Genomic DNA, 71,151 nt, shown 5'->3' with positions numbered 1-71,151 from the left:
AAGTTGATTATATTGGCTCAGTGATGTCAGCACAACTAGTCAGCGATACATGGGTCCTTAAACTTGGCTTTGCATATCCTGCGACAAATGAAAATGCCAAAAACACCATTAAGAGATTGCAGGGAAAAACACCTGGTTAATTTGGGCTATCCAAGCTAAATTTTCCTAAATCAAACACAGTTTACAGCCCACAGAGTCAACAATGGGCCAAGCTACATCATATTAAATGGAAACATTGTGCTGTATTCCACACAAGTATAATGGTTTGGTAGAAAATTGGAAAGGACACTTGAACACTGGTGTCACTGTAGGCCCCTTCCTCACATGGCCTAAAATTCCTTTTCCTGCTAGATTCTGCAATTCCAGGAACAGAGGAGCAGCTGCAAATGCTGAAAGGAAAGGTTATCCCTAAACAAGACTATAACTATACTCTTGAACTTGTGTATCAGGATTCATAGGGGCCTAATAGGATGAAATATACTTTCCCTTCATCTGGAACAAATGGGGTTTCCAGTGTATAGTGTCATACTGCCTAGTAATCCAGACAGTCCACTAGTGTTGTACTCTTTATGTAACTCTACACAACATGAAAAGGTATGGAGACAGAATGCATCCCTGGTGTACACTCTTCCTGATTTTGAACCATTCAGTGTCTTCTCGCTCTGTTCTGACCGCTGCCTCCTGGTCCAAGTATAGGTTTCACATAATTGTGATCAAATGTTCTGGGATTCTCATTCTTTTCAGAGTCAGCCACACTTTGTTGTGATCCACACAGTCAAATGCCTTTGCATCATCAATGAAACACAGATAAACATAGTCTTCACAATTGCTTGCTATGCATCGGAGAGCTAGACAATGACTAGAGATGATAGAAAAAGAAGTGATGCCTTTGAACTGTGGTGCTGGAGAAGAGTGTTGAGTATACTATGGACTGCCAGGACAGCAAACAAGTTTGTCCTAGAGAGGGTGAAACCAGGATGCTCCTCGGAGGCAAAGATTCTGAAAGTCCATTTTACATACTTTGGTCATGTTGCAAGGAGGGACCAGTCCTTTGAGAGGGACATCATGCTTAGAAGGGTGGAGTGATAGCGAAAAAGAGGAAGACTATCGATGAGATGGATTTATACAGTGACTGGGGTAAGGAGGGTAGATGTGTTAGAGACAGTAAAGTTGGCACGGGATAAAGCAGGTTTCAGGTCTGTTGGCTTCAATTCAATTAAAAGGCTTCAATTCTTCTTCTGCATCGGCACATGCTGTAGGGGAAATATAACATTATGCTAATACCATAAGAGAGACTCAGAACAATAATTCTCAATGGTATCAACAAATCTCTCGATTCTCCTGAGGCTCAGAGAATAACCTTTATGTTCGATTTTATCAAAGTCTAGAAAGGAGGATGATTAAGACAAACTTTTGGAGAACCTAACTAGATAATATGGATATTTGCAGCAGACAGGAGTGACTACTATCAGAGTAAACTCCTCCTTAGAATTCTGCTTTACTAACAGACTAATTATTAATGATTGTTCATGTTCATGATTGGGAGGGGGAAGTTAATCTTTCAAGTATTAAAGGAGCAGGGTGTGTTTTGTGATGTAGTAAATTATGGGAGGGAGAATTAAGGGAAAGGAAGTAAGTGATCTTAGATAAGATCGACTAGTGCAGCAGCTTGGAAAAGGGGGACATTTGGAGGAAGTTCTTAACTTCTGTGACTTTTGGGGAAGAGATGCCTCGTACAAAACACCCTTATACTAATCCTTCTAAAAAAAGTATTCATATAATACTGGAGACACAAAGAGGTTGTAGTAGTAATTGCCTAGAGAAAAAAATACCCTTGTGTTTCTTATGTATCTCCCATATTTTGTCAATCTGGCCAAGCCTACCAAAAAGGAATTCTGCTTTCCTCCTGATACATTTGCCTACACAACACCATGCCCACTTTGGAAAACACTGTGATAGAGTTTCCACTTTCGGAGTAAGGTGAAATATCTATAAAATAGCTTGACTGTTTATACACTATCCAATGCCTTTTTTTTAAATTTTTGCTACTAATGTAAACATTTAACAGCCAACAATGTAGAGAAGCTAGAGACATATTTCTTCCCTTTTCCTAAGACTATTTTCTAAAGAGTTTAGGACCAAATTCCAAGTTATTAAATAAATTTTTTCCTGAATTTTTCCATCAACTAATATAAGGTTTCTTTCCACTTATAGCATTCTTCTTGAGCTTGGGAGCTCTGGTTGGTTCAGTGTTAAGGAACTGCACTGCTGGTGCAAAGGTTTGTGTTTTGAATCCACCACTTGCTCGGTGGGAGGAAGATCGACAATCTCCTCCCATGTGATTCACTGCCTATGAAAACTAGCTGGAGAAACCAGAAGACCCTTACCCAGGTGGATTGACACCATGACTACAGCAGTGAACTTCAGTGTGTCAGAGATTGTGAGAACAGCATCGGTTAGGACATGGTCCATGTCTGTTGTTCACAAGGTCGCTCTGAGTTGTACTTGACTCAGTGGCACCGAACAACAATAACAACCAAAAATCCACTGGAAGATCAGCTCTGAGTTGGTTCCAACTTGACAGCACATAACAATAACACATCGATAAAAGAGCATGAATTCTATCCCTTTTCTTACAAGAGCATTTTGTGACATGTTGATAGCCTCAACATCAGGCCATTGTAGGAGAATTAAAAAGCCATGTGTCCTTACATTTCTTGAAAATGAGTACCAGTGGTACAGTGGTCAGGTGCTCAGCTGATAATAATAGAGTCAACAGTTCAAATCCACCAGCCTCTCCAGGAGAAAAAAAAATGTGGCAGTCTGTTCCCAAAACTATTCTAGCTTTAGAAACCAGAAGGGGTAATTCCGGTCCATCCTATAGGGTCCCTCTGAGTCAGACTCGACTCAACTGCAATGAGTTGGTTGGTTGATTGGTAGATTTTGAAGATCTAGGATGCATCCTGTCTCCATACCTTTTCAACATGTATGCAGAGCAGATTATCCGAGAGGCTGGGCTCTATGAGGAGATGCGTGGCGTTAGGATTGGTGGAAGATCTATTAACAATCTCCATTATGCAGATGACACAACCCTGCTTGCTGAAACTGAGGAGGACCTCATGCACTTGCTGCGAAGGGTCAAGGACTGCAGCCTTCAGTATGGACTGAGGCTCAATGTCAAGAAGACAAAGATTCTCGCCACTGGACCAATTGGCAGCGTCAGGATGGATGACGAAGAGACTGAGAGTGTTCACAGCTTCAGTTTGCTCGGCTCCACAGTCAACACTCTTGGCACCAGCAGTCAGGAAATCAAAAAGCGTATCGCGATGGGAAAGTCTACTGTTAGGGACCTCTCTAAGGTACTCAGGAGCAACAGTGTCTCTCTGGAGACTAAGGTGCGCCTGATACAGGCCATGGTATTTGCAATTGCTTGTTATGCATCAGAGAGTTGGACAATGACTAGGGAGGACAGAAGGAGAGTGGATGCTTTTGAGCTGTGGTGCTGGAGAAGGGTACTGAATGTACCATGGACTGCCAGGAAAACAAACGGATTTGTCTTGGAGAGGATTAAACCAAGCTACTCCTTGGAGGCAAGGATTCTGGGGCTTCGTCTGACATACTTTGGACATGTTGCCAGGAGGAACAGGTCCTTGGAGAGGGACATCATGCTTGGGAGGGTGGAGGGACAGCGCAGGAGGGGAAGACCCTCTATGAGATGGATTGATTCGGTGACTGGGGTAATCGGGATGGGTGTGTCGGAGGCGGTGCAGTTGGCGCAGGATAGAGCAGGGTTTAGGGCTGTTGTGCTATGAGTCGCAAACGACTCGATGGCGCATAACAACAAAGTGGCAAACAGTTGTGCTGTTAACTCAAAGTTCAAATCCACCAGCAGCAAGGTAGGAGAAAGATAGGCAATATTCTCCCATGTAATTTACAGCCTCTGAAAACTCACTAGAGAGTGGTTCCGAAGCAATAGTACATAAAACATTCTCTTTCGAGAACAATTTTGTAATTATAATACTTTTCCTATGAGTGTGTCACTATCTTGGATGTTTATTTTTATATTCATATGAAATTTACTGCTTGTAGTTGTCAGGGTTGGTTGTCATTTGTTATACTTTCCAATGTACTCAGAAAGTACTCAGAAGTCAACAGATATTTAATAAATAGTAAAAACTTCTGACTTTGGAGTCTGTAAATTAGCCTATAGTTTCAGTGTTCCCTGGCCTGAGTGTTCTTTGATATTTGTTGTTTCCAAAAAGCCTTGACAGCATTTTAGTGATGATTTTTCTGTCACTAATCCCCACTTTCCTGTTCTCTCTCACAATTAATGATCAGTAAGCACTTGTGTAAAAGCAGTTTGATAATTCTCAAATAGATGCATGCCATTCATTCTGATGGGACTCCGCCCAATAACAGAGTGCCTTCTAGCTCCCCTAATTGTATTTGTCATCATTTTGGTGCCTCATCCTATCCCAGTCCTGAATTGAGCTTTTTCAACTTGTGCACTGAATTGAGGAAAACAGCAAACTTATCTCCCTACCCTGTCCATATTCCCATAACATTAAGTCCATTCTCCGAGGTCTGCTGTCTTACGGGCTGCTGTGTGTTATAGTGTAGAGATTTCTGTTTCTTCTCAAAGGTCTTAGTCCCCCACCCCAACTCTCCTGTAGCTGGCAGCTGCAGAGATTCGTACCCACACCTCCTGAACTGCTCAGAAAGGAATCTGGTTCCCCTGACCCCAGTGCTGACCTTGACCCTCCCTGGTCCTGAGCACTTAGGGAGACTCAGCCTCTTAGCACCTAATTCGTGGCTGACGCTCAGCCTCTGTTGTTCTGGCCTCTGGCGGAAGAGTACATTCTGCTCCTTTGTGTCGGCATCTCTGTGAGGTGCATTGGAAAGACTCCAGCCAGGCATGGAATGGCTTTGATGATATCTGACGGGTGGGTAAGAATGTCGGGCACCTGGCCAAAATACACATTGCCTGTAATCATTAACTCAGTCTGTAAACAGTTCAACCGCACTGAGAGGCCAGTCAGTTTTTACATTGAAGAAGCCTTTCATCTCTTGCTCAGAAGCCAGGTGTCCAGCATTGGCCCCCCGTGCTGGCCATTGGAGGCCTGGTGCTCTGTGCGCAAACCAGAGTCCAAGACACGCAGGAACACAGCCACGGAACCTGCCTCAGTGACCGACTTTATGCTTTGGAGCAAGAACGAAATCATTTGTTTCCTTTTGTTCTACATCTGGCTGATGCTGAAAGGACAAAAACAGACAAAGGGAGGAAAAAGGAAAGACTGACCGGGAACAAGCAGTGGGGAAGAAATGACCACCTGGAAGGGAAGTTTCCTTTTTCAGCTGAGTTCTACCCAGCCATACTCAGAAAGTCCTGTAGCCTCATAGCGCATTCTTTTCGCCTTTCCTCCAATTGTTTATCTCAAAGGCCAGGCCTCAGTGTCCCCATCATCTCCCGTTCATGTACCTCAGTGAACTCAGGCCCGGAGTGCAAAGGGCTATGCTGGCTTCTGAGAGGAGTCACAGCAGCAAACGTTCATGCCCTCAAGTGAGACCTCAGGCTAATACTGGGTACAGACTAATGATGAGTTACTCTACCTAGTTATAGGATCAGCTAAGGTCTACACTGAGTTCCTATAGGAGTTGAGAACAAGGAGAGGGAACAGCAGTACTAACAAGGGTCATCCAGGAAGCGCCTGTCCAATGGTTTGTAAAAAGAACTTTTTCAGTACTTTTATTAATTGGTTTCTTTTTAAGCTTCTTTTCTCTCCTGTTATCCATTGGCTTGCCCTTTTTTCCATGAAGTTGCTGGGTTTGCTAGGCAGATGTTGAGTGTTCCGGGCATGCAGTGAGTGGAATATTCGTCCTTTAAAGTTTTTCCAAAGGCTCTAACTTGACAGTGGTGGAGTTATGGGACCTGCTGTACCCCTGGGTGTCCTGATCTAAAATGCAGCAGGAAACAAGCACTCATTCTAAGCGTCTTCACTACGAATGACCCTTTTCTGGAGAACATGTTTAAAGACTCTCAAAATGGTAGTAAGTTTTCTGTTGTCAAAGCACTTACTTTAGTTTTTAGCTTTTTAGTTCCTGAGAGTGGACTTTAGATTCAGCCTCTGGGGTTAGATTACCGAGTGACGTGGAAGCTTATTATATGGGCCAGTATCCAGGGTCTCAGTTTTTGCCCCTCAACACCAGAACCCCAAGTGTAAAGACATTAGACTCTTTTCCTCTAAAAAATATATATGTATATATATGTATATATGTGTGTGTGTATATATATATAAAACTTAGCCATTTCGTCAACTGAAGGGAAGTGATAGATGATAGAGCTAAGAAACATTCTTCTAGAAAAAAAATAGTCTGAACAAACTATGGAATTAACTTGTCTGGGGCTCTCGTAACTTCTTACTTAGCCAGCTTGGCTCGCATCCTTCTTTTCTTTGTTTTGTTGTCTTTCTTGCTCAGCTTCTGAGGTCTTCTTTTCACTCCCTGTATGAATTTTTAATTTGGAGCTTGCCTCTTTCCCATCACACAGGCGTTCTTTGCTGGTTCTAATTGCAGCTCTGGAGGAGCGCAGATAAGATAAAAGAGAAGGCAGGGCTGGTAGATGTGCGGCCCCAGTTCCACCCTGTGCGCCACTGCTGACTCGCTCAGCTCCTGAGAATAGGAGAATATGAAGTATTCACTTTTTTAACCTAAGACAACTAGCACTTTCCCATACATCATGAAAAAGACAAGTCAATCTTTTTTTTTGTTTTTAATCTTTAGAAGGACCCAGACAGTAAAGCAAACAAAATCAAGGTTCTTTACCATGTGTCCTACACTGTTGTTTGTTCACAGTAAACAGGAAAATGGTTATTTGAAAGCAAAAATTAAATTGTATTTATACAGTTGATTGTGGAAATACAGAGGATAAGGTACATGTACAAAGAAGTATTGAGACCAGTTCTCTGAACCACCCAATCCAGTGACCTGGTTCATTTTGAGGTTAAGAACAGGTTTAACACAACGGAGACGGAATGCAGGGAGCCTCGCTCTTCTTTTTTAATGTATTCTGTCTTTTTTTTATTTATGTTATTATTTTTGTGTGAGTGTACCGTCAAATCAGATCTGACTGGTACAGGAGGAGATTGTCCCTCCTTCCCCGACAGAGCATCTGGTGGATTCGAACCGTGCGCCTCTGGGATTGTAGTTGCAGCTCCTTACCACTAGGCCACCAGAGCTCCCCTGTATTCTGTCTTTTGGGAAGTAATCAATTTTGAATGTTGACTTCCCAGCCCTGGCTACTTTCCATCTGCATGAATAAGGAAACTGCCTAGAAATGTTTTTGCCCCCTGGAGCAATGATTCCCAAACTTTAGTGTACATAGGAAGCCCCCTGCTACCAGGTTTAGTCCTAAGTGTGACTGTGAATCTATGGATAAATCAAAAGAGGCATGTATGGTCCTTTTCTAGCCTCCCTTTAGTGCAAAGAGGGTTGGTGGTGCAATGGTTAAAGTGTCTAGCTTGTAACCAAAGTTCAGTTGTTCAAACCCACCAGTCTCTCAAAAAAAAAGATGAGGTGTTCTATAAAGATTTACAGTCTTGGAAACTCACTGGGACATTTCTACTTTGTTCTATAGAGTAACTTAAAGTTGGAATTGAAATTGACATTGTCATTGGGTTAGTGCAAGAAAAGGTTTGAAACTTTTTTTTAAATTTTATTATTTTTGTGTGTGTGTACCGTCAATTTGGATTTGACTGGTACAGGAGGAGGTTACCCTTCCTTCTCCAGCAGAGCATCTGGTGGATTCGGGATTTGAAGCTTTTTTAATGGCTTAAAAGCTGTTCATGCAGTTCCTTGTGATGAGGAATTTGTTGTCAAGTAGGGCTTGGTTCAATTTACATAATGTTAAAGGGCAAATTGTGAGTTTCCATAAGTCACTTGTTCCTAACCTGAAATTTACTACATGTGGCATTTGAACATGAGTATTTCCTTTCTGGGACTCTTGGGAGATGTGGTTGATAATTGACTAAGTTTAGAATTCAAGTTTCAAATTTCATTCCTTTCTGCAACTGGAAGAGAGTACTCCATTAACTTCATGTGTCCAGTATCGTAGTTAAATTATCTTTTCCAAGGAGACTTCTAACTCCTGAAATGCAGATAGTAATTTCTATTTCTAGTAAAGCAAAATTATCATTGACTTCAGGAATCCCTCTGCCAAATTTGACCCTGGAGAAGCCATGGAAGTGAGAACAACATTGTTGTCAACCAGAAAATAGAAAGGACTGTGGGAAACAGCGAGGGGACCAGGAGACTGGGCCTGATTAGGAAAGTACAGTGCAGGAAAGCAGGCTGGAACCAGGAGTCTCCGTGTGGCCTGGGAAAGCTTCATAGTGGTGCCGCCTTCTCTGCATTATGAAGCCCTCGTGAAATCAGTGGCTATCCTGTTATAACTGCAAGAAGGAAAACAGCTCATCAAGGCCAATAGCAATTCGTGAGAGGAGGTATTATACAACAGTCCTGAATTCTGACCAGAGTAAGGAGTGGACACAAGTCTGTTCCTCTTCCCTAAGGGCTTTACAGGGTTATGATCCACAGGGCCATCCTTGAATGTATAGAAATAACAGAAGTACCCTGGTAGAAAAAGTTATCTGGTTACTGTTCCTGACTCATTGTGACCCTCCGTTGGATTTCCAAGGCTTATAAATAAAATAGGAGACTGTCCATCTCTCTCCTGATGGTGTGTTCAAGCCATTGGATACGCATGAGCCATTTTCTAGAGAGAGACATACTTGCTCCCCCCCCCCATTGGTGTTGCTTCTCTAGAAGAAAATCTAGCCCAAGATATTTGGTATCACAATACAACAAGATAAAGGTAAGCAATCCAATTGGAAAAATGGGCACCAGATATGAACTGACACTTCACCAAAGAAGACATTCAGATGACAAACAAACTCATGAAGAAATGTTTAAAATCCCTAGCTCTAAGAGAAATGCAAATCAAAACAACTATGAGCTATCATCTCGCCCCAGTAAGAATAGCAAAATTTAACAGAACAGCAAACAACAAATGCTGATGAGGTTGTGGAGAAACTGGAACCCTTATTCACTGTTGGTGGGAGTGTAAAATGATTCAACCACCATGGAAGGCTATATTATGCTTTCTCAAAAAGTTGCAAATAGAAATACTATTTGACCCAGCAATTACACTACTGGGAATATACTCTAAAGGAACCATAACTGCACACCTATGTTTGTTTTGGCTTTGTTCACAATAGCAAAGATTGGAAACAACCCACAACTCCATCAACAAACAAATGGATAGAGAAGCTGTGGTATCTTCACACAATGGAATACAATAGCATTGAAAAACAAAGAACTCATGAAATATTACACAAAATGGATGACCCTAGAAGACATTATGCTGAGTAAAATATCTCAGTCACAAAAAGGCAAATATGGCATAATGCCACTGTTATAAAAGAGGACTGACATAGAGGTTGGAGGGAGACTAAGAAAGAGGGGATAAATAATATATACTTCATTGAAACAGATGAGGGAGAAGACTATTTAAAAGGGATTAATGATTAGATATTATTGTTATGACAGGAGTCCAGGATGAAGGCTGCATATTGGAGTAGACTTGGGGAGAGGGATTGTATAAAAATGAAAGAATTTTTCTTTTACTTTTCAAAGAGAAAAGTAAATTAGCAGGGAGGTGTGGGCAGGGAAAAAAGTGCAACAATGAATGAATGGAAATCCAAAGTCTCTGTCAACTTTCATTAAAATTAATTTTTTTTAAAGTGGAAAAAAAAGAACACTGTCTTGGAGAAAGTGCAACCAGAGTTCTCCTTGCAGGCAAAGATGGTAAGACTTCATCTCGTATACTTCAGACATGTTGTTAAGAAATGCCAGTTCATGGGGAAAAACATCTTGCTGGGGAAAGTCTAGGGTTATTTAAAGAGAGGGAGATCCTCAAAATATTGAATGACACAGGAGGCATCAAAGGAAGATAAAAGGATAGGCAGAGTCACTGTGCCAAAAGTAACTGGTCAACGCCCAATCATTTCAGGAGGTGGTGTATGAAGAAGAACCAATAGCACTGAAAGAAGAACTTTAGGCTTCACTGAAGGCATTGGGGGAAATAAGTCTCCAGGAATTGATGGACTAATAATTGAGATATTTCAGCAAATGAATGTGGCCCTAGTTGTGCTCAATTGTCTATGCCAAGAAATTTGGAAACCTGGCCGATTGACTGGAGGAGGTTCGTATCTGTGCCCATTCCAATAAGAAAGTAATCAAACAGAATGTGGAACTTATTGAGCAATATCATTAATATCATATGCATCTAATATCTTGCTGAAGATAACAACTACAACCCTCCATTGGGACTCCATGGCTGGAAATCTTAATAGAAAGAGATTCCCCATCTTCCTCCCTTGAAGCAGCTGGTGACAGTTCAACTAGCTACCTGACATGTTACACAGTGAATTACCAGGGGCCCTTTCACTATATCTATTCAATGTGCATGCTGAGGAAATAATCTCGGAAGCTATATGAAGAAGAATATGGCATCCGAATTGTAGGGAAGCTTATCAACAGCATGCAGCACGCAAACAATACAACACTGCTTGCTGAAAGTGACGCGGACTTGAAGCACTTACTGAAGAAGATCAAAGATTATAGCTTGCAAGATGACATAGCAGCATTAAGAAAACAAAAATTCTCACCACTGGACCAATAGGCAGCATTATAATACATGGACATTGAAGTTGTCAAAGATTTCATTTTTACTTGGATCCACAATCAGCATCCATTAAAGGAACAGTGAAGAAATCAAACAACACACTACATTGGAGAAAAAATCTGCTACCAAGGCCCTCTTTACTCATAAGCAAAGATACATAAAGAGTTAAAAGACTAAAGCGTGCCTGATGCAAGGCATAGTATTTTCAAGTCCTTCATACGCATGTGAAAGTTAGACAATCAATAAAGAAGACCACAGAGGATTTGCTGCCTATATACTGTGAAACTGGCAAAGAGTATCAAATATGCTATGGACTTCCAAAAGAAAAACAAATACATTTCGAAGGAAGTGCAACCAGATGTTCTTTGGAGGCAAACATGCTAAGACTTCTCACATATCTTGCGCATGGTGTCGGGATGTTCCAGTCCCTGAAAACTGACAACACATGTGGAAAAGTAGAAGACAGAGGTTCAGCAAAAGAGAGAAAGGCTTTCAGTGAGATGCATTTACACAGTGACTACAAAATAGACTTATGTGCAAAAGAGATTGTGAAGATGGAACAAGATTGGACAGAGTTTCATTCTGTTCTTCGTAAGGTCACTGTCAGCTGGAGCAGACATGATATTCATACTTTACATGATCATATGTGTAGATAATCCTAATGAATCGGCACTGGGGAAACCATGTATTAGAACTAGTGAGTGTGGCGAGCTCTGGTGGCCTAGTGGCAAGAAGCTGCAACTGCAATCTCAGAGATTCACGGTTCAAATCCACCAGATGCTCTGCTGGAGAAGGAGGAACAATCTCCTCCTGTACCAGTCCGATCTGATTTGACGGTACACACAAAAATAAGGAAATAAAATAAATTAAAAACAAAACCAAAAAAACCATGATGTATATGAATGATTATATATACACCAATAAAAAATTAAAAAAAAAAGAACTAGTGAGTGAGTGTAACGAGGTTGCAGCATTCAAGGGCTAACTGCAAAATCATTTCTGTATCTATAGGCTAACAACAAGCAATCAGAAATTGAAATTTAATGTAGCAATGCCATTTACAATTGTATAAAAAATATGAAATTCTTTTAATCCATCAAAAGTATGCAAAATCTATATTCGAAAAGGAGATTCAGGTGGCCCTGTGGTTAAGAAGCTGTGCTTCAATCCCAAAGGCAAATGGTTTGAATCCATCAGCTGCTCCATGGGAGAAGGATGGGCAATCTTCTGCCATGTGATTTACTGCCTCTGAAAACCCACTGGAGGGTCAGGTATGGGTCAGTCTCAACTCAATGGTTAACAGCAACAACAAAATATTAAAAACTAATGCTAATAAAATTTAAATTAAAGAAGACTATGATGTTTGGGGAGCTCTGGTGGCCTACTGGCAAGAAGATACACTGCAATCCCAGAGGTATGCAGTTCAAATCCACAAGATGCTCTGCTGGAAAAGGAGGGGCAATCTCCCCCTGAACCAGTGTGATCCAATTTGACGGTACACACACACACACACACACACAATATATATTTTAGAATTTTTTATTTTATTTTGTTCATTTTTGTGCATTTGCCGTCAAATCAGATCTGACAGGTACAGGAGGAAATTGTCGCTCCTTCTCCAGCAGAGCATCTGGTGGATTCAAACCATGTACCTTTGGGATTGCAGTACAGCTTCTTGCCACTAGGCCACCAGAGCTCCCCTCACACACACAAAATATTTTTTTTAAAAAGACTGTGATGTTTATTTGGAAGTGGGAATGGCATCCACTTTCTAAACAACATGCCTCCTGTAACTATGAACTCTGATAAACGTCCATAGCTATAGAAAAGCTTCAGGCCTTTTGTTCATAGGTTTGCTATGAGTTGTGCTCAACTGGAAGGCAACCAACAACATGATGTTTATACAGCTTTTGCCCAGAAGTAAATATTTAAATTAAGTTCAATCTTGGTGACTTAAACTGGTCTCCTTGCAAGCTTGACAAGGACTTTATCTTTTCCAAGATGACTTATCACAGCTTCATGGTCGTTAAGAGAATGTTTTCTGTTAGCTGTTGTTGTTAGGTGCAGTCGAATTGAATATGACCCATAGTGACCCTATGAACAACAGATCTGAACCTTGTTCTATCCTGCACCATCCTCACAACCTCAGACATACTTGAGCCCATTGCTTCAGGCATCATGTCAATCCGTCTCATTGAGAGTCGTCTTCTCTTTTACTGACCTTCCACCTTTCCAAACATGATGTTCCTCTCCAAGGAGTAACCTCTCTTAGCAACGTGCTGAAAGTATATATGAAATGAAGTTTTATCATTTTTGCCTCCAAGGAGCACTCTGGCTGCACCTATTCCAAGACCTATCTGTTTGTTTCCTTGGTGATCAAGTGTAAAAGAAGTACATTCTAAAGAAGGTAAACTTGGCACGGCTGTCTTTTTATATAAAGAGGACCTAAGAAATATTTCCTTATGACCAAAAAATATAATAAAGAAAATCATTTGGAAAGGGTTTTGAAACCAGCTTATCTAAAATTTCCCAGACAATTTAAAGGGTTTTGTTTTAACAAGCTATTTCTGGAGGAAATGGTGGTTGCAAATGCATGAATCATCTAATTAAAAGCTGTTTAAACATCAACCAATCATGTTTTATGATGCCACCTGAAGTGTGACTAAGATTGAAAACATCTGTAACTTGTTCTTGAAGTTGACCAAGACCAGCCTCAGTACTTTCATCCAGTCCCCACAGCTAGCCCATCCCTTTTTGTGATTCTAAAAGTAATCAATTAATGATATTTTTTTAAAAACTATAATATCTGTTTCTTGCCCTATATCCTTTTCCCCTTGGTATCCATGCTCTGAAATCACCATGTTTTCACTGGTGGGTTTCTACTCACGTGTCTCCCTCACACTGAATAATCACTCTGAATCTTCACTTACTTTACTTAGTAGTTTACTCTCCTATGAAAAGGGTTATTAAAAGGAAGATGAATACTTTGTTCATACATCAGAAGACTCAATATTGTTAGCATGTCAATTCTCTCCAAATTCATCAATGGAGTCAACATCATTTAATCAAAATCCCAATAGGGAAAAGTTGCAATTTCAGGTAAAATTTAATAAGCATAGTCTTTTCATCTACTAGCTGTGCATCCCAAGACCTGGAAAATGAATAACAGAAAAAGAATTGACGCCTTTGAGCTATGATGTTGGAGAAGAGCACTGAACATCCCCATGGATGGCCAAGTGATCAGATAGGTCCTGGAGATGATGCAGCCAGAGTGCTCTTTGGAGGCAAGAATGATGAGGCTTCACCTCACATACTTCAGACATGTTACTAGGAGGTGCTATTCCTTGGACAGGGACATGATGCTGGGAAGGGTGGAGGGTCATCGAAGGAGAGGAAGCCCCTCCACCAGGTGGACTGACATGGTGACTGCTGCAACGGGCTCTTGTGTGTCAGGAAGTATGAGGATGGTGCAGGACAGAACAGGTTTTAGATCTTTTGTTGCTAGGGTCTTTATGAGTCATGCTCAACTCAATGGCCTCTAATAACAACAACTCCCCATTGTCACTCTATCACTTATCTCTCGATTTGTCATGCTGTGGTGGCTGTCTGCCACTGCTGTGGTAGAAATTATGCCACTCTATTTTCTAATACTAGCGGGGTCATGCATTATAGGTTTCACTGGTGCTCCTAGATTATGACAGACCAGGGAGCAGGGCTTGGTAATCTACTTCTAAAAAAATAAAATGGCCAGTTCAACAAGGGTCCAAGATGTGCAAATATCTAAATCATAACGAGATACCCTGAGCGAATGAGGTGCTGGCCCTGGGATAACAAGACCATAGTTTCAGAGGACTATCAAGGTTAATTAGCATAACAGAACATAAAAACAAAGTTACTCCTATGTTGATGAGTATTTGTTGTTGTGTACCACAGAGTCGGAACTGACCCATAGCTGACCTTCCAGTGTGTTTTCAGAGGCAGTTAATCACATAGGAAGAAATTGCCCATTCTTCTCCCGCTGGTGACATCAAACTGAGTGCTTGATGAGTAGTAGTAGGGCCTTAAAAGTTTGTGTGAACAGTCAGCTAAGGTGCAACTATTGACCTCTTCCAATCCAGAACAAAGAGAGGGGGAAAAGCAAATGGATCTCAAGGTCCACAACCCTGAGACCCGAAAACTAGAGAGTTCCTTGCTACCTACCATGCTGGCCAATTGCTCTAAAAGAGATCACAGTAGAGGATACTGGGCAGAATGGGAGAGAGATGTGGAAACTCAAAATCACAAAAATGGCCAGGCTGAACCCTGGAACTATGGCCCTTAACTAATCTTCAAGCCAGTACGAAACTCATCCCAGCAGCTCGCTTTTCAGCCACACACTAGACAAGCCTGTAAGGCTAATCAAAGCACCCAGGCATTACTCAAGTCAACTTCAGCTGCAGAAAGAAAAACTGGAGAAGCCCAGCTGACGGCAGACCAGACCAGAAGAAAATTAAGAGAAGCCCACAGGAGTGACTCTGAGTGTATCCCACCTGAACTTAGAGACCATCTCAAGAATGGATTTGATGCATTGAAACTAATACCAGATGGAGTATGAGATAATATCAAGGACACCATACATGGGAGAGGGGGGAAGGACATCACACATGAAGAAAGCAAAAGGCCATTATAAAGACAGTAAATAAAGAAAATATCTCAATGGATGTCAGAAGAGAGTGAAATATTCCCCACCAAGCTAAAACAAAAAAAAAAAATCAATGACGAAGCAAGAGAGCTGAACAGAAGATTTCGAAGGGCAGATGGAAAAGACAAAAACAAGGTATTAAATTGAAATGTACAAAGATCTGGAATTAGGAAACAAAAAAAGGAAGAGCATTCTCAGTACTTTCCCCCCGCCCCCAGCATTTCTCAAACTGAAAGAATTGCAGAAAAAAATTCACAGTAATATTGAAAGGTGCTATGAAAGGGAGCTCTGGTAGCTTAGTGGTAAGGAATTGTTCAAGGTTCGAATCCACCCGCTGCTCCAAGAGACAGATGGGCAATCTCCTCCTGTGCAATTTCCTGCCTCCAAAAACCACTGGCAGGTCAGCTTTGAGTCAGTTGTGACTGCATGATACATAACAACAACATGAATAAAATGTTGAATGATGCCGCAAACATCAAAAGAAGCTAAAAGAAAAAATAGCCATGCATACTGATCTGATAGAGACTGGGAGATCCAAGACTATGGCCAGTAGTCACTCTTTGAGCATGGAACAAAACTCACCACCTCTGTGGCTCACTTTCAGGCAGATAATGAACAGGCCTCTGAACTGATACACAATCAACACACTTGGTACCAGCAGTCAGGAGATAAGGACATGTACTGCTTGTCCTTGCAAGTCTGCTGTCAAGGACCTCTCAATAATAGTGAGGAGCAATGATGTCAGTTTGAAGACGAAGGTGCATCTGATTCAGGCCATGGTCTTTTCAATTATTGCTATGCAACTGAAAGCTAGACAATAAATAAGGATGACGAATGAATTGATGCCTTTGAGTTGGTGGTGGTGGAGAAGAGTACCGAATATCCCATATACTGCCAAAAGAACCAAGAGGTATGTTTTAGAAAGCGTGCAGCCAGAGTGCTCCTTGAAGGCAAGGATGGCAAAGCTTCATCTCATACACTTTGGACATGTTGCTGGGAGAGGCCATTCTTTGGAAAAGGACGTCATTCTTGGAAGGGTGGAGAGTCAATGAAAGAGGAAAATCCCCATTGAGATGGATTGACACAGTGATTGTGACATTAGGCTCAACTGTATCAGAGATGGTGAGAATGGCACAGGATAGGACAGGATTCAGATCTGTTGTTCATAATGTCAATATCGATCATACTTGCCTTGACAGTAACTAACAATAACAATACTAGGGAGGCACTCATCCCTTAGAATAATTAAAAGAAAAAGGGGGAAAGAGTAAGAGAAGAAGGAAGGAATATACAGAGTCACTATACACACACACACACACACAAAAGGCCAATGTTGGAACATTTCAGGAAGTCGTTTATGAGGAAGAAGGTCAAGCTGCACAGCAACGGAAGGTCCAGAACTGATGAGATACTAATTGGGATGATTCAACAGAAATGCAGTACTGGAAGTGCTCCCTTGTCTTTACCAAGAAATTTGAAAGATAGCTACCAGGAAAACTATCCTATCTAGTGTAGCTATAATAGAAATCTCACAGATGGATTACTTTAACAAATAAAACCTACTCGCCCAGTTTAGGAGACTAGAAGTCTGAATTCAGGGTGCTGGCTGTAGGAGAAACCTGGCACCCTTTGATGGCTTTGGGAGAAAGTCTTTTTCCTCCATTTCCCCCTGGGTCTCAGAGTTTCTCAGCCCAGACCCTAGGCCCAAAGGACGTGCTCTGTCTGCTCACAGTTCCTTTTTCTTGGTGGTCGGATCTCCCTCTAATCTTTGCTTGCTTGTTTAATGTCTTTTCTACCTCAGAAGAGACTGGCTCATGACAATACAACCGAATCCTGTAGATTGCTTCCTGCCTCACTTACATCATGTTGTTAGTTACCTTAGAGTCAGTTCTGTCTCCACAATAGTAAGAACAACAGAACAAAATACTGCCAAGGCTGCATCATCCTCACAGCTTATTATGATTGCAGCCTCTATGACAATTGATCTCATCATAGGCCTTCTTCTTCTTCTTCTTCTCTGATCCTTTACTTTACCAACCACAGTGTGTCTCTCCAGGAACTCAGCCCTCCTAATAACATATTCAATGCCCAAAGTATCTGCCATTAAGTTTCACCATCCTCTCCTCTAAGGAACGTTCTAGATTCACCTCTTCCTAAGCAGAGTTCTTTCTTCCTTTGACAGTTGATGGTATATACATACTCTTCACCAACACCACAATCCAAAGGCAGCAATTCTTATTCAGTCTTCTTTATTCATTATTCAATGTTTATGTGCATATGAAAACACCAGGTTTAGGTCAGATGTACCTTAGTCGTAAAGTGACATCCTTACTCTTTAGCACTTTAAAAAGGTCCTTCACAGAAGATTTGCCCAATGAGATAGGTCATTTGACTTTTTTTTGACTGCTGCTTCCTTGATTGTTGAATGTGGATCCAAGTTAAGTGAAATCCTTGACAACTTAAATCTTTACTCCATCTATCATGCTGCCTATTGATCTAGTGGTGGGGATTTTTGTCTTCTTGCTGTTGAGTTGTAATGTATACTGAAGAAGATAGTCTTTGTTCTTTAGTAAATGCTTCAAATCTTGACTTTCAGCAAGCAATGTTGTGTTGTGTGCATATTACAGGTTGTTGATGGGCATTCCTCCAATCCTGATGTCACATTCTTCTTCATACAGTCCAGCTTCACAGATTATTTGCTCAGCATACAGATTGAGTAAATATAGCCCAAGGGTAATACAACCCTGATGCCCATCTTTCCTGAATTTAAACCACAACATATCCCCTTGCTCTGTTTGAAGGGCTATCTCTTAATCTATGAAGTTTCTGAATGAGCACAAGTTACATGTTCTCAGACTTCCATTCTTTACAATGTTAATCACAATTTGTTATGATTCACACCATTGACTTTTTCTGTATAGTCAATAAATCACAGATCAATATCTTTCTGGTATTCTCCACTTGCAGCCAAAATCTGTCTGATTTTAGCAATAATATCCCTGGTCCCACATTTTCTTCTGAACCTGGCTTGAATTTCTGGCAATTCTGCTGCAACCAACACTGAATTACCTTCTCTACCCCCTGACGTGTTTTCTGCTTTGCCCTGTAGATTTTTTATTATTTTCCATCTGGTTTTTTTTTTTTCTGGAATCCTGCTGTTTTGAACATGCTGAGAATCTCCCTTATTTTCAGGTGAAGGTGAACATAGTGTTCATTCTGGTTTTGTTACCTCTATCACGTCTGTAAGGGAGCTCTGCTGGCCTGATGATTAAGAGCTGAGCTACCAACCCAAAACAGGTCGCTTGAATCCTCCACACGCTGTGTGGGAGAAAGATGGGGAATCTCCTCTCATATGATTTTTGAAAACCTGCTGGCGTGTCAGCTATGAGTCAGTTCTAATTCGATATCACACAACAACAACAACAACATACAATCTGTGAGGGAGCCCTGGTGACCTGGTGGGAAGAAGCTGCACCGCCAATCTGAGGACATGTGGTTTGAATCCAACAGCTGCTCCAATGGAGAAAGATGAACAATATCCTTCCATGCAATTTACTGCCTCTGAAAACCTGCTGAAAGGTCAGCTATGAGTGGTTCCTGCTCAGCAATCAAACAACAACAGTATGTCTCTACAGAGCTCCAGGGCACGTCCATAAAGACTTGCACTGCTACCCCAAATGTGGCGGCCCCTCTTTCAAGGCTTGAATTCACCTGCAGCTTTACAGGAAAAAGATGGGCCATCTTCTCCGGTTCAAAACCACCTCCAAAAGCCACTGAAGGGTCACCTCTGAGTCGTTTCCAACTCCACGGTACTGAGCCTGTGATTTGCTTGTGTGTTTCTTAATTACTTGTGGCATAGTACACAGCATAACAGACTGTTATCTATCTGTTAACCATGAGGCTGGCAGTTCTAATCCATCAGGTGCTCTGAGGGGGGGAAAGATGCACAGTCTCCTATAAAGATCTGTAGCCTAAAAAACCTGATGGAAGTTTTTGCTGAGTTGGCGTTGGCTCACTGCCAGCGAGTGATTGACTGAACTTATAAGGGGTTTTAGTGCCATGGTGAGTAATGTGCTGCACTGATCAGAAGTGGAAAAGTGAGAAGTCTTTTCTTGTAAAGATTTATCACCTCGGAAGCCCAATGGAGGGGCTCCAAGTTGGAAGGGACTCAACAGCAGTGGGTTGTTTGGGGATTTAACTTTTTTTGGGAGATGAGCTTTTGGTGCATTGTTATGAGCCATTAAGTCAGAATTAGCTCATAGCTGACCATCCAACAGGTTTTCAGAGGCTGTCAATCACATGGGAGATTGCCTTTTTTCCTTCAGAGCAGCTAGTAGATTCGAACTGTCTGCCTTAGAGTTAGCAGCACAATCCCTAACCAGTAAGCCACCAGAGCTCCCCGGTGAATTTGGAAGAGGAAGAAAAAAAATGTAGCCCGCGTTCAATTCACTCTATCGAAATGGAGCCCTACTCTCTCATTTCCCTTTCCTAGGTCTTTCTTCTTCTTCCACTTGTTATTGTTGTTAGTTGCTGTCAAGTCGTCTATGACTCATGTTGTTGCTGATTGCCTTTGAGTCGAGCACAACTCATAGCGACCCTATGAACAAGAGGCCTGAGGTCCCTCTACAATTACTGACATTTATCAAAGTCCATAGAGTTTGCAGAGGCAAGACTCATAGTGACCCCATGAACAATGAGCCTGGCCCTGTCCTGTGACATCCTCTTCATCTCAGACACTTGAGCCCATTGTTATAGCCACTGTGTCAGTCCACCTCGTTGAGGGTCCTCCTCTCTTTTGCTGACCTTTCCAAGCATGATGTCTTTTCCCAAGGACTGGCTTCTCCTACCAGCCTGCCCAAAATACATGAGACAAAGTTTCACCACCCTTGCTTCCAAGGAGCACCCTGGCTGCATTTTTCTCCCAGACATATTGGTTTGTTCTCTTGGCAGTCTGAGCTGAATCAATACTCTTTACTCAGAGTCATCTCTTTGGCCATGCTTAGTCATTGTCCAACTTTCTGATGCATTGCAAGCAATTGAGAAGCTTATGGCTCCCTCCACTATTTTGTTCTAATTCCAAATACCTGTGTCTGGGCCGCAGGGGCCCGGGAGCTGTTTACCCTTCTTAGGAACAAGAGCTGCTTGGTTGCCTTGGGGTTAAAACAGTGTTTGCCACACATGTGCCCCTTACACGTAACTTTGGGTTTTGAAGTCAGGTTCAAAGCTCAGTGTGAGCCACCCCACCTAAGAATCCTTTGCCCCAGATAGAGTCCAGCATAAAATTTGTGAAAATAGACTTTATTATAATAAAATGTCTTTTAAAACAATTGTCCCCACAATTCCTCATCCCTAGAGACTGGAGAAGAAGTGGAGTTCAGTCAAACAAACAATCTCCCACCACAGCAGAGGAAACATGCAAAGAGACATCCACCCAGCCACAGGGTAGGGGTGGGGCGGTTAGGGCAATGGTGTGGAGCCCCCTACCCCCCTCTAAACAAGGAATGTATGAAAATAACTTCGTATGTCTGTCCTTCCCCCCAGCCCCCAAACCCTGATGGGGACCAGAGGAAAATGATGCAAAAGAGACGTTGAATCCGATGAGCAAAATAAGGCAAACCCAACTCCTGCTTTCTGCCCAGCAGACCCCTGGGCCTTTGGGGACAGACACACAGGGGGCCCAGAGGCTGGGCTGGCAAGGAGAGGTGGAGCACTATGGGGCGGGGTTAGGCCCGCTTTGGCATGGCCATTCTCCTTCTGGGGCCTGTGCAGTGGGAGCGAGGTGGAGGAAGCTGGGCTGAGGCACTGAGTATGTACATATATACATGGCTCTGCCCCTCCCGCCCGGTGGGGAGGTGGGGCTTGGGTGAATCCAGTGCAAACTTTCCTTCAGTGGAGGGAAGACACGCGATCAGGATGGCCAGAGCCTTCAGGGAGAGCCGGCCATTCTCTCCCAGGCTCCCCACTTTGGGAGTGAGGAGGACCAGCAGATGGCCTAGGGAAGCGGGGTGGGGACAGCACTAACTAGCAGCCCTGGCTCTGTGACTGAGGTCTGGAGACTGCGGCCAAGTTACTTCCTCTTTGTGAGGCTCAGTTTCCTCTTCTGTAAGAGGAAGGTACACCCCCCCAAGGGGACTCACCCTTAAGGGCCTGTCTAGCTCTGACCGTCAACAAGTTTCTGATTGCCCTCCGAGTGCCACAGTGTTAACTTAAGGAACAGGAGCCCCTGCCAGAGGCTTTCCCTGCCCAGTCCCAGCAGATTTCTGAGGTCTCTGGGGACCTACATGGGGTTGCTTCTGTCTGCAGGATGGGTCACAAGTTCATTCCTTCTTCCCAGAGCCCAGTTTCCTGAGGAGCTGCTTCCCCTTGGAGAGGAGGCCCTGCATCTTCTCCCTCGTACCCTGTGGCTCCCCCAGGTCAGTCCTGGATGAGCTGCCTGGGCCATGAGCACGGGGCCAGCCAGGGAGCCCTGGGCGCCCTGGTGGTGGGCTGGTCCAGTCCTGGGAGAGAAAGAAAAGGCACATAGTCAGGGCCCGCCCATCCTGACTTTTTTTCTCACAACCTCATGAGACTCCCACCTCCTAGACACATAGCAGACACCCAGAGCCCCTCTCCTCTATGGCCCAGCCCAATACACAGAGCACAGAGAAGTGACGTGGTGGGATGAGTGCAGGGAGCACCGAGCTGGGAGTCCAACCAGATGCATCTCAATCCTGCTTTCTGCTTACTTGTGACCTTTCCCTCCTCTGTGTCTCACAACAGTATGCTGGCTAACTGCACACAAGAGTTCTCAACACCTTCCTACTTGTTCTCCCAGAGAAAGGAGGCAGAGACACCCCTGAGACCCCTGTCACTTCCAGGCAAGCATTTCCAGCAGCACCTCACAGGTGGTGCCAACAAGTAGCCCAGCCCGAGAGCCTTGAGGGCATGCAGCTGGAGATGGGGACCACGCCTGTCCCTTGAATGGACCCTGAGAGGAGACTCACAGTCACTTGCATCACTCAGCCCTCACCATCCGCTGCAGGGCCAACCCTGCCCACCCTCTTCCTTCTTTGTCTCACATCCCCTCCAGAATTCAATCTCTTCCCACCTCCATCCGCAGCCTGAGCTGTCCCACCTGCCTCACACCCTCCCAAACTCTAAGTGCTCCTAAGAGGTCTCAAGACAGGCAGGACCCACCAGGAAGCCACCCCACCAACATTCCCATGTGGACATTTGTGCCTGCAGGAGCCCTAGTGACCTGTGCTTAAGCATTGGGCAGCTAGCCAAAAAGTTGGTGGTTTGCATCCACCTGTCACTCCATGAGAGAAAGATGAAGCCATCAACTGTGTAAAGATTCCAGCCTTGGAAACCCACAGAGCAGCTCTAGCTGTTCTAGAAGGCTGGCACAGCAATGAGGTATAGCAATGAGTTTGACTTCTTCTTCCTGTGCTTGCAGATCCTGTCAGGCCCTAGTCAGCCCACAAGCATTTCTCTTCCTTCTCCTCAAACTCTTTTTTTTTTTTTTTATTTTTTTTTTTTTTATGGAAAAGTAAAAGAAAAGATTCTTTCATTGTTTTACAAACCCTCCCCCAGGTCCCCTCCACCATGCAGCCCTCGTTCTAGTCTCCTGTGATGACAGAAACACCCAGTTACATCTCTCTTTTAAACGGTTCTCTCCCTCCTCTGTTTCAGTGCAGTATACATTATTGAACCCATCTTACTCAGTCTCTCCCCAACCCCAAGGACAGTCCCATTCTACAACAGTGGCATCATGTAATATTTGTCCTTTTGTGACTGGGATATTTCACTCAGCATAATGTTCTCCAGAGTCAACCATTTTGAATAATATTGCATGAGTTCCTTGTTTTTTAATGCAGCATAGTATTCCATTGTGCGAATATACCACAGCTTCTCTAGCCATTCGTTTGTTGATGGGCACTTAGGTTGTTTCCAACTCCTTGCTATTGTGAACAAAGCTGCAATGAACATGGGTGTGCATATATCTGCTTGGATGTCAGCTATGGTCTCTTCAGGGTATATTCCCAGTAGTGGAATTGCTGGGTCAAATGGTATCTCTTTTTGCAACTTTTTGAGAAAGCGCCATACTGCTTTCCACAGGGGTTGCACCATTTTACACTCCCACCAACAGTGAATCAGGGTTCCAGTTTCTCCACAACCTCGCCAGCATTTGTTGCTTGCTGTTCTGTTAAATTTTGCTATTTTGACTGGGGTGAAATGATATCTCATAGTTGTTTTAATTTGCATCTCTCTTAGGGCTAGGGATTTTGAGCATTTCTTCATGTGTTTGTTAGCCATCTGAATGTCGTCTTCGGTGAAGTGCCTGTTCATATCCTGTGCCCATTTTTCTATTGGATTATTTACCTTTATCTTGTTGTGGTGCTCAAGTATTTCATAAATTCTGGATATAAGTCCCTTATCTGATATGTTATTACCGAATACTTTTTCCCAGTCAGTGGCTTCCCTTTTTACCCTACTGGAGAAGTTTTTGGATGTGTTCCTCAAACTCTTATGTGCTGCCCAGAGAATGGCGTCCTTTCACCAGAATCAGCCATGTGCCCAGGCCAGCGACTGGAAATGATGCACAGCCTGGGGTCCCAATTACCCCATGGCCCGGGATGTATCAGGATGGAACTACAATGAGGTCAATTTATCTACTAACTAATCAGAACTTCAAGACCAGGCTGAGATCTTAGGGTCTCTTGTGAGATCCCAGATCCTTCCTACCTCTTCCCAGGAGTCCCTCCCCAGTTGCCAGGAAGAAGGGATTGTTGTAAAAACAGAAGGAGGGGCTCTCAGTCACAGAGAAGAACAGTTTGGAATTAACTACAGATTCCAATTACTTGAGCTCTCCTTTCTATCCTTCAAAGCAAAGAAAATTGAGAGTGGGAAGTAAAACCATGCATCTGATCACCTACCAGGTCAGGATGCAGAGGACAAGGGTGGGAGATTATTACTGATGACATTAGCATCATCTATCACCAATAATAATCCCAGTATTATAATACTATAGTCATATAATATCATAATACTCTTAGTGAATTGTTATGTAATATTCTATAAGTTGTATATGTTATAGAATATGAGGAGTCAGTTAAAGAGACATAACATACTTGGATGGCTTATGTATTCCCATGACAGCTGGTACTGCCCTGGGAAAAGGCATGACAAGGGGAACACAGAGGGATGGAGAGGCATTCTATACTCAAATCTGGCTCCAGGCAAGGTCTCCCTGCCCCGTTCCTGGGAGAAAGCCAAAGAGCCAGACAAGCCCAGGTGACTGAAATGAGGAACACTATCTGATTATGGTGAAGAGGGGAGTAGGCGGTTTCACAGGATGTAGGGGGGGCAGTCCCCCCACTTACATGTTGCTCTCTCTACATATATCTATCTCCATCTAGCACTGGACTCTTCTCCTCCTCATTCTCTGAGAACAGGGAACAAAGAGAGGAGATGGGTTACCGACAGACGAGTCCGCTCTCCACCCAGTCATCCCAGTCACAGGGGCTCTGAAAGCTCTTGTGTTTGGAACTAATGCAGGAGGTTCCCCATTAGGACCTGGCCCCCACACCCTCCCTCAGCCCTCTGAGGCTGGAGGCCTTAATTCTACCCCATCCACTCCAAGAAGAAGCATGCTCTGAGAGTTTGGCCCCAGGAAGTCAGGCCTTGCTGGGTAACTGACTTTAAAAGTCTACAGAATGGAAAGCACATGGAAGACAGAGGGGTGGCAAGAGGGAGGGCCTGAGACTGGTGCTGTGACTGGAGATAGGGGGTGGAGGGGGCCCTTTTCCACAGGTTGTCCCCATCCCTTGCACTGTACTGTACCGGGGTCAGTGGGATCAATGACCTGGAATCGGTTTTGCAGCCATCATCTCTTTGTCAACAAGGCCATGAACACCATCTCCTCACTACAGGACAGGAGCTGCCTCTGTTGGGGACCCTCTGGCTTGGGTTCACCTGTATTATTACCCCAGCTGTACCTTCCCAAGACTGTTCCAGCTCCCACTGCCCCAGAACCACAGGGATCACACTGTTGAGGTGGGAGCCCAGCTCCTCACTGACCTGACACTCGGTCAGAGAGGTCCCAGGCTCTCTGTCCAGGCTGCCTGCCTCAGGCCCAGGACCTTCCAGGAAGTTGGATGGAACAAGACCCCTTCGTCCATTGAGCTCACCCTGAAGAGGACATGGTGAAACTGAGGCCAGGGAAGAAAAGATGCTGGACACCCTCCTCCTGAGCCCCCTCAGACCCAGAGAAAATCAGTCATGGGAGATGACCACATATTGCAAAGGCTTTTCTTAAGAACCCCTTGCCTGCCCGGTCCCTCCCCAGAGCCCTCTGGGAAGGGGCTGATGCATTGGAGGGCAGTGCACCCCATGTTCTCACGTAGTAGAAGCCATCATCATCCATGGCCCCAAACACCGTGATGATGTCCCCTGCTTGAAAGGGTAGCTCTGCCTGTGGGGAGACCAAGGACAGATGTCAACAACAGGTGGTCCTGCCGTCACCCCCCTTCTTGTGGCTCTGAGGGTTCGCACCTCCACATCCATGTTAGGGGAGTTCTCCCGGGGATTGTAGTCAAATGCAGCCACCATGGGGCGGGGAGCTTTCAAGTCCGCAGAGACTGGCTTGGGGGGCCCTGCAGGGGGAGGAGAGAAGGTTCAGGATTCTCTCTAGACTGCACCCCACCCCATTCCATCCTCAGCCCATGCTACCTCTTTACCCAGTCCCCAAAGCCGAGGGATGACCCCTCACCTGGACAGGGCAGAGCAGGGCCTTCTATCTCAGCTGTGGAAAGAGTGTGTATGAGCCATGGGGTGGGATGGAGTGAGCGGCTCAGGATCGGTTCCCCCACAAAGAATATGGAAGAGAGAGCTCTCAAGGATCATGTCAGCTCAGTTTGGGGTTAAACTGAAGTCCAGGCAGGATACATAGCTCAGGCTGCACAGAACTCATAGTCAAGGGCTTTTTGGGGCCAAGGCCCTAACCAATCACCCCTCTCCTTGCCCCAATCCTCACCAGACTAAGCCCACCACTGGGCAGACGGAAATGAGTGGCAGTCTACTCTGATACCCTTTACCTGCCCCAAACTCCAAGAGAAACAAGTGGTGCTTGCTCTCACCCCATTCCACACACATGCTCACAGAGGGGGGAGAATTTGCACCCACCTTTCTTGGACCGACGTGGCTTAGGAGGAGGCCCAGCCGTGCGGGTTGAGGAGTACACAAAGGGACCGTTCCCTGATCCAGGAAGACAAGGAGATATCAGAGAGAAGCTGAGGCAGGGGAAGTGGGATCAGGACAATGACACTGGATCTCCTCAGGCCTGGGTCAGGTTTTTAAAGGGTGGCCATACCCCAGCTCCGTCCCAGCCTCCAGGACCCGAATACCTGGGGAGCATCAGAGCATTCTACAGAGGCCCAGCCCCCCACAAGGTACTCGTAAATCACCCGGCAGGCCCACAGCAAGGCCACACCTTTCTCAGTCTTCACAGACTAAGGCCCGGAAGCTCTGCTGGGCACTGGATAAATGAGGCACCCTGGCCATTCTGGACATACAAAATCCTCAGCACGGACGTGGGTTGGAACTTGGCAGTGGGAGGTGGGTGAGAGACAGGAGCAGGTCATACCTGAGCCCTCAGGGAGGATATCCAGGGGCAAGTAACCCCTTTGGAGCAGCTGCTGCCTCCCCACAGGGCTGTCCACAGCCACCTCTGCCACCATGTTGCAGGGGATGTAACCGATGCGGCCCCCACTTTCGCCTCTGTAGAAGCCATCTGCGTCCTTGTCCCCAAACACCTGGAGATGGAGACCAGCTGTCTCAGGAGGCCTTTGTCCAGCTTCTTCCCCAGAACTCTTTGCCCCAAACACAGCAGCACCCCACCTGGACTACCAAGTATAAGGACTGGGGGGGGGGGGCGCGGATAAAAAGGGAAGGACCTTTCTCACATTATCATCATATCTGTATATCCACTCCCTCTCGGCCCATCCCAGGCTAGACCTCTCTGGGAGCAGCTGTGAAAAGCCTTCAATAAACACTTGGGCAAATAGTGAGAGCTAATGCAAGAAATTCAAGGGCTTTTGCATTTACTGGACCATTTAGTCCTCAAATAACCCTGAATAGGACATGTATAACTGTTCAGATGGGGAGAGGTAAGGGGAAGGGGGGGAGATGAAGGAGGAGGAGAAAAGTACTCAGGCAGTAAATATTAGTGGATGGGTGAACAGTGGGAAGGGATATACAAGGTACCGTGAGGATTTGATAAGGCAATATGATAAAAGACATTCATCAATTGTAATTAATATTACTTTAACAAAAAGCCACATAACAACAACAGTACCCATTCCCTTACATCTCAAAAAGCTCTCACTTCACCTTCCCCCAAAACCTGTCTACAGTCTTTATTTTGTTTTACGTGTCACAGATTTTCTTATGCATCTGGAAGGAAGAGCTAACCCAACAGTTATCAATTTAGATAGTGTAGTTTTAATAAAGTCTTTGTTCAGAGAAAAAAAAGGAAGGAGGGGGAGAAAAAGCACACACATGCCTGTCTGGTAGTGGTTATTGGTTGTCATTAAAAATTGATAGCGAAAAAAGAAAAAAAATTCTTAGCGACTTTATGAACCACAGATCAAAAACTTGCCCAATCCGGTAGACACCAATATCATCCTCATTTTCCCAGTAAAGAAACTGAGGCACAGAGGGATCAGGGAATGTATCTGAGGTTTGCCAGTTAGAAGTGGCAAAGCCAGGAGCCCATGGCTCTATCTCCTGGCCCGAGAAGCAGCGCCCTGGACCACAACACTCTGTTACCTCAAGGACCAAAAGGGTACAGGAGGGGCTGAGGCCACCAAAGAGTCACCTTCAGGATCTGCCCCTCCCGAAAGGGGAGCTCCTCTTCCCCTGCATCTGGGTTGGGTGACATTGACACCGGGTCGTAGTCAAACAGAGCCACAAAGACCCTGAGAGGGAGACTCTGGTAGGCCAGCACCTCTTCTGGGGGGCTCCTTGGAGGGACTGCGAAGAAAGGAAAGCACTGTAATAAGCTCTGGCCAAAGGGTCATCAGAGGCCTCTCTTTGCCCTGCCCCATCCCCGTCAGGTGCTCACCCAGCTCACTGGAACCTGGTCTGAGGGCTCGGGTCCCTCTCCTAGGGGGGCCCCTTCGCCCAGAGCTGTCCTGCCCTCTGGGCTCCGCCATCTCTGTTGCCTGCAAAAAGAATGCAGCAGACAGCAAAAATGACCTGCTGTCCCTCCGGCGGCCACATCTGCAAAGGCAGGACACATGTCCGCTCCCCAGCTCTGCCCCTCCAGCATAAGCAGCACAGCAGAGCAGGGACACAACATTCTTCGCTGGAGCCTCAGCCTCACCTCTTTGGAGGTGATGGACCCTGCACAGGGAGGGGCAGGCAGGAGGGGAGCCCAGCCTCCCCGCTGCCACGCAGTAGATGAGTGGAGGAGAGGGCACTAAGCTCTAGGACCAGTTCTTGGAGCCTTTGGGAGGGGTGTCTCGTGTCAAGGTCAGGGCCGGTGACGTCGGACTTAGCATCAGTCAGTGTCCTGAAGATGTAACTAGCTAAACCAAGGACAGCGCTGCCCCACCAGAGGGCAGGGGGCTGGCTGGCGGCAACTGGCAATTAGAGGCAACAGAATATTGTGCGCCCCAGTTCTGTTCCACAGAAGCAGCAAAGCGGTGGAATGCGGGTGGGAGGAGGCAGGAGAGGGGGGCCCGGAGGCCGGGCTCCACCTCAGCTGATGGAGGTGGCAGCGTGGAATGGGAGCAGCTCGTGGGCAGTAAGCAGGGCCACCAGGCGGCAGCACGCAGGCAGCAGCAGGCAGGGGGCTGCCCCGGGTAGGAGTGGGCACGGACCCGGGAGGGTGGCTCCTTGGCTCTGCCTGCTGCACTGCGGCCTCTCCTCTCGGGCTCCCCTTTCTCCCAGGCTGGGAGGCGTGGGTAGGGGTTGGGGACTGAACTGGCCTTCAGAGGCCCCCTGGATCGTCCTACATGTGCCCCACTCCAGGCCTCCTCCTCGCCAGGGCAGCAGGAGCTGGTGATGCTGATGCCCCCGTTTGCCTCCTGCTCGTCCTCAGAATCGTACTCAATGCTGATTTCCAAGCACTTGGGGGACAGGCAGCTGGCTAAGCCAGACTCCAGGGCCCGGCCACGGGGGCATCTCCGGGAAGGGGCCGGCCGCCCTCTCCCACCAGCCTCTGGTCCAGCCCTAGTCCCCTCGATCACAGGGAGGCCGCCCCTCTCCCTTGCGGGCACTGGTCGTCCAGAGTGCTGGGGCCCGCCATTGCCAAGAAGCCGGCTACAGTGTTCACGGGGGTCTGGGGGCCGCTTGCGGTTTGGGGGCTTCTCCAGGTTTCCGCCTCCTCTCCTTCGGCTGCCTCCACCAACTGGTCCAGGCACGTCCTCCAGGTGGTCTCCGGCCCTGGAGGGCTCAGGTGACAAGGGACAGAGGCCAGGTCCTCGGGGCTGAAGGCCATCACAGCCAGGCCCCAGCAATGCAGACTCAGGCAGGCTAGGGACTCGGGAGGAGCACGCTTCCCCCAGTCTCTCCTCCTCTTCCTCCTCCTCCTCCTCCTCAGGGATGCTAAAGAGCTTCTTGCTGCAAAACTGTTGGAGAGGCAGCTCCAGGATTTGCTCCAAGATCTCCTCATCGCTGTCGGTCTCACAGGAGGAGTCCGGCTGGGGCTGGAGGTGGGGAGCAGCAGGAAGACAGGCCGTAGGGAAGAGGAGAGAGCTGAGATCCTTGTCCTCAAATAAGGACAGGAGTTGGTGCAAGCCCATAGCCTGCCCTCAGCTCCCTCCAGGATAATCTCCCCTCCTTCCCTGCTGCAGAGAAGGCCTCAGTCAGAAAGGGGCATGCTCAAAGTCGCCAGGGCCAAGCTGGAGGAAGAAGAAGGGACACACCCCAGGACGAGGTCCCTGGGGGACACACAAGGAAAAGGCTATGCCTGTAAGAGGAGTGACAAACCCCAAACCACACCCCAATTCAGAAGCTCCAAGCATAAGGCCCCCCTCCACCTTGTCCATACACTGCATCTGGCATCATAGGGCAATATGGAAAAATGCCCCCTCCTTTCCTCTTTTGCCCGATTCTCACACCTGTTGCCCAGGACAACACCTGTTGTCCCAGGCCACACACCTAGAATGCTGCTGGCACTCAGAGACTGACACAAAGGTGGAGGGGTCCTCAGAAGCTGAGGTCTAGGGCCCACCAGTCCCTCTACACCCCGTTACCTTGGCCCTGTTCTCCCTGATGCTGTTGCCAGCAACCTGCTTCTGGAAAGAGCAAGGCCTGGGACCCAGCTCCTCGTCCTCCTCCTCCTCCTCCTGGATGTCAGACAGATCTGAGTTGCGACTGTGGTCCACGAAGGAGTTGGCCAGGCGCACCCTCAGCTCAGCCGGCTCCTCTGTCTGTAAGAGGACCAATGGGAGGAGGTGGTAAGGAATGCTGGGTCTTGGCACGGTCAGTCCCAGCCAGGAGGTAAGAGAGCCATAGTCAGGTAGGGGGTGGGGGTGTACAGGGGAGGCTTCCTGGATATCAAGGCAGGAAAGAAACCAAGAGGAAGATGGAAGCAAAAACGGAGAGAGAAATGGGGGCAGCGGGAGTGTGACAGACACACAGCACAGACCAAAGTGGAGAACATGGAGATTTCAAAACTTTAATGGTCATCAAGTCAGAACCAATCATGGCTGACCCATCAGGTTTCCAAGGCTCTAAATCACACAGCAAAAGACTGTCTATCTTTCTCCTACAGAGCCCCAGTGAATTCAAAGGCACCTCCTTTGGATTAGCAGTGCAACTCTCTACAGACTAGGCCAGACACACAGCACAGCCCAGAGTGGAGAACAGGGAAAAGGTGGCGGAGAAGTGGTCCGCATTTTTGAGATGACACAGAGTCTCCCCAGCCCTGTACCTCAGCACCGGCCTGCAGCCCAGACTCCGTGTCTCCTTGGCTAGCCTCCATACATGGTGCCTGCTGAGTCAAGGTCCCCTGGGTGGAGCAGGGTGCTGGGCAGACCCCTCCTGGGTTCCACTCAGCCTCTTTCTGGGCCAGTTCAGAAGCCTGAGGCTCAGTGCTTATCACATCCATGGCTGGCTTGTTGACTGTCTTCTCCTCCAACATGTCCTGCATGGCTGCCCTGGCCTCTTCCTGCAATGGCAGGTGCTGAGGAGAGGCCTCAAGCCCCAGGCCCTTCCCCCAGTGTCCACTAGCTCTTCCTGCCCCCACAGCCCAGGGTACCTGGGAAGAAGATGCTGGAGGCTCCTCTTGGGAAACTCTTGCTGCCTCACTGGAAGGGCTTGCTGGAGGGGCCCCTGGGGGCTCTCGAGGTGCAGGAAGAACAGAGTGCCGGCGAGGAGAGCTAGGGTCTCCAGGCCCTGGGGAGGCTGGAGCAAGAGGTGGTCTGGGCTCTGAGCCTGGTCGGGGTGAGGAGCAGGAGACTTTGGCTGGCAGGCAAGCCAGAGCCAAGGCTGGGGCGATAGGGGCCGGGATGGAGTCAGCCGACTCGCCGTGGGGAGACATGGTACGCACGGCCACCTCTCGGCACACTTGCAGAAGCTGCAGCTGGGACAACTCCACCAGCACGCTGCCTGCGGTAGGCGAGGCCACCTCCATGATCTGCAGTGGGGAGAGAGGATGGGTAAGGGAGACTGAAGACCCAGCTACCATTAAGCCTTTGCACACTTTATCTCATCTCAGTCTCCTAGGTATCAGTGATGTGTGATATTCAAATCCCCATCTTCTGATGCCAAAAGCTAAGCTTTTGTTAATTTGCTCCACAGTGGCCCATCACTCAGGGTTGATTACCACTGCCAAGCCATGAGAGAGGTAGGAGCCACACCTTGCTTCCAGAATATCGAGAAGATGCTGCAAACCGCCCATACCTTCTGCCCATCTGCATAGATGGCATAGCCTGTGACCCGGACACCATTAGAGGATCCTGCAGCATCAATAGTGACTGGGAGCCAGCTGATGATCAAGATTCCAGAGGAGGGCCCTGGCTCAATCTGCACATCCAGAGGGGCATCAGGTGGGCCTGCATGGACAAGTACAAGGTCCAATAATACCCACCAGTGACGCCAGCCCAATCTACCAAGAGCAGGACTCCCCGTTCACCATTGCTCATGGCCCAGCCTCCTGGTGGTATAGACAGTGCACCCCCTGGCCCCATCCCTGGGTGCTCTGGTCTGCACACCTGCTGGCAGGGTGGTGAACTGCAGGGTGGCAGCCCTCTGCTCCAGCCTCTCCCAGCCTGGTTCCCAGGACCCTCGGGGTGGGAGTTGAGCCTCTACTCGGACCTGGTAGAGCGTGCCGGGTCGCAGGTTGCAGAAGGTGGCCCAGTAAGTGCTGGGGCGGGCAGGTGGGCACTCTTCCCCATTGAGGTAGATGGCATGGGCCAAGTTGCTATTGCCCGGCACCCAGGTGATCTCAGCAGAAGTGGCTGTCAGTCGATGGACTCGAAGCTTACTAGGCCCCACCTGGGTACCCACAGCCAGGCAACATCGAAGCGGGTCGGAGTTGCCTCGGTTGGTCAGGGCCCGGACAGAAACATGGAGAAGCCCAGCCTGTAGGTCCAGGTTCTCGAGCACAGCTTTGGGGGGCGCCCCAGGCCCCAAGGTCTGCCGCAGCTCTCCGTTCACGCAGATATGATAGCCACGCAGCTCCACTCGCTCAGGGGGTGGGTCCCAGGCCAGCACCATGCTGTGGGCCAGCTGCTTGAGGACCACCAGGCGGCGGGGGTAAGGCACAGCCAGGGGCTCGCCCAGGCCATCTGGTGGGGGGCTCAGACTGAGTTCATCACCTGCATCATCCTCCTCCAATCGAGCCTGGCTCTGTGCCCCGCTGCTCTGGCCCCCACTGCTGCTGCCACCCCCACCTGCACTCAGGAAGCTGAGTTCAGGGCCAGAACCGTGTGACAAATCAGCCAGTTCCAGAGGGATGGAAGTCAGGAGGTCATCGTCGGACACACGCTCAACAAAATTGGAAGGAACCAGGCCCCTTCGGCCATCCATAAGCTCCCCTGGTTGAGTGAAAACAAGGACAGGGAGAGGAGAGAGACAGAAAAAAACCCAACCATTAAATTCACTTGAGCCATGTTCAATGATGATCTCAGTCATTTAATACAAGCCAACAATTACCTGTCAGTGCTTTCAAAGGACATGTGCCATCAAGATATTAAGGAGTTATCATTATTTGCGTGGATGTGATGATAAGGTGTGATTGTGTTGTGGTTATAAAAGAAGAAACAACAAACTATTTGGTTTTGAGTCGATTCCAACTCAGAGCAAAACCCCATGCACTATAGGGTAGAAACGGCTCCAAACGGTTTTTGAGGCTGTGACTTTACAGAAGCAGGTTGCCAGGACTTTCATCTGAGGTGTCTTTTCTCTGTGAACTGCTAACCTTTGAGTTAGTAATTAAGTCCTTAATTTAGTCAATTATGCTATCCAGGGATCACCCAACAATGCCTCTTAAATTCTAATGTGTTCTTGATACAGCTGGAGATTTGATAAACTACAGATCCTAATTAAGTAGATCTGGTGAGGTTAAGATTCTGTGTTTGTAACAGGCTCCCAGGTGTGGTGAGGATGTGGGAGGTGCAAGGATGTAGGAGATACAGGTTGGATTCTCATCAACGTTTTAAGATAGGCAACTTGCTTTCAAATCTCCATTTTGTTCTGTTGGGGTTTTTTTAAGCTACATAGGGATAAACCAAAACTAAACTCACTAATAATGCCTAATCCGTTCCAACTCTTGGTGACCAGTCACTGGGTTTCGGAAGCTGTAAATTGCACAGGAGGAGATTGTTCATCTTCCTCCAGAGGAGCCACTCACTGGTGGAGTCGAACCATGAGAAACACGTAACCTTTGGGTTAGTAGTACAACGCACTATAGACTTTCCCTCAAGCTCCCTATGAACAAAGCAAATATGGTCAAATGGTACCCACTGTTGAATCTGGGTTCTAGGTATACAGGTGTTCACTGGACTATTTAACCTCTCTGGTGGTGCAGTCTGCAGGGAGCTGCACCACTAACCCCCAGGTGGCACTTCCGGAAATCTGGATCTACAGGAAGTAAGGCTCCAAGGGGAAATGACAGACAACCTCTTTCCATGCAATTTACAGCCTCAGAAACCCAATGTAGGGCCAGCTATGAGTCAGTTTCAATTCAGCAACACTGAGAAAGAAGAAAGAGAAGTACATTTGAAAATTTTTCTATTAAAAATTTCATAGAAAGATAACTAGTAAAACACTTATAAGAATCCATGGGCAGAAGGGTAGGAGCAAAGGGTGAGGATGGGCAGGGGAGAAATCACAGGGTCACACAATTTGATGGATGGAGGGAGGGGTGAGAAAAGAACTGGAAAAGACCTGGCAGGGATCTGGAAAGACAGGGCAATGGTGCACATAGTTCCATGTTGATTACTTTTATAAAATATAATGAATTGGAATGATTGTATTAAATACATTGTGAATGAAGGATAGTATGAAACACAATGTATACAAATTTGTAAACAAACCAACATAATTTTTTTTTAATTTTAGAAAACGTGAACAGGCCAATATGAGAAATTAAATGCTACTGATTTTGGTTCTTCTATACTCCCTAGTTGGAACCAACTCATAACTGACCCTCCAGTGGCTTTTTTAGGGGAAGTAAATAGCATGAGAGGAGATGCCCATCTTTCTCCAGAAGAGCAGCTGGTGGATTTGAACTGTATACCTTTGAGATGGCAGTGTAGCTTCTTTCCAGTAGGCCACCAGAGCACAGGATCTGACAGAGCTCAGGTCTGCTGTTCATAGGGTCACTATGAGTTTGTACTCAACAGCACCTAGAAACAACTGACTTTGGAGTTTTCATGGTAGGATTTTATATATTTAAGAAATAGGGGTGGAGATGTCCTTCAGCTTCCTTTTGGAAATCAGACATCTACAAAGGGGAAGAGGAACGTGGCCTTGTCAGGATGAGGAAAGGAATCTTCAGAGGCAAAAGACATTGATGCCAGAGAAGAGTCACTCAAGGCTTCTAGATGGGATTAGTCTCCGTGTTGGAACGTGACCTAGCAGCCACCCAGACTGCACCTAATGGTGAAAGTTATTACCTGGTGTCAGTTCTCCTGCATGGCTGACAATAAAGCATTTTAAGACATCTGTTGTAGTTGTTTGTTTGAGGGATGTCAAGGAAGAAGAAAGCTGGCACAGAACAAGTCATGTCACAGCCAATTTGGAGGAAGGAAAAATTCCCAGGGAACACCCAAGCTGGTGGCTACAGTCCCTTCCTTACTAATAGGAGAGAGACAGGACACATGGCAGGGCTTACAGCCAAAAAGTGAGCTGAGGCAGGTCTTTAGCTGCAGGAGTGCCTGGGAGTTTCCTCACAATAATTAATTTTCCCCTTTCCCTGTAACTATTAATGCTGAAAGGAAAATTATGTAAGGGATCTTAAAAATGGGGGGGAGAGATTAGACCCTCTAAATCAGTTAGTAAAATAAACACTAGTGGATTGAATGGTGGTCCCAAAAGAAAAATCCACACCCAAATTCCTAGAAGGGTGCTCTGGTGATGTAATCCACAATGAGCTGCTGCACTGCTAACCCAGAGGGCACAATGCTTCGGTGATTCGAATCCACCAGCTGCTCCACAGGAGCATGGTGGACAATCCTCTCCCATGCAATTTGCAGCCTCCAAAATCTCACTGGAAGTCGGCTACAAGTCAATTCAGCTCCGTGGCAAAGAGATGAGAATTCTCCAAACCCAGGAAGGAGGCCTTATCTGGAAAAGGATCTCAGCAGATGGAATTAACCAAAGAATTCCCAGATGAGCTCATCATGGATTATAAGAGACCCACCCCCTCAAAGGAGAGAGAATGGTGGAGAGGAGAGGGCAGTGCAACCACAGAGACTGGAGTGATGCAGCCACAAGCTAAGGCACACCTGGCGCCCCTGGAACTTACACCAGACAAGAGCTGGAATTTCCCTGTAAGCCCTGCTGACACCTTGATTTGGTACTTCTCCAAAACTGTGAGAGAATAAACTTCTGTCACGGTAATTTGTTACAGCAGCTCTGAGTCATGTGAGATTAAGCACCAAAGAAGATGAGATTAAAGTCGGGTACCTCGCCACTAAGACAAACCACCTCCCTACACAGCTGAGACTGGAGCCCTAACTAAGAAAAGAGGGTATAAATAATGTACACGGCATTGAAACAGATGAGGCAGAGAACTGCTTAAAAGGAATTTATGATTAGGTATTATTTGCATGACAGGAGTCCAGAATAAGAGCTGCATAGTAAAGTGGACTGAGGAGGAGGCAATGTATAACAATGAAATATTTCTTTTTCTTTTCAAAGAGAAAAGCAAACTAAGGAGGAGAGATGGGAAGGGAGGAAAATATGCAACTATAAATGAATGGAAATCCAAGTTCTCTATAAACTTTCATTAAAATCTCAATTTAAAAAAGGAAAGTGCAACAATGAATGAATGAAAACCCAAAATCTCTGTAAATGTTCACTAAAACTAATAAAATTTAATAATAATTTTTAAAAAAGGGAAAAAAATAAAGAACACACTGACATCGAAGCATTGTGTAGAGCTTGGCCAATGTAACACTGATGTTTCTGTAATTATACATCCATGTACATAAATATAACGAATTTGTTTTCTCAATGTTAGCACGCAATCATTTATACATATATTTTCACTTTTATAACAGATTTAAATTTACAGAGAAATTAAGATAATAATAAAAGAAAGTTTCCACGTAAGCCATACTCAATTTGCCCTAATTTGAAATTGTTATATCACCAGGTTTTTTTTTCCTTTTTAGCTTTTTTTTTTTTTTTTTTTTGAAAAGGCATTGATCACCATCTTCCCAGGATAGGGTAATGAGAACCTCCAGGTCTTTTGAGGCTGGTTTATCACTATATTTTTTATAAGTTATGAACCAAAAAAGATACATGATTATTGATTAAAGCCCCCCCCAAAAGAAAAAGGAAAAAGAAAAACATGCTAAAGGTGAGGGGATTAACAGAATGATGCCCACTACCTTCCTACCTTCAAAAAAGCCGTCCTCGTCCATGTTGCCATAGATGTAGATGTACTCCCCCGCAGTCAGCGGAAGCTCTGCCTCTGGATTCTCATTAGGTCCCTCGAAGGGGTTGTAGCTATTGGGGGAGGCGAGAGGAGGAGGAAGTCAGTGACTACATCCCACCTCCGCGTCCTGTCTTCTCTCTCCCACTGCATCAGGCCTTTATGGAAACGGGCTTGTTCATCTTCAGCAAAGCAAAGTGCTCTCTGCAGCATGTTGGCCGAGCTAAGAGATCCAGTGGGATCTCTGGACCCACCCAGCATCTCAATCACATGGTCCCCTCCCCTATAAGTCTTAAGTACTGAGGGAAGGATCCCAAGCATGAGGGGCTCACCTGTAACGTGCTAGGAAGACCTGGATCCGGGCTCCTCCCCGAGTGCTCTCCGGCGCTGCTGGGAGCAGAGAGACGCTGTCCACCTCCAGCTCCTCCACCTCACTGGCTGTATCCACCTGGGGACAAAATACAGAGGGCTGGTCTTTCACAGGATCCTGGGCCAAAGGCAAAGCAGGCAGGTTGTCAGGTCAAGCCAGTGGAGGATCACTGCCTGGGAGAAGTGAGCACGTGCTGAGCACAGCCACCAGGAGCACGGATGCTTCCTAAATCAGTTCCCAGGTTAGAGCTGGGCAGAGCCAACTCGGTGCCCTAGGAAAGGCAGCAGGATAACCTGGAATGTTCCTGAAACCCTGGCCCCTACTGCCCCAAGTCAGCTCAAACAGCGCCAGATCTGTGGAGTGGGTGTCAGATGGGTGTCCTTGGATCATAAAGCGGCTCTGAAGTGAAGAGCTGGGGCAGGGAAGGGCAGAGAAGGGTGCCTCTCGCCCTGGGGTGATGCTTCTGTGGGTCAGCCTGGGAACTCAGAACTTCTGCTTTTCTGACCCTAGATCAAATTTCTGGAGCCAGCCTGAGGAACAATTTTTTCTTCTCTGGGCCAAAGGGAAAAGTTAGGTTAGAAAGGGGCAGCTCCTCCATGATGGCACCCAAGAGCCAGCATCACCACTCTCTCACACAAGGGGGCAGCAGAGGCCTGGCGCCGGATTTTACCGCCGGCTAGGACGACAGGGCTGCTTCCCAGCCTGCCCCCCGCCCGCCTCCTACACCAGGGCCTTGAAGAGCTGGGAGTGATGCTCTAACGAGAACTTCGAACAATAGCTGCCAATGCATAAATATCTACTGTGTGTGCCACACTGAGCAAAGCATTTCATTGCATTTGTTTAGGGCATCCTCGCAACAATTTTACTAGGCACGTTTTAGCTCCAATGTTCAGAGAAGGCAACCAGGGTCCCCTAAGGGCCAATGGCTTAAGACAAAGCTGGGATTTAAATCCTCTAACTTGCGTTCTTTCTCACAACTGCCTACCTCTGCTACAGACTCTCTCACGAACAGTCTCATTATGTGGATGCTGGCGCCAAAGTGTCTCCCTCCACCCAGCCCAGGACTCTAGGGTCTCCCTGGGTCCCAGAGGGTGGGGCTAGGTGGCCCAAAAGAAAGACTTGCAGGCAGGCCCTGGAGAGCAGGGATGAGATAGACAAGGAAGAATTCATGGTGTTTCTCTCCCTAGGTCTGCCTCTACCTCCCAACTTGAGACCCAACTCTTAGGGACCCTAGAAGAGTGTCTGTAAAATTTTCCCTCTCCCAACCTTCCTGTCTCAACACAAGGCTAGAACTCCAAGTCCCCTCCTTAGCACTCACCTCGGGTGTAGGGCAGGACTTGGGGCTGTTGTGAACAGACTCAGAGCGAGAGGAGTTGGAGAGAGATTCTCCCTTCTTAGCTGTCCTTCGAGGGGCCCCAGCAAGGGTGGCAGAGGCAGATTCAGAAGATTTGGGGGTACAGCGCCCCGGAGAGCCCGGTGGGAGGTCAAGGTCTAAAGAGAAGATGGCACGTGGGCTGGGGGTCTGTGGCCTGAGGAGGGACCAGGGAGATAGGGTGGAGCTTCTTGGATATGGGGGTCAAGCCCTCCACAGCCAGGTTTCCTGGCAAGAAGGGGTATATTGGGGGGAGGGGGCTTGCTAAGCTCCAGGTCTGTGTGTAATTTGCATATGTGATTCCACATGATCATCACAGAAGCTTGATGAGGTACATTCATGATCCTTGTATTAGGAAACTATGGCCCATTGATACCAATTGTAAAGTTGGTAGAGCAGGTACCCAGGATCCAAGTGACAGTCAAGTCTGTCTTGCCTGCACCTGACCCCCATGCCCAACCCCTATCTATGACCATAGAAGCCTTTCTGCAAAGAGAAGAGCAGACGCTGAAACGCCTGGGTCCAGACTCAGGGACAATCACACTACTGGGCTCAATTTCCTCCCATCAGGTCCTGATTCTGAAATTCAGATTCTAATTTGCTGTGTGACTTCAGGTGCATGGCTAGCCGTCTCTGATCCTGAACTCCCTGCTCTATACCTTGGGTGCCTACGTCTCTGAGAGCCCCAGAGCTGAGCTCTACCTTACCTTTGGAGCTGGACCCCCGGCAGGGCTGGGAGGAAGAACAGCAGCAAGGGGGTGGCAGTCGGTCCCCAAGAGCATTGCAGGCCAGGGCTGAGGTAAGCAGATCCAAGGGGCCAGGGTGCAGGCGGAAGGCCTGGAGCTCCTGAGCTAAGAGGCTGAAGCGCTCAGTCTGGCTGCGGCACTGCTCCTCGAGCTCGCGAACCCGAGCCTGGACCAAGACCCACACACAGTAAGTCCAGAGCCCAGCAGAGCTGCCCAGACCCAGTCCTTGTCAAAGATGCTTCCAGCTCCCAGATCGGGAGCCCAACCCTTGGTCTGGCTGCTCCCTGGCCCTGAATGGTGACTGAGCAGAGCATGTCACCCTGGCCTAAGGATCATCTCTATTTCCACCACTCTCGAACCCAAGGTCCGCCTCACATTCTTCATACCTCAGCCCCAGGCACACTGCACTTCCTGCTCCTGCCTGCTTTCTAGGCCAGAAGTGGTAGCTCCCACCCCCATCACCACAACCAGTATCACCTCTGGAGGTTTTCAGCCCCATTGCTTGTCACCTCCTATAGTCAGTGACCCAAATCCCTGCTCTCAGGGAGGTGGGGCAAGAGATTCTACAGGGGATCTAGGGACATCTTTGTGATAGAAAAAGACCAATTCCTAAGAAATATCCTCAGGTATCAGGAGAGCCCTACCCCCAGCCAGTATCAAGATTCATGAGTTAGACTGAGTAAACTTCCTCGTGGCCTGAATGGCTTGGTTTTGGAAGAGGGGAAGAGCCCATATCTACCAAGCTTAGGAGCAGAATTAGAGCGAGGGGAATGGTCCACATATCCTATAGCGACCCAGGCCTTCTAATGACTTGTTGGTCTGCCAGTCTCCTCTGATGGACATGACAGTTGGGATGACTTGGGCCTCAAGGGAGGAGTTGAAGTTCAGCCAGCATGGAGTGGTAGGGAGGAGGGAAAACCCAGGAAGCCTGGGGGACAGAGGAATAAGGAGGTTGTACCTGCATGGAATCCAAGGTAGACTGTGACAGGAAAGGAAAGCAGAGAAAAAAGGTGAGAACTCCTAGTCCACAGGTCATTTACCCAGAGAGAAAACAGTAGTAGGGTCTAAGTGGGCCACATCTCCAAGCAGCAGGCTTCCTCGATTGACAGAGAATGTCTTAAATGGAAGAATATTTTAGAGTAAAAGCAGCCTGGTAGGCCAGGCTGCAGAGGGAGACTCGTTGTTGTTGTTGTGTACTGTAGAGCTGTAACCAACCCACAGCTCACCCACTGGAGGGTTTTTAGAGGCAGTTAATGGCACAGTAGGAGAGTGCCCATCCCAAGGAGCAGCTGGTGGCCTTTGGGGTTGCAGTACAGCTTCTTACCACTAGGCCACCAAAGCTGCTGCAATCAAATTCTGGAGCCCCCTTGCCCTAGTCATGGCCCAGCCTGAGATATAGATCAATGGCGGAAGGGATCCCCAAGATATTGTAGAGGTTAAGTGCCTCTCCTGGGGCTCCACACACCCCCACACATACATACACAGTCCATTCCAGCTTTATCTGAAGATCCCTGCCTTTCCCCCTGGGGTGGACCTGGTGGCCATCTCTGGGGTCCCTACCTCCAGTAGCTGCACGGCCCCTTCATGTTCCCTCCTGGCTTCTGCCTGGGCCTGTGAATAGGAGGAGGCAAAATGCTAGAAAGGCAGGATGAGGGACAGGGCGTGACAGAGGGAGGTGCAAGAGAGAAGGGAGAGGAGAGGGGGGGAGAAGGGAAGAAGGGACACTGCACATCCACTCCTCATCTCCCACCAGAAAACATGAGGTCAGGGAGAGGTGGGACCTGATAGTGCTTCTCTCTGGAATGGTCACCCTTCCTTCCTCTCTGGAGATTCCATCTCAGCTTCTTGGGTCGGCTTCACCTCTTTTGCTCCATGTGAATGTTAGGGGGTCTCATTTATACCTACACTCTACTCCATCAGTGCTATCCTTGAGTTGAGACCTCTCTCTCTCTTTCTCTCTCTCTCAGAAAGGGGTGACACAGCAAATGGGTGACAAAGTTGGAACTCAGTTCTAATCCCACAGTGAGTCTTGCTAATATATTTCAAATTTATTCTCTTGTTTCCACCTGCATGGCCTGAACCCTCGACCAGAACACCATCGTGTCCTGTCTAGACCACCTGAACAGCCTCTTTTTTTTTTTCTCCACCCCACTCCTGGTTTTATTGGATCACATATTGACATTGAAAACCACCAGGGCAGATCCCAGCACATCCAGCCAACGACAAGAAAACAGTAACAGAAATCCAGTGGCCATTACTGAGTGGCTCCTCCTACACGAGGTCCTACATCTGGGATGGAACTCAGCTCCATAGGAGTTTTCAGTTGTTGATCATTCCGAGGTCGATCTCCAGGCCTTTTCTCTGAGTGACCTCTGGGTGCACTCAAACTATTGCCCTTTCAGTTAGAGAATTTTCACTGTTGATGCCACTTAGGGACCCCTGCATACCCCACCCTCCAGAAATAACTATCACCTCATGACTTTTTTGTTGGAATCGGATTCTGATGGGCAAGGTAAGGCCTGTTTCTTTTAAACCCTCATGGCTCCAGGCACCAGAGCTCTGGTGCTCTGCCCTGAGAAGCTTAGGAGACGGGACTGTGAGGGAACGTAGCTGCTTTTATAGAAATCATTTAGTTACTGGACCAGTACTTCTGTGTTCTCTAAGGATAGCTGCCTCCTTGATCGCAGGCAGGGAGCTTTGGTGACAAAGTCTCTGAGAGTTGGGCTGCTAACCCGAAGGCCTCCCCACTCTGATGGTGCAAATCTACCAGGTGCCTCACGGGAGGACAGTGGGCAGTCTCCTCCCTTGCAAGGTACAGCCTCCAAAATCCCACTAGAAGGTCAGTTCTAAATTGGTTCCAAGTTGATGGCGATGAGATGAGATTTTTTTTTTATTTTATTAGTTTTAATGAACAATTTACAGGGATTTTGGGTTTTCATTCCTTCATTGCTGCACCATTCTCTCTACCCTCCTCCCCAGTTTGTTCTTCTTCCCCCGCCATCCGAATGTCTGTTTTAATTGTCCAATTGCCACAGTGCTTGTCAAAGTCAGATTTTAATCTCCAAAAGCTCTCTGGGAGCTCAGTGACTGATTCCAGTCCTATTCCTGGTACTCAGTTTCCCATGGCTTCTTTGGGGAGAAGTCCTGAAGGCTTCTGGCCAATCTCTGCAGTTTGCACATCATGAGTTGTAAGTACAGGCTGAGGACAGAGTGTGAAGATCTGGCTGGTTCTGAACAGCCTCTTGAAGACTACTGGCCCACCTCTACGCTGGCTCCCGCACTCCATACTCCACCCACACCAAGCCCAAATGATTTTCTAAAGTTATGGATGAACACAGACTCATCACTGTCAAGTCTGAACCAACTCGTAGCTGACCCTCAGAGGATGTAAATCGCACAGGAGGCGACGGCCCATCTTACTCCCACAGAGCAGCTGGTGGATTTTAACTACCAAAGAGATACTGCCTTTGGGTTAATAGCACAACTTCCTACAGACTATACCACAAGAGCTCCCTAAAATTAAGAGTAGGATCATGCTACTCTCTTCTAATTAGCCAAAGAATGTTGTTGTTGTGTAACATTGAGTCAGAACCAACTCATAAATGACCCTCCAGCGGGTTTTCAGAGGCAGTTAATTGCATGGGAGGAGATTGCCCATCTTTCTCCCATGGAGCAGCTGGTGGCCTCGAACCGCGTGCCTTCAGGATTGCAGCACAGCATCCATAGAATAAAATATCCAAATTATTTCTGTGGCTTTTGATCCAGTGCTTGCCAATTTCTACTATTCTGTCCGCCCTTCGTTGTCTTACTGTTATTATCACACTGCTGTTAGACCCTCCAAGCTCTTTCCTGCCACAGGACGTCTGCACCTCTGTCCCCTGAAATACTTTCTCTAGATCTTGGTGGTTTCTTCTTGCCCATCAGGGATTAGCTCCATTGTCACCTTCTTCTCTGACCACCTCTCTAAGGTGGACCCTCACCCATTGACATCACTCCCTGTCATATCACCCTGTCCACCACCATATCAAGTGTCCTCCATACTTGTGTCTAAAACCATCTCATTCCTGGATTTGATTACCTGTGGACTGGTCAGGAACTTCGCCTTTGTTCAGCTTGTTGGTTGCTCTAATGGACTTGTTGGATAAGTGGGTGGATGACCAAGCTGGGGTCCAGCAGCCTACCACCTCTACCACAACCCTCACTCCTGCCCCACCCCCAGGCCCTGTCCTCACCTGCTGCAGCCTCCGGACTTCTTCCTGCTTCTCCTGCAGGCTGAGCCGAGCCTGCTCATGCTCCACCTCCAGCTGCTGCCTCCGCTGGGCCACCTCCCGCATGTGCTGAAATTCAAGATCTTGGGTCAAGGCCAGCACCTCCGCTCCATCATTTCTATTGATCTAAGAGCAGGGAGCCTCAGAAACTGTTCTAGACACCTTTTATGAAAAAGGAAACTGAGGCTACACAAAGAAAAAAAATGCTAAACTTAGATTCCACAGCCAACAAGTGATAAAGACAGCAGAACTGGGCTTCAGACCTCAGGAATGAGCATGCTCCACTGTTCTGTTTTCTCCCTGTGCCAGGGACCAATTCTGTCTCCACCAACACGGTCTCCATACCTTCAGCACCTGCTCCAGGCTCTCCAGCTTGCTCTGCAGGCCCTGGCTCTTGCGAAGGGCCAAATCCCTCTCCTCTGTCACCCCCAGGAGCTGGCCCCTCAGCTCTGCATTCTCCCACTCCACCTGGAAAGGGTTGTGGCTGTGAGCTTGGTTCCTCTGGTCTCTCATTAGGGAAAACAGTGTCTTTCATACCCCAGCCCAGTTCAGTGGGGAAGGAGAAGGTCTCTCACCAGAGGGCTGACCCCTTGCAGGACTCCAGGCCCTCATAGCACCTGTAGCAGATCTGGTACCTGCTCCTTCTCCGTGGCTCTCCCACAGAGCCGAGAGTTCTCCTCCACCAGGCGGGCATTCTCACTCTGGGCTTCTTTCAGCTGCAGTTCCTGAGGGGGTAGAGGAGCTCTGGAGGGGGGATCTAGCATTCCTACCCGTCTCCCCACATAGTGGACCATGCTTGCCCAGTTATGACCCCCTACCCCCAACCCCCACCTAGAATGGGCATCAGACAGAAAAGGACAGTCCACAGAGCAAAGTGAAAAGTATTTTCTTGAGGACAAGAGGGGTGAATGCAGGTTGAGCAAAAGTCCACCACCTGGCTAGCCTAGGGGAAAGAGGAGATGGCCGCTGGGCCCTTGGGAGCTCACCAGCTCCTCACATCGCCTCTGCTTCTTTCGGGCTTCCTGCTCTAGGCTCTCGCATTTCTTCCGCTTCTTGCTGAGCTCCAACTCCTGTGCAGGTCAGAACCGAATGGGTCAGCCCAGTGGGCTCCTCAGGTGGGAGGGCATGTCTGTCCATCAAAGATCCTCCACCATCCTAGGCCCAGGCACTCACCAGCTGCTGCACCCTCTGTGGTCTGTCAGGCTCCCCTACAACCACCTGTGAGTTGTCCACATCCTCCTGGAGTGTAGCCTGCAAATGCCCAAAGGTAGAGGGCTGGCACTGAGGACAGGGCCCCAGGATCCACTGCCCCAGCTGAACTTGTTCCTGGAGGGTCCCACACACACTCATCTCACAATCAGCTGTGAGATCTGTGCCCAGAAAGGGGGGGCTGCCTGTCCACCCCTTCCCAATATCTCCAGCTGATATACAAGTGCAGAGGCAGGACCCCTGCGTTCTGGGTCACAAGTGCTTTGAGCTCCCGCTAGCCACGTGTGTCCTGGGAAGCAGGTCCCTTATCCAGGCCAAAGCTTTCCTTTTTTAGCTTACATCGGTCAGCCCCACTTTGCACACAATAACCGTCCTGCGTGTCCTTCAGCGACTAGCAGAGAATTCAGAGGCTGTTAGGCCCAGGGGACATGGAGGTGTTCCTAGAGCCAGGGTTCTGGAGCATCCAAATCTAGGCCTGGCCTTGAGCAGCGCACACATCCCAGAACGTCCGCCAGCTCACCTTGTCCCACCTCCCATTTTTGAGTTCAAACTTTAAAGGAGGATGGACTTGGTACGAGGTGCATCTACCTTTCCTGGGCCAGGCAAAAGGGCAATACAGGAGCAAGAAGCACCCCAAACTCTGGGTGGGGCCTTGTTCATTATGGGATCCCACCTCCCAACCTTCTTCCCAGAAGGGGTGGACCTAGATGCTGCCCAGCTGAGAGGATGGCAAGGAGGTAGACTTTGAGGGTCCACAGGGGGGGTCCCAGGCCCTCGGGGCAGGAGCTGTCTAATTCTCTAGTCCAGTGAGGGTCGCCCGTACCTGGAGCAGGGGCGGACGCAACGCCGCCCCCAAGGAGCTAGGGCGGGCCTGGCCAGCCCGCAGGCGCTGAAGGGGGCGTCCCCGCGCTACGGCGGCGAAGGGAGGAGGCGGCGCGGCCTGGGCCCCGGGCGGCTGCTAGGGCAACCGGGGATTTGCTGCCGGGATGTACCACTGGCGGCGCGGCAGGGGCGGCAGGGCGGGCCCGGCGCGGCGCAGACCCGCAGAGGGCGGAACCCGGGATGACCGGGCGGGAGCAGCGCAGGTAGGGGGCTCAGGAGAGACGGAAGGCATCCTACTCCCAGCCCCTCCAAGTGGACATCCCTTACCAGGTCCTCGTGGGTCTGAGCACGGTGCCGGCTAGGAAAGGAGGGGGGGAGATTCCGGAGCCACCTCCACCCCACCCCCTCTGTCTACGTACACACACACACACACTTGCCCCGGGGCCTGCGCTCACCTCTGCCGGGGCCCCAGGTGCGGGCGCCCCTGCTCGGCCCGGGACTGTGGGGCCCGGGGCCCTGGGCGGAAGGAGCGGCTCCTGCTGGTTGCGCAGGGCGATCTGCCTCTGCAGTCGCAGCACCTCCCGCTGGGACTCGCGCAAGAGCCGGTCGAAGTCCCGCACGTGGAGCCACTGGGGGCCTTCCTGGGGTGGGGAACGCAGAGTGGAGTCAGCCAGCCACCATCTGCCCCACGCATCACCCAAGAGGGCGCACCCTCCGCCTGCTGGAGGGGCTCAGCTGCGCGGGAACATGCATATCCTCGCATGTATACATGCCTGGCCATACGTGCGTGCATATGCAGCTCCGCTAGCCTATGTGCAGACATTCTCGGGAAGAGCGATTCGTGTGCCGGGCGCGCACGGCGTGCCCAGCCCTGTTCGAAATGCCTTGTGAACATCCCTTCACACAGGAGTGAGGTGTGTGTGGATTCAAACAGCCAAGCCCCCTGGAGCACAGCCTCAAGCCTAAGGCACAGAAATTCCCAGGGCTGGGACTACCGAATGGCTCCACCTCCTTCAATTCAGGCTCCAACTCCCCGCTCCCACCTGGGCCGTTGCCAGGGGAACCTACTCCCGAGTAGCCTGCACCTCCCCGCCTCATTTGCATCTCATTAACATCTCATTCACATCCTACACGCAGGCACGCAAGCAGTCCAGTGGAGGGCTGGGCTAGAAAGAATGACTAGGTCCCTACCGCACGCACCTTGCCAGCCAAGGAGAGCCGGGCCTGCAGCTCCCTGCACTCTCGTTGCAAGGCGGCAATCTGCTTGTCCTTGGCCAGCAGGGCGCTGGCTGTCTCGCTGAGGTCTCGGGCTCGCTGGCGGGCCAGGGCCTTCCGACACAACTCCAAACTGGCCCCAGGACGGGCCAATGGGGCACTAACCTGACCACAGGAAGAGTAAGGCCAGTGGTCACTGGTGAAGATCAGGCCCTTCGCCCATTCCAGAGGAGGGTTTAGGATGCAAACCTGGAAGTGTGGCTTCCTGCTTCCACCCTCTGTCTGGGGCCTCAGGAGACCAGCAGCCTCATTTGACCCCATCCTGGCAATCCCCAGGAATGAAAGGGTTAACTCCACATCCTAATTTAGGCCCAAAGCTGGCTGCTAATTCCAGGCTGTCACTGGGATGGGTCCTTATCCCTTCCTCCACCACTCCTCACCCTGAGATGAGCTCAGCAGAGGCTGCAGCCAGCACCAGCACGTGGTGATCCAGGATTCTGCTCCCTGCCTGTCTGGGTGATTCCCTCCCCAGCTCTTCTCTCCTTCCTGTAGTTCCAGAAACGCTCTGCTTCTGAAATGGCCAGCATTTGCCCCCCTCACACCTTAGTCCCTGGGCTCCTGCTTTCCTGTGTGCTGAAAGTCTATGACTCCTGAACCACAACCCCTCAGAGTCAGTGCTGGCTCCCCTCCTCCCTGTCACCCAGTCCCAGCCAAGCAGCCTGCATCCTCACCACCCTCAGGTTAGTCTCCTGCAGCTTCCGGGCCCTCTCCTCCAGCCGCTTGGCAATGACTGCCAGCTCTGCGTTCTTCCGTTTCAGCCTCCGCACCTTCTCCTCGGTCTCAGGGAAGCTGCTCTTTCTCTAATAAGGGGTCAGGTAGGATTAGGGTACATGTGGGGAGCATCCTCCAGACCTCATCCTAACTGCCCAGCCCCTGGGTTAGCTCACAGGCACAGACTGTGTCCATGGACACTCAAGACAAGGAAGGATTCACCCCTTCAGGTTGTGGGATTATGTCTGTGTGACCTCCACTTAGGAGGATATTCAGGGGGTAGGAGAGCACTGAGGCTGAGGGCCAAGGAGTCTGAGTCTGCCCTCCCTAGGCTCCACCAGGGATACAAGGCCCACTCTCCAAGCCTCACCAGCATCTGATTTTCCTCCTTCAGGATGGCACAGCGCTGCTGCAGCTCCCCCAGAGCCCTCAGCAGCTCCAGATTGGGCCGGGCCCCAAAACCTGCATTCAGCTGGGCCTGGCATGAAAAGGAGGGCACCCCACTTCAGCAGCCCCTCTTAGTCAGAGCCCCCACCCTATGGCAGCACTCTCTGTCCACAGAGCTGGCAGGTTCTCCCCCACACCCCAGGGCTTCAGAGAGGAGCACCAGGAGGCCCCAGAGAAGCTCTGCCCTGTCCCCACCCTGGAGTCTTCCCTGCTTTCCCCTTCCCCTCACTGCCCAGCTTCTCCTCTTCCTGGAAATGCCAGCTCGAGCTCCTATTGCCACCTCTCCAGGCTCTTCATGACCCCTGTGTCCCCTTTCCTCCCCCAAAGTCCTGGTACCTCCATCTTCTACATCAGACAGCTCACACCCACCCCAAACCTGGCCCTCTCTTGCTCTAATCTTGTCCATTTCCTCTGGACTCAAACTGCATTGTACAGCTCTCCACATCTCCAGTGTCCTTAGCCAGCAATCACAGACAGACAGACACTTACAGAGGCGATACAGACAGATCATCAGAGAGAGACACACAGAGGAAGGAGGCAGGGCCAAGACAAGATATAGACAGAGAGGCAAGGGAGAATCAGAATGACAGACAGATGGTGGAAAATGGAGCCACTGAGACTAGTGCCCAGTGAAAGGGGGGGACACAGTCATAGAAACAGACCTACAGACAAGAGGCCAAGAGCAAAGGAGAGGGGGAGGGGTGTGCATTCTGCCCTGCTATGTGCCTGGGCTAGAGGCCCCCACTTCACAGACCCTGTTTCCCAAAGCTCTTACCTTAGGGAACGCCTCCACCTCCTCCTGCAGCTTCAGTCTGTCGGGTCCAGGGCTCTGTGCTTGCTGTGCAGTGCTGGGCAGCCTGGCCAATGCCCCGTCAGAGTCAGTGCCCTCCATGGGTCCAGAGCTCCGGGCTCCCTCAGGCTCTGAATTCTCCTCAGGCCTCGATTCTTCAACCTTCAGAGCTGCTGGAGGATTTGCAAGGCTGGGGCCTCTGCTTCCAGGCTCGCCCCCCTGACCTGGAGTCCAGCTCCGCCAGGCAGGCAGTGTCCATGGCTCCATGGCTCCAGGGTCCCCAAGCCGTGGTAAGGATGTCAGTTGCTCCATGGTGCTTCCAAGGGACCCCAGGACCTGAGCCAGGGGACATCACCCAGCCAAACCAGAGGGCTGGCGAGGGTCATGCCAGGGCAGACCTTGTCCCCTCTGAGATTTCGGCTTCACCGAAGCTCCATCTGAGGTTGGTTGAGCTCTTCACCACCCACGGCGGGAGGCTATGGAAGAAGTCAAAGCTGCAGGAGCTGGCTCTCGGAGCAGGCAAGCTCTCTTTGCTCCGTGGCTGTGTGTATGGGTGTGTGGAGAAGGAAAGGTATCCCCTTGGGGACGAGGAGGATGTGCAGAGGCCACTGACAGTGGCGCTGGGTGAGTGTATCTCCTGGTTTGTCTGCGTGGGTCAGTCCTCTCTGTATTTGGAGGATAGGTGCCCTCCCCCCACCCCCCGTGTGTGTGTGTGTGTTTGTGGAGGGTGCTGTGTGTCACTATCTGTGCCCAGAGTTGTCAGTTGTTTCTGTGTGGGTGGGTGTCTGTATTGCAGGGCTGTGACAGTGTGAGATGCTGTCACTGGTTGTATCTGTACATGTCAGTGCTGTGCATCGGTGTCATTGTGTGTCCATCAGCGTCTGTGAGTCTGGTCATCCATCACAGCCCCTCAGCCTGATGAGGGTCCGAAGAAGCTCCTAGGGGTGGTCCCCAGTGGTCCACTGTGGTTCTTTATCTCTGCTCCTCTCTCGGGTCTTGCTTGCTGGCTTGGCAAGCAGGCTGTCCTAAGGAGGCCTGGGTCGATGGGCTGCTTGCCTCATATCTCTAATCCGATGAACACAGCTCTGGGGACTGCGAGGGTCCCCTACAGCCCTGGAGCCCCGAGATGCTGGGCTCAGAGAAGGGCTGAGCCTCAGAATAGGGGGCGAGCGGGGGAGAGCCAGCCTTCCCTTCCCCCTCCTCCTCCCCTCCCTCCCACCAATAGGAAGTCGGCTGCTAGTTTCCATGGTGATGGCGATGGACTGGTGGGCTGGACCGGCTGGCAGGGTCGTGGCAGAGGGAAGAGTAGATTCCTCGCGGGATCCTGGCCCAGCGCCCCCTACAATGTGGCCTTTCACCCACATACCCACGCACCCTCACATCTTCCAGGGTGCGGCGAGAAGAGGGATGCAGACTTTCCATAGTCTGCTCCACATTGCGGGGTCTCAGCCTGAAATGAGGAGAGAAAAAGGATGGTATGACAGACAGACATCTCGCTATGGAGAAGGACAAGAATAGAAAAGATGGGATTTGAGATAAGAAGAAAAAAAAGAGCTAGATAGGAATCAAGAGATTGACAACAGGAAGAAAAGAGAGAAATAGACGGAGAGAATTGCTCCAGGGTCTCCCTGGATGACTGGTTCCTAACCAGCAGGGGAGATCGCAGAGCCTGCTGAGCTGACTTTGCCCCCAACTGTCGGAAAGTTCACCTTCTGTCTAGCTTTCAGCCTTCTCGCTGGGGGAAAATGACTTTTTGAAAAATAGACCTGAGAACTTGCCCACCCTGGAATCAGCCTGTGGATGTGGTGTCTAGACAGAGTCCCCATAGACAGAGGCGTTTGAAGAGACTTTAGGGAGGTAAGTCCACTCCTCTGAGAAGTAGGACTCTGTTCATCAGCACACAAGCCAGACACAGCCAAGGTAGGGGGCCCTCGTGTGGCCTCCCTGGGGAATGGCACTGAACCACAGGGCCACGGGCTGCGGGCTCCACCCGGGCAGGGGCTGATGGAACTGGGGGCAATGCGTGGCGAGGAAGTTACACCTTCACTTCCCTAAAGCAGTGTGTAGATCAAAGTGCGTGCTACCACAGGAAGTATGTCAAAGTCTATGTACCTACCATCATATGTGCACGTCTATATGCATCATAGAATGGATAGCTACATCTCTGGCGCTCGCACACTCTTGTGGCCTAGTGGTTAAGGAGTTACACTGCCAAGGCAAAGACAAGAGGTTCAAATTCACTAGCTGCTCTGATTGAAAAGGATGGGCAGTCTCCTCCAAAATCTACTGGAGAGTCAGCTACGAGTTGGTTCTGACTTAACAGCTCATAACAACAACAAATATATGCGCGGGCACTTATAGAGAGCAGCTATGGTGGCCTAGTGGTAAGCAGTTGCATTACCAACCCAGTGGTACAAGATTCAAACCCACTAGCTGCTCTGTGGGAAAAAGATAGGCAGTCAACTCCCATGTGACTTACTGCCTTTGAAAATCCACTGGAGGTTGAGGTATGAGTCAGCTCCAACTCAATGGCACATAAAGATAGATAGATGATAGATGGTAGATAGATAGATAGATAGATAGATAGATAGATAGATAGATAGATAGATAGATAGATAGATAGATAGATAGATAGATAATAGATAATAGATGATAGATAATAGATTAGAGATATTTATATAGATAGATAGAGATGATAGATAGTAGATAGATAATAGATTGGATAGAGGTATTTATATAGTTAGATATAAAGATAGATAGATAGAGATGATAGATGATAGATATAGATAGATAGATAAAGAGAGAGAAAGATAAGTATTGGAGCTCTGGTGGCTTAGTGGTAAGAAGCTGCATTGTAATTCAAAAGGCATGTAATTCAAATCCACCAGCTGCTCTATGGAGAAGGATGGGCAATCTCCTGTGCAATTTACTGCCTCTGAAAACCTGCTGGAAGGTCAGCTATGGGTCAGTTTCAACTCAATGGCACACCACTTATCTATGCTATTAGGTGTCTGAGTCTCATTGAATGTATATGCATGTTTCTGTGTGCGTCATTGTGTTATGTCCTGGTGTCTATGTGTATCATGTGTGAGACTCATTTTGTAAATTTATGAACTGTAGGACACTATGTCTTGATGTATATAAATGCTATTACATGCCTGTGTCATTGTTGTTGTTTGATGCCATCGAGTCGTAGACGACTCATAGCGACCCTATGAACAAACGGCTTGAGCACTGTTCATACATAGAGTTTCCGGAGGCAAGCCATTTTGGAAGTGGATGCCGCTCCTGCTTCCAGGCTTGATTTAGTCGGGAAGCTCCAGCCAACACTGTCCACCATGGGTACCCATTACCACGACTGGCACATCACTGTCACAGTCTTCAGCATCACAGCAACCACGAGTTAGCTCTGTACAGCAACGCACAGACCAGTGCTATAGCACATGACTGTAGGTAGCAGGCAGATTTTTGAGAAACCCTGTGTCATTACATGCCATTAAATATATTTGCACAGCTCTAAGAGTATCATTATATGTCCTGTATCCTTGGGTTGGGGTGTGTGTGTGTGTGTGTGTGTGTGTGTGTGTGTGTGTGTGACTATATCCATGGCTCTAAGTTGGTTCTGGTTCATAATGACCCTCCCTTGGTTTTAAAGGCTGTAAATCTTCATGGAAGGGCACTTCCCATCGCTTCTTTTCCTTGCAGAGTGATTGATGAATTTTAACCGCTGGCCTTTCCATTACTGCACATACGTATTTGCACTGTATTTATTCTTGTGAATGTCACTGTGGATATTTGGATACTCTCCTGTGTGTATAAATATTGTTGTTTTATCTTTGCACATGCATGGATTGTTGAATGTTTGTGCCCTGGGTGAGCGTATCTCTCCAATATTTCACACTAGACATATCATAAATGTCAGTATATATGTGTGCTAAGCACCTATGTGTGAGCCCTCTGAGTCTGGGGTATGTTTGTATCTTAGTATCTGTGACCTTGACTATGCACGATATGCTTTGTCTATGCTCCGGTATATCTGTACCCAATTCTTATACTACCCAGGACCCCTAGATTCTCTTGGATTAAACTTACAGCCTTCATTTTGGAGGGGCAGACAGTGAATACAGAGCAGAAGTAAAAGGAAGGCCCTCATTATGCCGCCTCTTCAGGCCTTCTTTCCTTTGGCGCCCATGAGATAGTCTCTCCACCCTCCAGCCCTGGCTCAGGCCCCTCCTTCCTTCAATTGTGACCAAAGGCCTTTTTTAGTCTCATTAAAAAATAACTTTAAAAGAAGAAAAATATCCCTTTGGGGTCAATTCCAATTCATAGCAACCTTGTGTATTACAAATAGAACTGCTCTTTCAGGCTTTCTTGACTGTATTCTTTATGGAAGCATACTGGCAGCTGTGCGGGTTTGAACCACCGTTAGTAGTTTAACCGAAGCCTTTCTGAAACTCAGCAGGGCCAAACTCATTCCCGCAGGAGATGGGAGGGATTCTTCCTCTCAGCCATTCTGTGCCCCCATTCCAACCATGTGCATGCTGCCTGCCCCTTTTCAGACCCCAGGCCCAGCAACAGAAACTCAGACAAAAGAGAAAGAAAGAGTTCGTTCTTTATTAGTGTGGAGGTCCTGGCACCACCATCATCCCTCCATCTACCCTCTTCTTCAGCCTCTTCCTCATCCCAGCATCTGTCCACTTGCAGCTGGACCCCATTCAAGCCCTCTCCACAGCTGCATTTGGGTCCACATGGTCCAATCCTTCCCAACTCCCAACCCCAAGACTTAGGGTAGCAGAGGAGCTGGTTTAGGGTGTCCCCAGTTGTTGGGAACCAGCAAGAACAGCACCGGGGGGCAATCGAGGCCGTTGGGGGTCTGGGACAGTGGGAAGGACTTCTGGCATGCTCACCTGTACACAAGGTCCTGGACATTGACGAGAATGGTAGCTGGCAGTAGAGGGTGGTGGCGTGGTCTCCGAAGCCCACAGTACACTCATCCATAAAGTAGGAAACACTACACCCTCCAGTGCTGTTAGTAGTGCTTTCTACTTTATGGGTGACTGCACTGTCTGTCTGTCCGTCTGCGTGGACTCTTCAAGCCACCTGCTCCTCTTCCAGAGTCCTGTTTTGAAAGTCCTCCAGGCCTCCCAGTGGCTTCCGAGGACCCTACCACCCTGCCCAGTGGCCCCAGAGGGTCCGCCCTAGGCCTTGTGGGCGGTGACTCAGCATGGCGCCAGATCTGGCCTCCTCCACCTCCCTCCCCCCACTTCCTCTTTGGTTCCCTCTTCCCTTCCCCCTAAGGCTCCACCCATCCCCCCCTCTTTTGGCGACATTCAGGTGCACTGTTACTCTGTGGCCTTAAAACAGTCCCCAGATCTTTGAGACACCCCCCCTCCCCCCAGGCTGATCCTTCCCAGTCACACTGTCCACCCTCCAAGGTCCAGCCAAGGCAGCCAGTCTCCTCCCCAAGACCGAGTCCCCAGTCTCCCTATCAGTGCACAGCCCCAGCTCTCTCACTGCCTAGCTACTCCCTGGGCAGGACTCAAGGGTGTGGTAAAGAGGCTGGTGGCCATGTTGGGCACAGGGAGACGCTTGGCACCTCTGACACCAAACCTCACATTCCAGTCTCTGACCACCCTTCGTCACCCTCCACCCTACTCCCCGGTCCTCTCCCCACAGAACCTCAGACTCCCCTGTATTTAGAGCCTAGGAGTCGTTTTGCTTTCCTTGTCGGAAGGAAAATTGTCATGGCCAAGGCTTTTGAGGAGCTGTCTGGTTAAGTGTTAGGCTGTTAGTCAAAAGGCTGGCAGATCAAGCCCACCAGCCGCTCCTTGGGAGAAAGATGAGGCAGTCTCCTCCCACTGAGATTCACAGCCTTAGGAACCAAGCCAGGGCTTCAGATCCACGGCAACAGGTTGATTTGAGGGTTTGGTCCCACCATAAAGAAGGGTCGATCAGAGCACTATTCCATCTATTCACCTAGAGCTCCACTAGTAAGTCCTGGTCCCCAAGCTCCTGACATCGTCCCCAAAGCATCTCCACCCAGAACCCACGACCGAAGATCTGCTGCTCGGAAGTCCAGAGGTGAGGACCCCCCCATTGGGGCTGAAGTGAAGGTTCAGACCTTACCTGATGCCGAAAGGCTGAGGAGAGCAAGCTCAGTGCTCCAGGCTCCCAAGTGGGGTCCCCCACCAGGCGGGCAGGGCTTATAACCCCGAGGCCACGTGGGTCAGATCTCAGGGCACCCAACGGACTTGAAGCCCGCCTCCACACCACAGCGACGATTAGCGTGCCCCTCCCCTCCCAAGGGAGGAGGACAGACTGACAGGAAACCAGAGACAGGCCTGGGTATCAAGAGAGGAGGCCCAAAGGGACCATCTCACACATCCTAGGCAGGTGGCTTCCGGGCTACCAAACGGCCTTTCCTCCATGGCACCAGCACCAGGGGAAGGTATGAAGTCTAAGGGTGACCTAGGACTCCTTGCCAGAATAGTCAATAAGTACTCAAAACATTAAGTCCTGAGTTCTAGCAAGAGAAGAGGTCCTCTTTCTAAGTCCCACCCCCACAGATCTCAGCCTCAGAACTCCCTTCCCCTTCCGGGCAATAGTGGTGTTCAGACCAGGCCACGGCTCCTTCATATGTTTCCCAAAGAGGCCACCAGAGTCAAGAAATGGGATCCAGGCTAGCAGACCATAATACTTTTGCCATTTGTACCCAGAGATCCCCATCTCTTTGCCTCAGGCACCCTTTCCTGAGCCACCCCCTCAACCTGCAGAAGACCAGGCCTGGACTGAGGAATCTTTAGCACTATAAAGCTTGAACCAGGTTTGTTGGTTTGTTTGTTCACACCAGTCTGCAGGATCAGAAGGACAGCATAGCACATGCACTAGGGAGGACTAGGGTTCTAGGGAAGGTGGGTATGGTGGGGGCAGGAGAGACAAAGGCTTGGAAGAATGAAAAGAAAGAGGTTCCAATCTGAGGGGAGGTTCTGGCAGTCACCGGATGTGGGCATGGGGCCCACCCACCTGCTTGCTGCCCCCGATTTCCCCATGGGGAAGACAGGAAGCTGCCTCACCCAGGGCCTCTGTGGGAAGGTGTCTTAGTTATTTAGTGCTGCTATAACAGAAATATCACAAGTGGATGGTTTTAACAAACAGAAATTTATTTTCTCACAGTTTAGGAAGCTCAAAGTCCAAATTCAAGGTGAGGAAAGGCTATCAAACTCTCTCAACTCTGGAAAGGTCTATGTCTCCTCGGAGCCCCTGTTCCTGGGTAACCTTCATGTGCTTGGAATCTCTCTTCTACCATCTCTGTACCTTTTGTTTGCTTATTTGTGGCACAGTGTACAGCACTGCTAACCAAAAGTTCGGCTGTTTGAATTCACCCAGTGCTCCAAAGGAAGAAGTTTAGAAGTCTTCTCATGTTAGGATTTACAGCCTCAGAAACCCCACAGAGTGTCTCTATGAGTTGAAATAGACTCAGTGGCATAGGGTTTTATCTATTTCCAAGGAGATTAACTCCTAACACATTATACTAATTTAGCATCATTAACATAATCATGCCTCATTTAGACAACTTGTTCCCAAATGCTATTGTAACCAGAGGCATAAAGATTAGGATTTATAGCATATTTTGAAGGGGCACAGTTTAATTTATAACATCTCACCTTTTTCCCCCCATGCTTTTTCACCTCTTGACACCCCAACGGATGCCATTGCCACATTCAAAAACACCTCATCATAGCATCCAAAAAGTCTTAAGTCACCACATCCAAGTTCAAAATCTCATCGTCTCAATCATCTGAATCAAATATGAGTGAGACTGTAACATATTCCATCCTGGGGCAAAGTTCCTCTCCATCTGTGAACCTGTGAAATCTAGGCTATAAATCACCTGCTTTCAAAGTACAGCAACAGAACGGCCACAAGGTATATATTTCCACCACAAATGGGAGAGATTAGAGGGGAACAGGGATAACAGGCACCCTTATAAGACCTAAGGAAAGTGGAACAAGCTACCTTAACTCTCAAGGCTTAAAAATAATCCTCTATTCTCTGGGAGTCTGGTGGTGCAGTTCATATGGTGTTACCCTACTGACTCAAAGGAAGAGCCTCCACCAGCCACTCTGAGAGAGAGAGATGGGCAATTTCCTCCTGTGAGATTTATAGCCTTGGAAAACCCATTGCAATATCTGTTTGAAACCTGGGAGGCTTTGAGATCCAGGACACTGTGACTCTACTCTTTGAAGCCGAGGTGGTCCTGCTTCCCAAACTCCTTTAAACACTTCTGCTGATCTCTGAGCTATTCCAGGAATGATCTTTTTTCTTTTCTTGGAAGACAACAGATGTCTCTCCTTTGGCCCACTTCCTATCTGTAGAATTCCAAGAGGCACACAATATTCTTTCCTTTCTTTCTTTCTCTGTCCTTTCAATCTAAGCCGATGGGATTTTGCTATGATTGCTGGTAGGATTTATCAGTCACACTCTTAAACTTTTTAACAAAAATAGTGTCGCCATTTCCTTGGTGAACATCCTAGGACACAAATTTTTAGTTTGTACAACAGAATTTTCCAGATCTTGAAATTCTGTTTACATCTTGTGTAGTTTGTTTTAAAGTCCATTTCTTATCTCTCATATTTTACGAGAGACTATGGGACACTTTAAGGATCTTTTTTAAAAGTCTCGTTAGTTAGATATTCAAGTTCATCACAAGTTCTACCTTCCAAACATTTGATCATAATTCAGTTTAGTTCTTTGCCACTATATTAAAAGCGTTGATTGCCCCCTTTCTCCCTTGTCCAGTCACATGTTCATCATTTTCTCTTAAATCCTTACCAAAAACATATTAACATCCACATTCCTAGTAACATTCTATTACTGGCGCCATCTGCTTTTTCAAAAATGATAACATTTTCTGTAGTTTTTCCTCACTTCCTGATGAGCCCTCATCAGATAGATAGTCTTTGATATCTGTAATTCTACCAAGGCATCTAGGCTTTTACTATTGTTACTGTTGTTAGGTGCCTCTGAGTCAACAATGACTCACAGTGACCCCAAATGAACAATAGATCTGAACCTTGTCCAATTCTGCACCATCCTCACAACCTCTATGCACAAGTGCATTGTGACAATCGCTGGATCAACCCATCTCCTTCAGGGTCTTTCTCTCTTTCCCTGATCCTCTGTTTTCCAAGGACTGGCTCCTGGCAACATGCTCAAAGAATGTGAGACAAATTTTCACCATCCTTGCCTCTGTAGGGCACCCTTAAAACTCTTCCAGCCTTTAGTCATTTTCAAATTCAAAATCTCTCCCACATATTAGGCATCTGCTACATCAGTACCTCCCTCTTGCATTATAAAATTTTGTTACAGTTATCTACTGCTGCTGTAACAGAAATATCACAGATGTATGGCTTTAACAAATGAATTTCTTTTCTCATAGAGGCTAGAAATCCAAATTCAGGCTATTGGCCCTAGGGGAAGCTTCTCTCTGCTGGCTCTGAAAGAATGTCTTTTCAGCTTGTCATCTCTGTCCTCCTGTCTCTGCTTCTTTAATCTTTATATCTCAAAAGAGATTAACTGAAGACACACCCTAAATTAATCCTGCCTCTTTCACATATTAATAAGGCAGGATTAATTCTCATTCACATAATATGACTGAACTCTGATGGCCTAGTTGTAAGAAGCTGTGTAGCAATCCCAAAAGCACAAGGTTCTAATCCACCAGCTTCTCTGTGGGAGAAGGATGGGTAGTCTCCTCCCATCCAATGAATTTATCGCCTCCGAAAACCCACTGGTGGGTCAGTTATTGCCAATTCCAACTTGGTGGCACACAACATTTACATATAGGCAACCCATTCCCAAATGATATTATAACCAGAGGCATAGAGGTTAAGATGTACAACACATATTTTGGGGGAAAACAATTCAATACATATCAATGAGGGGGAACCAAATGTGAGTTTGTGCAGGGGGCCTAGGATGCATTAGGGCTGGGATGTCCTTTTCCCCTGGGTTCACCACCTACCTCCCTCATTGGGCCAGTTTCTATAATCGAGAGGAATGGGCTTGTGGGAAGTTAAGAGGTTAAAGGAGTGATAATCTCCAGTGACTGACTCCTTCCCAGAAGATCATGAATCCTTTTCCAATCAGGACAGATCCACAGAGACTTATGAGGACAGAGGTCAATTCACACTCTTCTATTCTGAAAAAGGGGTTGTTAACCTGGAGAATTGCTTTCCATCCCAGGCCCCTAAAATGAGACAGAGAAAGTGGAAACAGGACTTCCACCTCTAGAATCTGAAGAGCGAGCGGGTAAGAAGGGAAGCCTTACAGGGCCAGCTGATCAGAAATGGGGCAGTGCTCCTTTAAGAGACCACCCCTGCTCCTGACCCTGGGTGGAGGGGAAGTGGCTGTCCAAAGAGATAAGAGGATAAGAATATCAAAATTGTGCAGTAACCTGGGTTCCTAGACCCCCACCCTTTAGAGTCCCTCCTCCTGAGGCCTTTGCCCCAGCAAAGAAGAGTCCCAGACAGAAGGCAAAGTATCTAGCTTCAAACCGTTGCAAGTCAGACCTGCGTCTCCTCATTGTTTCAACCTTCTCCAACCCAAACCTTCGTTGTCTTGAGTGGGGTGCTTCCTGTCCCTGCTCCCTATCAACAACTAGAGATGCTTTTCCTCAGTTTCTCTTCAAGGTCCAAGGTCAAAGTCCACCATGGATGCATGTGTGTTTTAGGAGGAAGACTAAGGCTCAGTGTCTTCTTTTGCAGAGTTTCTGGGGTTGGGAGGTTTCCGGCTGAGACTTTTGCTAGTTCCACTCTTGAGGCTGAGGTTAAAGAAGGGTAGAATTGAGGGGACCCAGGCACCAGGAGATCAGGATCACTGCATCCTTGACCTCTCCTGAGGTCCAGAGAAGGTCTCCATTTCTGCTAGGCCTCAAGCCAGGAGAGATAGAAAAGAGCCAAAGATGAACACAGGGACAAAATCCAGACAGGAGAAGGGACAGAGGCTGGGATGCAGATACAGAAACAATAAGAACATTCCAGGGAGAAGGAGTGGGAGAGGAACAGGAGGGCTGGACCGAAAGGCCTGCTCTAGGCTGTGTCCCTAAATCTGGGCCTACGTAACTGACCAGCAGGTGCCTGAGGGAAGAAACGATGCATGTGAGTGTGAAGATCACACACACACACACACACACACACACACACACGAACTATAGACAGAAAGGCTGCGCTAAGAGATTCCAAAGATTCCTGTCCCCTGTCTAGAAAGACAGGCTCAGAACCACATGGGCTAAGAGTTCACAGGAATGTTGCCAGCGACGCACACAGTGAGGCCTACAGACATGTCCAGAGGAATGCCTTCTGCACACACTGGGTACAGCCCCTCTTGCCATAAGGGTCACAAGATGCTTCACTTGGGATTTGGGTGGGCAGTGAGGTAGGTTCTGAATACAAGCTCCCTTGGTGAGAGAGATCTGATTCCCACTCTCACCTTGATGCTGTCTGTTGCCAGAGTTTCAGGGATGAAACTCAAAATGCTCAAGATGGCTGAGAGAAGTCTTGGTGCTTCTCTTTGTGAAGGAGAGTTCAAGGTGACACTTCAGACTCCACCTCCTCGTGGTGACTGCTTCTCCAGCCAGACCCTCCTTAGACAACCTCAGCTTACTTTTACTGCTGTATAATGTCCGCCAAGGCCCTTGCTGGTTCTGACATTCTTATTCCATAGATCTGATTCCCACCAGGAGGTGATGGGGAGGGCAATATGGCCAAGGTTAAGGAGTAGGGGTGTGGGTGGCTGGCATTAAAAAGAAGGTGGGGGACCTGCAACATTGAAGGACTGGAAACCCTAAGTCTCTGTAAATTTTCATTAACATTAATAAAAAAAAACAAACAAAAAAGAAGTATTTGCAATGAAGAAATCATTGTAAGTAAAAAATTCAATAACTGTAAAAAAAAAACAAACAGGTAAGTGGGACCTGAGTCTAAGACCCTGGAAGGCTCTAAGCTTTCCATTCTTTACTTCTATTCCATCTCACTGACCTCAGGGGCATCGTACTTTGTGTGTCAGCTGAGGCTGTGGACATGTAAGGAGGAAAGGAGAAGGGAGACACAAGTCAGCATGTATGAGATACTGGCTTGTGGATGTGAGAGAGCCTCGTTATTCTGTTAGAGTCATCCAGCTCATTCCTTGAGGTATGCTTGATCCTTAAGGGGGTGGAATGGGGGGAAAGAAAAAAAAATATATATATATATATTCCCCTACAAAGAATCTATGTCTTGCAAAGTTAGAACAAATACACACTCAATCTGAGTGGAAGCCCCCAGGGCTGGACTTAGAGATACTGAGGTGATCGCCTCAGAGTCCCAGGGAGACCATCAGAGAAGGCTCTTGCAAGACCTGAGTCTAGATGAAGATGGGTTTGGAAGCAGAGGGTGGAAGGTGACTGAGCAAGGAGGAGAAAGAAGGTCAAGAGGTCCTTAATGTCTTGTGGGCTGTGAGGACAGCAGGTCCAGAGGGTGGAAAAATGATAGATCTGTTGTCTAAATAAGAGGGCAGAGAAGAAAACCTAGTTTCCTCTCCAGCTGGGACCCTCAGCAGGTGGAGATGGCAGCTCAGATAACCTGCCCTGTGAGGAGACAGCCAGAAAGAAGCCACAGGACTTAACCACTCACAAACAGGAAGGCAAGAAGGCGGAGCAGGTCTGGCCTCCAGGGAGCTAGGGCTGGGGGCAGGGGAGGGAAGGTGGTGGGGACAGGCCTGGCCACAAAGAAGGGAACCACTAAGTCACAAGGGGCTCTTCCCTGCCTTACAAAATGGAGCTACCGCTCTTTGGGGTCAAGAGTTCCAAAGGTTAAGACCCTTCCTCACACTCCTGGAGGGACAACCAAGAGAAGCAGGTTGAAAAAAGAAAGTGTCTGAGAACCTGAGGCAGCTCAGGTCCCTGCAGGGGTCATCTCTGGGCACTGAGGCAGATCTCCAGAATCATCTGGGCCTGTGGGAGCCCAACAAGTGCTGAGAGGCTCCAACAAAGACAGTGGGCAAGCACTCACATCGTCTACCCCGAGGCCCTCTGGGTCAAACGTGCTCTCCTCTGTCTGGAAGGGGTCCTCCCTGGGGCCAGGCTCCCTGGGATCATAAGTATCCAGACTTCTAAGGAACAAAGTTAGCCAAGCTTTTGGTCAGGTCCTGAATCAGGATACTGAGCTGCAAGTCCAGTGGGAGAGGCAGATGGCAGCCTGAGGTCACAAAGTGAGAGCTAAGTACAGGTTCTTTCCATCAGGTGGGTTACTAGGAAAAGGCAGGGTGGGCCGGGCAGAGAAGAGGTAAGAGGAAGGAGAATGCTACCCTCACCACTGCTGGGGGATTGGCCAGCCAAGCCAGTGGCATCCCAAATGATTCTGGGAGTTTCTGTCTCTGCTAGGACTTCCTGGGATACGAGGGAAAGCCCCCTCCTAATGCTAACTGTAGAGCCCTGGTGTCCTAGTGGTTAGGAATTTGCACTGTCAACCCAAAGGCACATAGTTTGAATCTTTCAGCTGCTCCTTGGCAATCAACTCCTGTGCATCTGAAAATCTGCTAGAGGATCAGTTGAGTTGGTCCCAATTTGATGGTGCACACTACCGCCACTCTCCAGGAACAGGCGCCTCATTTAACTTGCACAGCTGTGCTGTATCTGTTCATTTTAGCACTTTGTGTATTCCCAGAGTGGGGACTGAGTAGGGAAACCCACCTGAAACCCACCATAATCTCATCAACCCAACTCCTACCACCACCATCGGGACAGAAGTAGGAGACAAGAGACTAAAGGCCTGCTTCCTGTCCTGGTCTGGTCATGGAATACAACACCTAGCCTTTATTTCTTCATCTGTAAAACCAAGGTGAGGATTGCCATGTGCTCTAGGAAGCTGTCAAGTGAGACAGCTGCCCAGAGACCTGGGAGGAGAAAGGACCAGAGCCTGGGCTCCAGGTCGGCCTAGCCACGGGCATCCTTTGGGCTTTCCAGGTGGCTCAAAGGCAGACCTGCTGTGACTCAAAGGAAGCAAGATGCCTGTGAAGGGACCCTTAGCAGGGCCTTTCCCCTCACCTTAGCTAGAACAAAAGGCTAGAACAAAAAGGGGCAAGGCTTTAGGATGAATTCTTTTGTTCATCTTTTCTCCCACTCAGGAGTCCCAGAGATGACTAGAAAAGAAGAGGGTAAGGGGTAGAAAGAGCAGAGAACACTTGAGAACTTCTCCCTGACCCTCTCAGGCCTCTTTCTTGTTACTCCAGCCATTTAACTCTGTGATTTACACACAGCAGGGGACAGGCCCCTGAGGCACCTCAAAAACTTTATAAAGTACACTCACAAGTGAATCTCACTTGTTCATTATGCTGACCCAATGAGGTAACTGGGTATCCCCATGTCAGAGATGAGGAACCAGAAACACATCCAAGTTAAGTTTTACCTTCCTGAAAATTGGGCTGACAGTCTGCACCGCCCCCTCAGGAGAGCTGCTGTCACAGAGCCCCAAAAGGACCAGGTCTGGTAGGCCACTGAGGGGTTCCTCCACCCAGAGAAGAAACCAACCGGGAAAGGAGATGCTCGGAAGAGCAGTGGGAGGAACACAGGGCAGAAGTCCCTTCCCTCAGGCATTTAGGTGAAGGAAGAGTCAGAGTGAGCAACAGAGTGGTCTTGAGAATCTCTCTAACAGCTAACGTCACCCTAGCCCCCTTCCCTCAGAGTCTAGTGAGCATGCAGCTGGGGGAGGGGGAAAGACCAGAAGGCTGAGAGCCCCCAGCAGCAGCAGCTCACAGCACAGGAGCCGTTAAAAAGTGACTCAACCAGAAAGTGCGTTTAAAGCTACGCCTGCCTGGGCCCCAGAGCTAAACCTCAAAAAGACGAAGTGAGAGAGATGGGGCTGCGGGGGCTGGGCTGAGGGAGCTGGCCCGGTCTGGCCAAATAAGGGCAAATGCTCCTGGGCCGGCCAATGGGGCGAGGGCGGCCACGTCATGGGGCTGAGGCTCTGGGAGAGGGAGGTAGGAAGAAGGAGGTGAGAGGCCTGGGGCAAAACAGTGGGGGTGGGGGGTATGTACTCACAAAGTGGGGAGGTGGAGACAGAACCCAGGCGCTGGAGGGAAGGGTGCTGTGGTGGTGAACAGGGAGGTGTTGAAGCCCTTACTTACCCTTGAGATCTTGGTGCTAAGGTTAAGAGCCCACCACCCAGGAGCCCCACCTGCAGACTGGCCTAAAGGCCAGAAGGAAGACAGGAAACTCCCTCGCCCATGTCCCAGTTTGGGCCTTCACTCTGCCACAACAGGAAACTCCCTCGCCCATGTCCCAGTTTGGGCCTTCACTCTGCCACAGAACAGAGAGATCCATGACTGAAGTGCCACGCAAGGCCAATGTGGTCATTATCACTCAGTCCTCTCATCTGTAGAAGGGATATAACTGAGTGGATGTGGGGATCAAATGCAGTCACAGAGGTGGCCAGTTTTGAGCCTGGACATTGCTGTACTGATGTAAAATTATTATTGTAGAAGCCAATGCTGGAGGGCGGTTTCTCAGTCATGACCTGGTTGCTGTAAAGACCCCTTTTCTCCCTTAATTCTGGCCCCTGGTGTCCACAGTGGAGGAGGGAAAGTGTGGCAACCAAAGGGCTGCTCTCTAACCTTATAGTCCCTCATGCTGCAGAAAAGAGCTCATTTACCAAAGATCTGCCTACTCAGACCATCATTCCTCCTCTTCATCTTTGCTGGCCAGGTTCAGTGGGCTCCAGGCCAAACCCCACCTTTCCACGAGAGACTCCACCCCCAACTCACTGCTATACCCCTCCCCTTCTGTGCTAGGCTAACAAAGGACCTTAGCAGAGGGAGGAGTGACTCCTGCTTTCTCACAGGTCTGGGATGGCATCTTTGCCCAGGCCTCCCCAGCCTACACTCAGGCTACATGCCTAGTACTCAAAATTCAAATTCATTGTCATCAAGTCAGAGCTAATTCATGGCTGACTCTCCAGTTTTTGGAGGCTGTCCATTGCCCAGGAGGAGATAGCCCATCTTTCTTCTATTAAGTCGCTGGTGGATTCGAACCACCAGAGGCGTCACCTTTGGGCTAGCAGCGTTAACTCCTCAGTCTGTACCACCTGATGCTCACAGGTCCGGGAGAAAGGGGGGGAGGCAATAGCTGCCACCCCTTCCTATCTGTGCTGTCCTGTCTCCCCACCAGGAACCTTCATTTCCCCTCTTCCTTTTGCTACTCAAGGCCCCAGGGGTGGGTGGGGGTGTGTGTGTGTGTGTGTGTGTGTGTGTGACAGTTAGAATCCCTACTCCCAGGGTGTGTGTGTGTGTGTGTATGTGCGTGCGCGCGTGTGAGACAGACAGTTAGAATCCCTACTTCCGGCTCTCACCAGAACACTCACTTCCCTCAGGTATTTTCCAGGGTGGGGGAAGAGGTTGAAAAGGGTGACAGCTGCTGAGTTTGAGGAGAAGGAAGGATTTCATTCTGGAGAGAAGCTGGGGTGCCCTGCCCCAGGGTCTGAAGCTGCTCCTTCCTAACTTTCAAGCTCTCTGCACAGCCCAAAAGTTCAGTTTACAGGAAGGACAGACACAGGCAGGAAACAGGAGCAGCAGATGGGGATGCATATAAAACCCAAATTAAGTTGACTACTACTCTTAGTGACCCTCTATGATGTTTTTCAGGCTATAAATCTTTAAAGGAGATTGCTCCTCTTTCCTCCAAGAGTGCTGATGGATTAACTTCTGACTTTTTGGCTAGCAGCCCTGCACGTACAGAACAAGCACATAAGAGCTCTCAAGGGACCTGCCAGCTCACTGAAGTCTTACAGGACCAGGCTTCCATCTGGCCAGGGAGGTCTGCTGCTGTGGACAGACCCCCAAGGAAAACTCCTTAGGCTTCAAGCTCTCTGCCTGTGATGCCACAATGTCCGGCCCCTACCCCAAAAGGAAGTGTTAGAATTTGGGAGTACACAGGCCTAGAGTGAAGCCGTTGCCATTCTGTGTCTCAAAGTCAGCCATCAACATTATTAGTGGCTCTGGGTAGTTTCTGCATCCTCAGGTTCCTGCTTCCTGGGATCCCAAGACAGAGCGAAATCTCTTCAGTTACAAAGTGCTGGTCCAGGCTCTGTAGAGCATAAGAGCAGTGACCCATCACACCTTGAGATCAGACTGACCAGTCACCAACTTCTCTGGGCTTAGTCTTTTCACCCTTAAAAGGGCTCTTGGAGGTAGTGTTGGTCAACCGTCTGTCTTTACTCAACACCCGACAGGTGAAGATTTCTGAATCGTAGGGCTCAGCAGCCAGTCCTGTGATTTCTCCTGAATCTAAGCCTTACTGGCTCACCTGAGAGCAGTTTGTACAATGTGCCGTCTGATTCCTAACTCAGAAGACGAGGGGACAGCCACACAGGAGCAGCAGAAGTGACTAAAAAAACTAAAAACTCGTTGCTGCTGCGTCAGAGCCGACACATAGCTGACTCTCCAGTTGGTTTTCAGAGGCTGTAAATCACAGAAGAGGAGAATGCTCATCCTTCTCCTACAGAGAAGCTGGTGGAATCGAAGCACATACCTTTGCGTTGGCAGTGCAACTCCTTGCCACTAAAGCTCCAGCTGACGTGAAATCCAGGTGGTAGAACAGTGTCACTCCTAGAAACCATTTCATGATACAATAATGAAGGCTTATAACAATGACAGTTATATTATACTCAAGAGTTTTATTTCCAAAAAGCAATGAAGACATAATCCATAAATTTTTATCGCAGGAAAAATGAAAAGCCTTGGTGCTTGATGCTAAGTGTTTCACTTTGGTTTATGTATGTTCTGGGAACATCTACTGCCCAATAATGCTGGAGGGCTGCAATTACAACCATACTTCAGCAACTTTTCTAGAAGTGGACAACCTTGGATAATACTGACAATCGCTCACACATACTTGGTAGCTGAATCTCACCATCACCTTAAGGCAGGGACTACCAACTGCACTTACAAGCAAACTTTATTTGAAGTATAATATATATACAGACAAGTTAACAGATTTAAGTATATAACTCAACATACTTTCAGAAAGGGAACTGACCCCTGTAACCAGATCATTTTCATTCATTGTCACCAGGTCATAACCAATTCATGGCTGACCATCTAGCAGGTTTCTGAGTATGTGAATCACGCAGGAGGAGATTGCTCATCTTTCTCTGGCAGGGCCAATGGTGGATTTGAACAGCCAGAGGCATGGTCCTTGAGTTTGCAGTGCAACTTCCTAGGGACTACAGAGCTCCCTGAAACCAAATTAAGAAATCAAGTAACATCAAAGCCCTAGACCCTTTCGTGCCTTCTTCCACGCCTCTTAGACCCTTTCGTGCCTTCTTCCACGCCTCTTCTTTAACCAGCAGCCTTTGTCTCAATGTCTCCTGTTGCTTTGTAAATTGCACTTGAGAGAAACTTGGTTTTGTAGAAACAAGGTAACCTGGAAGTCACCTAGGGTAGTGAATGATGAAGGTAGAGCTGGGAAATAGGGTCTTAGCCCATAGAAGAGTATGTATTTTGATCATACTTAGAGACAGTCTTGGTGTCACAATGGGATATAAAGACCCTATAACTAGGCTGCAGATGGAAAGATTAAGGGGAGATATGCAGGTAGAGAGAGAAGGAAGAACAAAACAAATGAAGAGATTTGGAGGGCACTTGGGAGTGGGTACCAAAGAGTTGCTGGATAGAATGGAACATTCAGCAGAGTGAAATCTGGGAAGAGCTGGATCCATTTCCCAATTTTCTGCACAAAGATTCTTGAGTAAGCAGGATCTCCTCCCTCTGCACAGCTAATTTTAGACTTGTGGGCTAGAGATGTAGGTGGAGGGAGTGAGCTAGTTCATGTGGCTCTAAGTGCAGAGACATTAACTTTCACTCAAAAATGGCTGTTTTGTTTTCAGGTCTGTGTGTGCATAAAAGGAAGCCAATCTGCTACTTCTCGGTACAACTCAGATGGTTCAGCAGCCCTCTCAGAGCATGGGCAATGCACTGCTCGATAGAAAGAAATAGCTAAATAGCTAGGGCTTTTGAACTGTGGCGAAATCATTTTAACTCTTTAAGCCTCAGTATTTTCAGCACTAAATAGCAATGCTAACTATGACACAAAGAGTTGCTGAGGATCATATAATAGCTGAGAGCCTTTTAGCAACTGTATAATGATGCTCCAATGAAAGGCATTACCGATAAACATTAATCTTGCTTCCAGACCAAGAACTAAAAACATGGAGTTGGAATTGACTCACAGCTGACCCTCCAACAGTTTTCTGACTGTAAATTGCAGATTGTCAACTTTCTCCCGTAGTGCAGCTGGTGAATGCAAACCATTCGCCCTGGGTTGGCAGCATATATCCCTATCCACTAGATCACCAGAGCTTCCCTCAGACACAAAGATATTCTTAAACCACTGCTGCTGATCAGGACTCATGGCAAACCTCCATGGAGTGTCTGAGACTGTAAACATTAACAGGAGCAAACCGCCTCATCTTTCTGCTGAGTGGCTGTTTCAAACCACCAACTTCTCAGTCAACAGTCCAACACATAACATGCTCTGCTACTAAGGCTCCAAGACACCTACACTGTGTGGCAAACGGTAATACAGCACGGGCTTGAGGAGGGAGGAGCAGATTGCAGACAGGGCTGGAAATGAAAACACAGTGACCATGCCGATAAGGTCAGAGTCTACAAAACTCAGCCCATCTTCCATGCTCTTGGAGAAAATACTCTCCTCCAAGCCTAAAACCTCTGACCCTTTTATCTATCAACTACTGATCCCTGCTTTAAAGGCTCAATTCATTTAGTGGTTTACCTGAGTTTTGGAGAAAGGGGCTCTAGACTTAGTATGTGATGAGCAAGCAGAGTGTTTGGGGAATAATTAAAAAATACAGGGGACAGCAGGCAAGGAGGAGGCAGCTCTGATCCTAGTGTCTGACTTGAATCTGTTTTTACTGAACTAGGCAGAAGTCTTGCTTTACTGAAGTCAAATATGGAGCATGATACCCTAAATTCTGGGTAGACAGACTCAGCACACAAAATCACTATGGCCCACATGGCTGCTGAATGTGGGGCAGCAGTTACTAGCTTCAGCTTCTGTGGGCCCCAATGGACGACTTTGCACTCTGTCACTGCTTCTGTGTGGGCTGCTCAGAGGCACCACATGGCGGTTAGAGGTCCAGGTGGGAAGCTGATCAGGAGCAGCTCCCAGGAGCAGCCCATCTGGCACAGGAGTCTGTGGAATCTAGAAGTCACTGCAACCCTCCCCCTCAACCACTGGTGCTTGTCTTTCGCTTCCTGCGAGACTGACAGTTAAGAGCTCCAGATCTGCAGGGCTGAGGCAGGCCGTGTGGTTATTTGAGCACAGAACCTCTTGCCACCCCTCCCCGCAACTGTTTCCATTCTCACCAAGCAGCCACGTCCGGGTCACACACGCAGGACAGCAGCTGGGGCTTTCCAAGGGACTTTTTGAGAAAGCCAGTGAAAGTTGGGCGTAGGCTGGACCACGCAGGCACTCTTGCTGAAATCCACGTTCTCCCTTCAGGATGAAAGCTCTAGCCTGTACAGGCTGCTACCTAAGCCTCCTTTTAGATTGCCATTTGAACCTGTCTGACCTGCAGCAGGAACCTCCACCCAGAGAGCTTTCAGTTTGCGGAGCTGGAAAAAATCCTTGAAATTCTGTTTAAAACTGGGATTAACAAAAGATTAAAGGCAGCAGAGAAAATGGTGCTGGTCTGAGGAGGACCTGTGAGTGGCAGCAGCAATCTGAGTCAGTCCCAGCTTCCTTCCTATGAAGGCAGGTGAGAGAACATTAAAGTTGGCTTCTCTCCTAACAGTTCACAACTCAGGTAACAAGAGAAACTGACTCACTAGCAACACCAGGTGGGAAGAAAGCTCCAGTGCAGGTACCTCTGCTACAGGCAGAACTCAGCACCTCCTGGGTTCTCAAGATGTTTCCTCCCCATTATTTTGGCTGTGTCCTTGTGTACACACATACCATACAGCCAAGAAACTAAAGTATTACACTGGGTGAATCTGTTGCAAAAGACGTCCACAGAGCAAATAGGTCATTTGAAAACTAGGTGTACTTGACTCAAGCCATGGTATTGACTCAGATACACAAAAAAAAAGCTCAACAATTATAAAGACTGAAGAAATGAATTGACCTTTGAATTATGTTGAGGAATAACACTGAACACTCCAGGGACTGCCAAGAGAACAAATTCATCTTGGAAAAAGTATAGCCACAACATTTCTTAGAAAGATGGTGGACATTATGCTGAGTGAAGTATCTCAGTAACAAAAGAACATATACTGCATAGTGCCACTGTTCTAAAATGGGACTGACATCGAGGTTGAGGGAAAACTGAGAAAGATGGGATAAATAATGTGTACTGCATTACAACAGATGAGGGAGATAACTGTTTAAAAGGGATGATTAGGTATTATTGTCATGATAGGAGTCCAGAATGAAGGCTGCACAGTGGAGTGGATTTGAGGAGAGGGATTGTGTAACAAAGAATTTTTCTTTTACCTTTCAAAGAGAAGAGCGAATTGGGGGGGAAGGGAGCGGGCAGGGAGGAAAGTGCAATAATGAATGAATGGAAACCCTGTCTCTG

The 71,151-nt window shown here is 48.3% G+C and overlaps 1 protein-coding gene across 2 annotated transcripts; it reads right to left on the bottom strand.

Annotated features, from left to right (window-relative positions):
• Positions 1–21,739: 21,739 nt before the first annotated feature.
• BZRAP1 (benzodiazepine receptor (peripheral) associated protein 1) lies at positions 21,740–49,837 on the bottom strand. 2 transcript variants are annotated; one of them, XM_006889244.1, is made up of 31 exons: positions 49,511–49,837; positions 48,659–48,766; positions 48,249–48,377; positions 47,503–47,682; positions 46,758–46,943; positions 45,445–45,522; positions 45,258–45,341; positions 44,907–44,996; positions 44,617–44,739; positions 44,236–44,340; positions 41,564–41,614; positions 40,962–40,982; positions 39,965–40,169; positions 39,204–39,376; positions 37,848–37,963; positions 37,480–37,589; positions 32,624–33,448; positions 32,313–32,464; positions 31,669–32,046; positions 31,342–31,578; positions 30,662–30,838; positions 29,285–30,112; positions 28,525–28,624; positions 28,279–28,433; positions 27,046–27,214; positions 26,586–26,657; positions 26,173–26,205; positions 25,956–26,056; positions 25,804–25,875; positions 25,482–25,592; positions 21,740–21,919 (listed from the first exon to the last, which is right to left on the bottom strand). In XM_006889244.1, exons 1-31 carry the CDS (start codon positions 49,835–49,837, stop codon positions 21,740–21,742), a joined length of 5,676 nt encoding a protein of 1,891 aa, XP_006889306.1. The 2 variants fall into 2 exon arrangements, with proteins under 2 accessions (XP_006889306.1, XP_006889307.1); XM_006889245.1 differs by lacking the exon at positions 21,740–21,919 and adding an exon at positions 24,817–24,846.
• Positions 49,838–71,151: the final 21,314 nt, after the last annotated feature.

This window comes from Elephantulus edwardii, unplaced genomic scaffold (genome assembly GCF_000299155.1).
Source record: "Elephantulus edwardii isolate Elephantulus edwardi_28Jun2011 unplaced genomic scaffold, EleEdw1.0 scaffold00077, whole genome shotgun sequence".
In the NCBI taxonomy this organism is placed as follows: Eukaryota; Metazoa; Chordata; class Mammalia; order Macroscelidea; family Macroscelididae; genus Elephantulus; species Elephantulus edwardii.
The sequence above is the reverse complement of the archived record's forward strand: the minus strand, read 5'-3'. Positions and strand labels throughout refer to the sequence as shown.

Bases quoted from the DNA above. Each gene is read 5' to 3' on its own strand.
- BZRAP1 (XM_006889244.1), bottom strand. From the start codon at position 49,837: ATGGAGCAACTGACATCCTTACCACGGCTTGGGGACCCTGGAGCCATG. The intron at 48,378-48,658 runs GTGAGGCTTGGA...ACCCCTTATTAG, and splicing joins AGGAGGAAAATCAGATGCTG to AGAAAGAGCAGCTTCCCTGA. The intron at 25,876-25,955 runs GTGCGAACCCTC...GTCTCCCCACAG, and splicing joins CCCCTAACATGGATGTGGAG to GCAGAGCTACCCTTTCAAGC.